Source organism: Setaria viridis, chromosome 3, assembly GCF_005286985.2.
Source record: "Setaria viridis chromosome 3, Setaria_viridis_v4.0, whole genome shotgun sequence".
Classification (NCBI taxonomy): Eukaryota; Viridiplantae; Streptophyta; class Magnoliopsida; order Poales; family Poaceae; genus Setaria; species Setaria viridis.
In genome coordinates, this window is record NC_048265.2 from 48,100,460 (window position 1) to 48,161,407 (window position 60,948).

Below are 60,948 nucleotides of genomic sequence, written 5' to 3' on the forward strand. Positions count from 1 at the left end.
TAAGCTTACCTTCCTACATGTTGACATTGGATCTTCAGAATAAAATGGTGGATATCCCACAAGCATTTCATACATTATGGCACCAAGTGACCACCTATGAAAATTGAAAAGTTAACATAAGAAAAATGGAAACCATAGGGCATGCAATGCACAAGTTCAAATCAAAACTAACCAGTCACATTCCATCCCATATCCTTTCTTCAAAAGTACCTCAGGTGCAATGTAATCAGGTGTACCAACAGTAGAGTAAGCCTATAAATTGCACAAAACCATGTACATAAATACAGAGAGTCAAGTATACGAAACAGAACCAAGCATGAGTTTTAAGCAAATGACCACTCCAAGTCATTCCATCTGTAATTTACTGGGGAATACATCATTTTTTGAAAAGCTGGAATACATTTCATCTTAGGTGGAATTTAAATTTCTCCATGTATCTTAGGTGCAAACTGCAAAGTTCAAAGGCAAGAATATCTCAAAATTTTCCACCTTTCCCTCATACAATCATGCTTCACGTATATAATAGTCAAGTATCCTAGATGTTGACTTCTTATAGCCTGATTAGTTCATTAGTGCTCTTTATAACTACTAGCCTACCCCAAAGACTTCATTGTTGTTGTACTAGTGCTCTTTATAGCTACATTGTGTAAGAAATGTCACGGCAAGGTCATAGTCTGGAGCTTGCCTACTATAAGCTATCCACACACATATACATAAGAAAGACCCTCCGTAGAACAATATTTGTGCTGGCAAGCAGACACAAGTTAATTTATTCTGTAGTAGAGTTGTGTATTAAAGTAGCAGCCAAAATTCGTATTGCTGCATCTACCATGAAATGACAGGAGTCAAATGCTTATATAGCTAAGCACCTACCAACATCCGTCTATTCTTCTGCCAATGCATTAGTTGTTCCTGTTGTGTCCGCCTGGGAGCAGTACAGTTACTTGATTGCTTATCACCATCTGATGATGGATTGGTGCTCTTTCCCACTGCATAGTCAAGGTCACTCAGGTTTGGGAAGCTACTGCTATCTAGAGGTTTACATAAGCCAAAATCTGAAAGCTTCAAGTGGCCACTTCGGTCTAGCAACAAATTGTCCGGCTTGATATCCCTGGAAAGGTACAACAACGATTGAATGACGAATTACGATTTCCTATATAGTGGTACTTCTTATTGAATATTACCTATGAATATAACTGTGTTTGTGAATGGATTCAATTGCTAGTATTGTCTCTGCGACATAGAACCTAGATTCATCCTCTGTCAGTGTGTCCTTGCGCATGAGTAAAGTCATCATGTCACCACCAGGAAGATACTCCATGATGAGGTACAGAAATTCATCATCTTGAAATGAGCAGTAAAGCTTAACAATATAAGCACTATCAACCTCTGCAAGGAGGTTTCTTTCAGCTCTCACATGCTCAACCTAAAAATAAAACATTATAAAAAGATAAGCTGGTGGATTATCCGGTATAGTTACTAGGGCTAGCATCACGGAGTACCTGGCCTCTTCGTAACATTTCAGACTTCTTTAGCTTTTTCATTGCATACACATTGGATGTAGCTTTTTCTCTACAAAGTCTCACCTGCAAAATACCAGTGTCGAGGTAAGCAGCTGGCAGACACAGAAAACATTATTGTGAGAAATTCCCTGCATGTACTAACTCAGATCTCTCGAGGTATTGAGTAAACTGATGTTTATTACAAAAAGGGCAAGTCAAACTATTTGTTACCTCCCCAAATGCACCTCTCCCAATAATGGTTAGCAATTCAAAATCATCAACACCCATTTTATGCCTTCGTAGGCGCATGTATTCTGTCTCCTTTTTTTCTAAATCTTTCAGGATATTATTTTGCTCCTCTTCAGATACATCGGCATCTGCTAGCTTCCTCTCCAACATCCAACGCCTAAAATATGGGTTGACGTCAAAATGGGTAGTAGTAAACAAAACAGGAATTCAACAATACAAGTCATGCCAAAGTGTGATCCAGAAACAATATATAGCAGTTTAGTAAGGCCTACGCCAGTCTTAAAGAAGACAGGCGGTCAAGCATAAAATATGGAAAAAAAAGAGAACTGTGAAGAGCCAAGAAGTTGCTGCTACAAAAATCCGGAGCCAAGACCCATTTGAAGATAGAACATCTAGATTTCATATCAAAGTACGGAAGGTGACGGCATGTTGTTTTTCACTACTTCCATGATTCAAATGAAGCTACATGTCTTAGCAGTGCCCATGCAAGCTAAAGGTCGTACTGAAAGGAATTTGAGATATCCTCAGCTATCAACTAGTTGCAATTTTATTTCCTTCTCCATGGGTAGATTTTATCCTCAATTTCTCATTATTGGCCATAAGTTGTATTTATCCCCCCATTAATATTCATCATACCTTCTATCTTCTTTGGTTAATCTGTTTTTGCAGTCTAATGTAAGATCTAAAGTTTGTAAGCTTTTGCAAGCAGATGAAATATAATAGACCTACATAACGCAACCCCAGCTTTCCTAAAAGAGGACACAGACAACCTAATAATAGTAACGCTTTGCAATCAATAGGAGCCTGAGTCCAACTCTAGGTTGTACCACTACACAACTAGATTGATTTGCCAGCACAGCAGTTACAGTAATGTCTATGTGACAAAATGACACTTAAAATTTGCTGTCACTTTTCAAGAACATCTACTATTAGACAAAGCAATGGAATTATGCAATTTGGCGTTCCATAACACAAAACTGGAGCTGATGTTCCCATTTATCTCCTTGCATGTTCCAGAAATGGCAACAATCTACTTGATGATATGCACCTTCTACCATACCAAAATTAGGATCATTTCACTCGTAATCCCAAAAGCACCAGGGGTATTCATTATTCATGGCATATGCACTCAGTTGAAAACATCCCCACCATGCTGTAACGCGCCAAAACTCAATCCATGGACAATAACTGTTCTAGAATGCGCCTAGCTCCCCTAGGCTGGCACCTAAGTTGACGAAGGAGCTCCGTGCACCTGGTGCCTAGTGCATTTCAGAACATAGCAGACAAGCAGTCATGAACCTGAAAGAGGCTAGAGGTGTGTACCATTCACCTCTCCTCCAAAATGTGACCATGGGCGCAGCAATGTAGCCCAACATATCCAAAATTAGACATCTGCATCCTAAAATAAGCACATGCACTAGAAGCAAGAACAGTCAATAGTCAAAACTAGCTGGAAGCTTTCAGGGGCAATTATATCACAGTACATTTCCACAACAATGCAGCCAGCTTAAATCGATACTAGCACATGATCACAGAAAAAAAAATCTAATAGTTCAGCAATGCAAGCAAAATCAAGCAAATGATATTAGTACATCTCCGCAACAATGCAGCCAGCTTCCAGCTACCGGCGTACGATCAAAGGTGGGGAGAAAAATCTAAGAGCTCCACGATTTTCTACCAAAATCGAGCACAAATCCGCGCCCACTGATAGGAAGACTCCGCACCAACTGCACTCAAATCACCGAGCAGGGACACGCATTGCCATCTCCAAGCCGCGGAACCCACGAGCCGGGCGGGAAGGGAACTGGACTGGACTGGACTAAGTGGACTGACCTCTCCTTGCGCTCCTGGAGCGACTTCATCTGCGTCTTGTAGTGGTTCTCGATGTACTGCTTGGCCGCCGCCACCTTCTGCTTGGTGGCGCTGGACAGCGCCTCCTCCCCGGTTCCCGCCCCAGCCGCGGCGGACATCCTCGCGGACCCGCCGGTGGGCGACCCCGCCGGCTTGCCGCCCCGGTCCCGGTCCTTGTCCCGCGGCTGCAGCTTCTGGAGCCAGCTCCGTGCGGAATCCATGTGGCGGGCGGGCGGGCGGGGCGTCGTGTCGGCGGCGGGGCGGGATCGGATCAGCGCCGAGGGGGCGCCATTCGGCGGCGGGGCCGGCTGGTGAGTGGGTGCCGTGCGGGGGTCCCGCCGCGTCCCCCGCGGGATCTCCGGATCTGGTGGTTGCGCTAGGGTTCGGGCGCTCGGCGCGGGAGGCACGGGCACGAGCGCCGCGCGAGTTGCCCGGGATAAAATTTTGCGCTCGAGGCAAGTGGGGGTGGTGGCGGGGTGGCGGCTGCCTCCTGCCTGCCTGGCTGCTGCTGCTGCTGCTTCGATTCCGCTTCGATTCGCGGCTGCGGCTGCGGGAGGCAGCGGGGGGGCAGTGGCAGCGGCAGCGGCGGCGGCGGCGGCAGCAGCGCGGAGCACGCGGCGGCCACGTTGGCGGAGAGAGACGGGGCCGCCCAATTATTACGACGTGCCGTGCCGCTCTGTTTCGCATCGTCGCTATCGTAGCGTTGCGTTCAAAAGAAAGAGGGCGCGTGTGTTTTTCGTGCTTAGCCCCCTAAGATTATGTTACAACTAAAAATAGTACTCCCTCCGTTTTTAAATACCGTTAACTTTTTTTATTTAATTGACTATTCATTTTTTTACAAATATTTTTGACAATGGACATAATGATACACATTTTACTTTAGTTAAATGGTTAAAGTTGAAGTAAAAAGTTAACAACGTTATATATTTAAGAGCAGAGGGAGTATTTTAGTTAAATGGTTAAAGTTGAAGTAAAAAGTTAACAACGTTATATATTTAAGAGCAGAGGGAGTATTTGAGATGCTACGATGGATTAGAAGTTTCACCGTGAAGTTTTTTTTTGTTTGTTTTTCATGAATCCCGAGTGATGATAGTAAAACTCAATGCGGTATCCAAGCTAGCGATGACAAAGGGAGTATATGAATGTATGATTCGCACACTACTAGAAAACTGATCTTTCATCCCTAATTTTAATACCGGTTAGATTTAAACCCGGTACTAATACTAAGATAGTATTAGTACCGGTTGCAAAGGATATTGCCTGGAACGCACCATGAGGACCCTTTAGTGCCGGTTGGGGGCAACAACCGGTACTGAAGAGTGAGCATTAGTACTGGTTGCAGCCACCAACCGGTACCAATGCTCCACGCACCATTTAGTACCGGTTGTTGACATCAACTGGTACTAAAGAGGGCACCTTCTAGTACCGGTTGCTACCACCAACCAGTACTAGTGTGGCAACCTCCTCTAGTACCAGTTTGAGGCACCAACCGGCACTAGAGGTCACCCTGTTAGTACCGGTTGGTGACCTCAATTGGTAGTAATTTTCTTTCTATAAATACCTATTTTTTTCATTCAGCCCGAGCCAAATCCTCCAGCTCGAGCTTCACCCTGTCCATGGAGCCATAGGGGGAGGTTTTGCCAGATTTGTGATAATTTCTTGGGAATCACTCATTCAACTGTTTTAAAGGTTAGAAACTTTATCCTCCCTTGATACATGGTTAGTACACTAAGTTTTATACTTTAGAGTTAGAGCAATTTGTGATTTTTAAAATAAGATACAGTGGGAAAATTTTTCATTTATATAAATGTGTTATTTAGGGGATTTCACTCATTCAAGTGTTTTAAACTTCATCATCCCTTGATATATGGTTAGTACACTAAGTTTTATGCTTAAAAGTTAGAGTATTTTATGATTTTTATAATAATGTACAATGGGAAAAAATTTCATCTATATGAATGTGTTATTTAGAGCTCATATTTGTGATTTGTCAAATAAGCTACAAAATTTTGGCTGTCATGATTCGTACTAGTCAAAGAAATTGATGAGGTTAGAGGAATAATTTCATAGTTTAGTAGTTTTCAAATAAAGGTACGTAATTAATCATTTTTAGAATAAACTACAATGGAGAAAATTTTCATTTATATGTTATGTTTGAGCTAAATAAATTATGTGGAAAATATAGAATTTTTTCATAATTTAGTCATTTGCAAATATGAGCTAAATAAATTATGTTCATTTCTCGCTAATTCAAGAATTTTTCTATATTCTCTAGCTATTCAACATTTTTATTACAATTTTCACAGCTCAAGCTTCACCCTATCCATAGCGCCATAGGGGAGGTGCTACTGGATTTGTGACCATTTCTTGGGGGTTGCAATCATTCAAGTGTTGTAAAGGTTAGAAACTTCATTCTCCATTGATACATGGATAGTAAACTTCAAAAATCAATCCATGTGTATATACTTAGTAAAATTAGATTAAGTATTTCAATTTATTTTCTATTAGAAACTTCATTCTTCGTTGATACATGGATAGTAAACTTCAAAAATCAATCTATGTGTATATACTTAGTAAAATTAGATTAAGTATTTCAATTTATTCTCTTATAGTTCAAAAACCAATCCATGTGTAATATTTTGTAAATGGATCAGCAATGAATGTACAACGCAAACAAATGTTCCATGGAGTACATTAATGGGTTGTGTGATTTTCTTGACTAGGCCGAATGCAACAAACTGTCGTTCAGTTTCATTTGTTGTCCGTACAGAAATTGCAAAAATGAGAAAGATTACTCATCCAGCAAGACCATCACGCCCACATATACAGTTCTTGATTCATGGCAAACTATTTGGTTTGGACAAGCACGGAGAAAGAGAAGTTATGATGGATGATGATGATGAAGAAGAAGATGACAAGATTCCTGACTCGGTTGAAAGAAGTGCCTTTGTAGATGCTCCAATGGGCGAGGCAAAAGAAGAGATGGGCGAGGCAGAAGGTCCTCTCGATGAGTTAGGTCAGGTGTTGCGAGATGCAAAGAAAAACTGCGAGAATGTGAAGGAGTAAAACTATTTGAGCGTATGTTAGATGATCATAAGAAATTGTTGTGCCCAAATTGCAAACAGGAGCGCAAAAAGTTAGATACCACACTGGAAATGCTGCAATAGAAGGTAAGAAATGGAGTTTCTGACAAGAGTTTTGATGAGTTAGCGAAAATCATAAAAAACATGCTTCCCGAGGGGAACAAATTGCCGTCCTCAACGTACGAAGAAAAAAGTTGTCTTCCCTCTGGGTTTGGAGGTACAAAAGATACATGCATAATCTAATGACTGTATCCTCTATCAGGGTAAAGACTATGAGAAATTGGAGGCTTGTCCTGTGTGCAAAGCACTGCGTTATAAAATCAGGCGAGATGACCCCGGTGATGATGAGGGGGAGGCCATCAAGAAGAAAGTTTCTGCGAAGATAATGTTATATTTTCCTATAGTACCACAGTTGAAGCGATTGTTCAGAAACAAGGCACATGCAAAGTTGATGTGTTGGCACAAAAAAGAAAATGTAAGCAAAATGAAATGAACAGACACCCCACTGATGGGTTCCAGTGGAGAACAGTTGATAGTCTATTTTTCGAGTTTGAAAAGGATGCAATGAACATATGGTTTAGTTTTATGTACAGATGGATTCAATCCATTCGGAGAGTTCAGTAGTGGTCATAACATTTAGCTTGTGACTTTATATATGTTCAACCTTCCGCCATGGTTGTGCATGAAGCGGAAGTTTATTATGATGTCGATAATTATCCAAGACCCAAAACAACCTAGCAACGACATTGATGTTTACTTAAAACCGTTGGTTGATAAACTTCTATTGTTATGGAAGGAAAAAAGTGTACGTGTGTGGAACAAGGACAAAAAGGAGACATTTAATCTATGAGCATTGTTGTTCGTAACCATCAATGATTGGCCGGCGCTTGGTAATCTGTCCGAACAATCAAACAAGAGATTCTGAGCTTGCACGCATTGTTTAAATGATACTTGCAGTATGTATTTGAAGCACTGCAAGAAGGTCATGTATACGGGTCATCGTCGATTTCTTCCTAATAAGCACGCTTTAAGAAAGAAAATGAAGCATTTTGAAGGGAAGGAAAAAGAAGGTACTAAGCCACTTCACCATAATGGTAAACATGTATTTTCTATGATAAAGGATGTGAGGGTAGTCTTTGGCAAGGGTTCTGGTAGCCAACCTATTCCGAACTACGAGGACGGACATGCACCCATGTGGAAGAAAAGATATATATTTTGGGAGCTATCTTATTGGGAAGTTTTGAGGTCGGTAATGCAATTGATGTAATGCACCTGATGAAAAATCTCTGCATGAACGTCTTTGGCTTCCTGGGTGTATATGGAAAGGCAAAGGATACACTTGAAACATGTCGGGACCTAAAACGTATGAATCAAACGAGATGCCCTACATCCAGAAAAAAGAGATAATGGGCATTACTTGCATTCTTCCGGTTACACTCTTAGCAAAAAAGAGAAAAAAAGTATGTTTGAGTGCTTGAATAGTATTAAGGTCCCATCAGGCTATTCCTCGAATATAAAGGCATTAATAAATTTTAAATAGAAAAATTCAGAAATCTAAAGTCCATGATTGTCATATCCTCATGACACAATTGCTGCGTGTTGCACTGAGGGGTATTTTTTCAGAGAATGTGAGAATGGCAATCATGAAATTATGTGCATTTGTCAACATGATTTCAATGAAGAAAATTCATCCAGACAATTTACGGAAGCTGTAGAATGACGTGGTGCAATGAGTTGTCAGTTTTGAAATAGTTTTCCCACCTTCCTTCTTTAATATCATGACCCACTTCTAGTCCACCTTGTTGAAGAGATTTTTGTCTTGGTTCTATATTTCTACATAATATGTTCCCTTTCGAGAGATTAATGGCAATTCTGAAGAAGTATGTTCGTAACCGTGCCCGTCCAGAAGGAAGCATCGCCAAGGGATATGGAACAGAGGAGGTAATTGAGTTTTGTGTTGACTTTATGGATGATCTGAGTTCGATTGGAGTCCCTGTATCACGCTATAAGGGGAGACTGAAGGGAAAGGGCACACTAGGGAGAAACGCTCGGATAGACATCGACGAGGAGATATTACGTAAAGCACACTTCACGGTTTTGCAGCAATCATCCCTGATCGCTCCATACATGGAGGAGCACATGGCTAATGTACTGTTTTCAAACCAATAGAAGACTGAGGCCTGGATTACTCGTCGTCACATTGAAACTTTTGGTACTTAGTTGCAGCGTAAACTGATGGGTGATGACACCATTAAAAAATAACTAGCATGGTTGGCTAGGGGTCCATCTATGTCAGTATCGACATTCTAAGGATACGAGATAAATGGGTACATATTTTACACTAGAGCCCGAGACCAAAAAAGCACAAACCAAAATAGTGATGTCTGTATCGATGCAATAGACAACAATGGAAAAAAAATACAAATACTATGGTGTCATTGAGTAGATATGAGAACTCGACTATGAACCTTTGAAAATCCCTCTATTTCGGTGCTAATGGGTGAAATTTACTGGAGGAGGTGTAATGACAGACAATTATGTGATGACAATAGTGGACTTCAACAAGATTGGATACATAGTCGAACCATTCATCCTAGCATTGCCGCTACCCCCAACACCACCCCGCCTCCGTCACCTCCCCATCACCGCCATCGCCACCTCGCCGGCTGTCCGCGCCCCCGACGCCGTCAGGCCCCACGCCCCCAACGTCGGCCGTCCCGTCCCCGACGCGCGCGCGGCACCCCTACAGACTCGTGACGTAAACCCGCGGCCTCTGTGACGTAAGCCCGTGACCGCGGTGACATCATTATGTTTTTTATCTAGAAAATTATAGAAAATAGTTAGAAAATTATCTAGAGAAATTGTAGGAAATTATAGAAAAATTGTAGGAAATTTGTATAAGTGTTGAAAATCATGCCATTTTTTTTATTTTTGCAGTGTTAGAGAATTACTAGAAATTATAGAAAATTATTGGAGTAGCTAGAAATTATAGAAAATTGAAATACTTAGAAATTGAAATCATGCCATTTATTTTTTTTAGAATTGATTTTCCCCATGAGTTGAAATGCTTAGAAATTACCGACAAATCTGCCCTGACATCATTATTGTACCAAAATGTTGAAAATAGCTACAAAAATATTTAGAAATTGTAGAAAATTATATAAAAATTGCAAAAAATTTGTATAAGTGTTGGAAATCATGCCATTTATTTTTTTGTTTCATTCTATTTAAATGTTGTATACATGTTAGAAATTTGTACAAGTGTTGCAAATTATCTATAAATATTGTATAAGTGACGTCATTATTGTTTCATTCTATTTTTGTTGTCAATTCTTTTTTATTTCTTCTTTATAAGTAATTAATTCTTTTTAAAAAGTGTTTAACTGTAAATTGTTAGAAAAACTTATTAGTGGTAAATTGTACGATATGCCATATTACATATTAGTCATTTTTATTATACGTGTTTAATTCTTTTATATTATACTGGTTACAATGGCACGATTAGACGACGAGCTCCGATATGAGATGATTGCTGAAGGCGGCGATCAAGCAAATGAATAGATTGATCACAGCTAGGCTAACATGTACCTCAACCTGGATGGTGATGGCATCGAGGAGCAAGCAGTTGCCGAGGGAGGCAATGTGGAGCAAGCCGTTGCCGAGGTATAGCAAATATTATATGTAAACATTATTTCAATTATCATCTTATAAAAAAAAACATCATCACGCAACATTTCAATCACACAATATTTCAATTGTTATTTTTCAGCCATCTGGATCGAGCAAAAGGTCTCAAAAGAAATGAGGCAAGAACAAGAAGGCCGAGGGCCATATCATCATCATAGAAATTGCTGAAGATGGTGAACCGATTGCTCCTACGAAAGCAAAGATAGAGTTGGTGAATCATATTAGGTTTCTTGTCAGAGATAACATTCCAATCAGCTTTCAGAATTGGAAAAAATCTGAGCATGTCCCGGTCGGCACAGACCCGCTCCTTTACATCCTTGACCGAGAGAAGGCTATGTTATGGGAGTAAGTAAAAGAAAACTTCATGTTTGAAAATATAGACAAAGCCAAAGTGAAAGAATGGGGCTTGAAAAAGGGTACAATTGCGTTTCAGATTTAAAAAAACCTTGAACAAAGGCTACATAAAAAAGGGACTTGCACCTGATTTCAATAAGCACCCGAAGATAAGGGATCACTGGGATTCCTTTGTACAGTTCAAGGAGACGAGCAAGAGCTAGTCGTCAACTCAAACCAACACCGGCAATGCTCAGAAGAAGGAATACTTCCATCATGTAGAGACAGGAGGTTACAGGTCTGTGGCCGCCAAATGGCAAAGGATGGAAGATGAACTAATTGCCAAGGAAATAGTACTATATACTCTCAAATGGCCTTAGCGAGCAAAAAATTAGTTTTATGCTCATGGCGGCAGGTTCAATCCAGAAAATGGATCAATTATCTTCAGCGATGAAATAAGAGAAGCGGCTACTAAACTTGATGACTTAGTGAAAAAAACAGTCGATGGATCCTTCATGCCTGATCGAGAGAGGAAAGAGCTAACAATGGCGCTTGGAAATCCCGAACACCCTGGACGATGCCGAGGCAAAGGAGTCATCCCGTGGAAGTTTGCCTTTCTTGAGCATATTGACTCATATAGAAGTCGCCAGAGAAGTAAGGCTGACCAAGCACGACAACTGCGAGAGCTGCAACAACAAGTAGCAACATCAGAGGCAAGAATGGAGGAAATAATAGATGAGTGTGTGGCCATAGCTCTGAGCAAACAAGCCAGTCAACAAGCAGCTGCTGCAACATCAGCACCACATGTCGATGTAAGCCCGACTCAGCGTCGAAGCAGTGTCACTTCCACAGAAGCCGTAGCTGGAGAATACATTGAAGCCGCAGCTGGAGGATCCACCAAGGTCATTGAGAAACGCCACCCCGTGGACATCATAGGGAGAGCCCCTTGTGAGCTTGTTACTCCCGTAAGAAACAAACTCATAGTGGTGGCTTATGGTGTGGCTGAGCAACCGATGCAAGGCCAAACACTACTTGATGTGCAGATTCAAGCTCGCTATGCCAAAGTTGGGGTGGACCGAGTGGCTGACGGTTAGCAGGTCCTAAAATTGGAGATCCCTAAGGGTGACGGGGAAAAAAATTTAGAAGAAGCTATCCATGGTTGGATTCAGTGGCCCAAGCGGTTCGTAAGGATTATGCAGCTGAATTCCCCAATTTTGGGATCATCTCCTCAAGATTCAAGGGCAAGATCACCTACACCATCTGCCAGGGCACACTCTCTATTACCAGATAGGTCTCCTAGCATGAGTCCAGTACTAGAAAGGGATCCAAGCATGAGTCCACCTCCCCCTCCTACGAAGAAATGTTCATTTTCTCCTCCACCTCCACCTCCTAAGAAGAACCAGAAAAAACAGAAGGAGAAAGCACCAGTTGAGAAATTACATTATGATATGACAGATGAGGAGAGTAAGGCTGCAGCAGTTGCTGAACACGAAAAATGGCAACAGGTTCGTAAAGAAGCCTGGTTGAAAAAACAGAATCCGAAGCCATCACTAGATAAGCGTAAGCTTTGGTCTTTCATCAAAAGAATGAAGGCGGAGTAAAGAAAAAAGACAGAGAAACCTCCGCTATCTAATTACAACAGGTAGATAATAAAACAGGCAGCTCATAAGAGGAAAAAAAGTGGGAAATCTATTTCTCAACTCAGAGAGCAATCCAACCAATCGGTTGCTCCACTTGTGGTGCTTTCTAATTTTGATAAAAACCTGATTGAATTCGCTAATGATACAAATCTGACGGCAGCACAACTTCGAGGGGAGGATGACATCCCAACGCTCCCTGTGCCTAAAAAATGGAAATATAATTATGGTAAAGAGCTCATGTTATCGAAGTTGGTGAAATATCTGCTAACGAAGATGTACAAGCTGCACCAATGGTACATGCAGGCTACATCAAATGGTTATGCCGCGATGAAAGTTTGGATTGGTGATCAACATTACTACCGTGGCGATGGCATCATAATGGTGGATCTGGAGGAACTGTACATGCTATACAATCTAGACGCACTAGACAAGTCACTGATTAGTTGCTGGGTTCTGTAAGTTTTTAGTATATTTCTCTAACTGCAAAATTCTCGCTCTAGTCAATTTGCGGTATTTTAACTCTTATTCGATTTTGTATCATGTAGGATAGATATGCAATATTGTCGCAGGATAGGATACCATGACATAGGCTTCCTGGACCCCTCAACTATTTTCCAAGATAATCTAAGGGATAAACTAGGTGAGATTACGAAAAATATATTTAAGTTTCTCAACAAGCATTGGGACAAGATGCGCATATTACTACCGTGGAACTTCGAGTGAGCGTTTTCCCATCTCTTTTTTTTTCCGAATTAACACTTAAACATAATATTAACTACCTTCAATTTGAATGTACAGGTACCATTGTGTACTCATTATTATTATCCCCGTTGAGAGTTTGGTGACAGTCTAGGACTCTTCGAGGAAAGCAAAAGAAAAATTCGATGACACCATGAACGCTCTGAACAAATGCTGGACTCGATCACGTCAAACTCACAAGGGTGATTTCAAGGAGCAACTTGTTTTGCATACAGATTTCCCGGTATGTGTTGAATTTTCACATCTCGTGATACTTTATTTAACACAACAAATATTTCATAACTTTTTCCATATATATAGTGTGTGGGATAGCAGGAGGCTACTCATTTATGCGGATACTACATTTGCGACTTCATCCACGAATTTGAATTTGTGGGTCCGAAACGTATCACCGAACAAGAAATAACCGTACGTATACAAAATTAATTTGCTTGTACTTCAAAAATTAATTATGAAATTAAATAAAAATTTATGTGTATATACTTAGAAAAATTATATTAAGTATTTCAATTCATATGCTTATATTTCAAAAAAATTTCAATTGTTCAACAAATTTAAATTAAGTATTTCTAATTCAATGTCAATGACATAGATGATGAACAGGAAGGAAAAACTTCTCGACACCAAAGTTTTTAGGGCAATATAAGATCAACTGTGTGGATTTCTTCTGGACGAGGTCACAAATCCTGCGGGGGAGTTTCATTCTTCAGGATCTAATCTATTGCACAAAGCGGACTCGTGTTCAGATTAGTAATTAAATACGATATGTGTATGCACAATATGTCTATATATAAATATTTATAATATTATTCATATATGTGTATGCACAATATGTATATATATATATAATATTATTCATATGTTATATTAAATCTAAATAGAACTCTTCATAAATTAGCGTATTAGAACTAGCATACGTAAAAGAAAAAATAAGTACGAAATACAAGTAAAGACTAAAGGAACATAAATAATAAGAAAAGAAAGGGAAAAAATTAGTACCAGTTGTGAATACCAACCGATACTAATGAGGGCACCTCCCAGCGCGGCGTGGGAAGTCCTTTAGTGCTGGTTGGTATCCCCAACCGTTACTAAAGGACCCCCTTTAATATCGATTGGCCAGCACAATCGGTACTAGAGGGGAGTTATTGACCGATATTAAACATTATTTTTCCAGTAGTGGCAGAATGAAAAGGAAAGGAAAACCGAGTATACGAAACATTTGAAATGCAAACTTGAGCCAAGAAACCGATGGATGAGCAAACTACAAGTGGATAGCAAGTTAGCAACATCTACTTCGTTCTCCCGAGGAGACTAACCCTAAACAATTGGGGCACACCGAATTTGATTTTACATATTTAAATGTGGTGTCAATCGACAACACATGTGCTCGGTGCTCATATTCTGTAAGGATTTTGTTTAAAGCCCAACGGGATTATGATGATAGCTTGCAAGCGGTTTATCTCATCTCGTGATCTAAATGGAAATAAAGCCGAGTAACATGTACTACACTACACTAAGGGCTCCTCTGGCAGCCCAATTCCTCGGCGGGTTCCCAGCCATTTCCGCGCGCCGGCGGCCCACGTGGAAAATTCCCACGGGTCAATTCACTAGCGCTTTTGGAATCCTTCTATAGCGGGGGAATACGGCCCGTCGCAACCCATTTTTCCGCGCGAAATTCCTCCCGGCCTCAGGACATCGGGCGCAACTCCCCGTCTCGCCCGTCTCCACCTCGGCATCCGGCCGCCGCTGCTGCCACCTCGGCATCCGGCCGCCGCCCCGGCATCCCGCCACCTCTCTGTCGCTCGGGCGATCCTCCACCGCCGCCACCTCATGCCTCCACCACCGGCGCCTCGCTCCTCGTCCGCCGTCGCCATCTCCACCGACATTGCCATCTGTCTCGAAGGTCAGTGCACCTCATCTCCTTCCTTGCAGTAGTTTATCGATCTGCTCGGATTTGACCCCATCTCCATTGCTAGTAGATCTTGGAGTTGGAGTAGCAGTTGGGGACAACCGGCAAGGAGCCGCAGGAGCAACGAGGGAAAGGAGAGGTGGGTGCCCGGCTCTATTCTCTGTCGCGCGCGCGTGCTGCTCTGCTTGTTTAGAATTCCTGGATTCATCATGGATTACATGTAGTATAGGGCAGTAAATCTGATGAACTTGGTTGGAATGTGCATGGATCTTGAGCTCGTGTCGTCAAACACCTGCTTTTCTTTGCCCTGTTTTGTTCTTGCTCTGTTTTAACAGAAGTTAGTTACTACTAGGCAATTTCTCTCCTGGAAATTGGAATCCTGTACTTAGTAGCACAAGCTAATAACTGAAATGGCCGGTGGGCTAACTAAAATTTGAATCCTGTACTTAGTAGCACAAGCTAATGATAAATCATTCAAAACTGTGACTAATTCTGATTTTTTTCGGTTAGGGAATACAGATTGGCGATGATTACCAATGCTAGCAATTGTGTATTTCTTGGTCTATTAACTGTAAAACTGTGACTAGTTAGTTGTTCGACAACCCCAAGAATATTTTGTTTTCAAGTACTTGAGCACTACTTATCTATTGACAGAACAAGAATGACTATATGCAACACATTTGTTTTAGTCAGTGCTCCCATTGGTCGTGTGAGTGGTGCCTTATTTTTTTGTTTGATGAACCTGATGCTATATCAATTTGTGCAAATCTCTTTCTAGAACTGACTAATTCAAGCTATGTGATATATTAAATGATTTATTATTCTAAAACCTGAAAGCTAATTCCATGGCTTCATTAATCATGAAGGTGTGGATTACGAGTACAAGTCAGTAAATCCCAGGATAGATCCAGGTAACTGCAACACCTTGACACGATTCGTGTATTCTAGTTTTTTTTGAAGGATCAATTCGTGTATTCTAGTTGACATCTCAATCTTGCATTTACACTCAATATATGATCTTTCCCTCTACTGTAGTTGTGGAGTCTAAGGACGGAATGATCTCAGTTCATTCTAGTTGCATTCTAGTTTTTTTTTAAGTTCTCTCACTTGCATAGCTTAATTTATTGCTTTCAGCATCAAACAATTTTGTGGTTCTAATATGAGCTCCAATTGTCTCTTGAAAATAGGAAGTGTTGCTACAGGAAATCTAAACTTCACATCAACCATGCAAGTGGATCCACCGTCTGCTCCGGCACCTCCTGCTGTTACTCCTCTTGCACCTCCTATTGCTCCTGTTATTCCTCCTCTTGCACCTACTGTTGAAAGAAGTAACTCTGAATAAAGCAACAGTCACTTGGGTGCGAATCCATTTGCTTCGAGTTTCGATGGCCAAGAGACTTCTAGTGCACATAGTGAACGCAATGAGTTTCGACACGAAGAAGGTGGAAGTGGGAGAAAGCGTAAGCAAAGTCACATTGGCTCTGCTCTTGAGGGATATATGGAGTACAAAAAGAGCCAAACCAACAAAACTTTGCAAGCTTTTGAAGAAAGGAAAAGGCGTGAGAAAGAATTTTCAGTTGAGAAGTGTGTTGATCAAGTGGTTTCTATGGTTGAATTAACCGATGAGCAGAAGTCATATGCTTTGAATGTCTTTGAGTCTGATACACACAGGAAGATATTCATTACAACCAAAAATTTTAATGTTCGATTAATGTGGCTAAAGCGAAAAATTAGGTACTTCTCTTTGAATATGCTCAGTGTACGTTCTTTGAATATTCTTGAATATTGAATATCGAACACTACATGATCAGCTGATATTTGAATATTTTTTTAAGTAGTACTGTATCAATTTAAGAGGCCACCTATCATGGAATGTTGATGTAATTTTGTCTATCATCCTGTTGATGTAATGTTGTCTATCAAGCATATCCGTTTGTCTATATTTGTCTGCTTTGAATTATATGTTGAATTTAAGCCTTTAATTGTTAATCTGACTGTAGATCTCTCATGGACCAGACTTCAGTGAGCTAAACTACGCGATCAGGATGTGGATGGAACTGACTAAATAATTGATATATGGTGGCCATGTGGTGTCATCTGCTGTTGAGCTAGTCGTGTCCTTTTTTGTATGGTCTCTAGTGGTGCTTGAGTTAGCAGCCTAGCATGGTACTGGTTCTGGTGTCTGACTTGTGTAAAAATTTAACACATACCGAGAAATCTGTCTTCCAAACAAGTTGCTCCTTGAAATCACCCATGTGAGTTTGATGGAATCGAGCCTAACATTTGTTCATAGTGTTCATGATGTCAGCGTATTTTTCTTTTGGTTTCCTCATATAGTCCCAAATATACACGAAGCTCCAAGCGGGGATAATAATGAGTACCTAATGGTACCTGTATATCCAAATTGAAGCTAGTTAGTATTATGTTTAAGTGCTAGTTTTGAAAAAAAAAAGAGATGGAAAAACTTTCACTCGAAGTTCCACAGTAGTAATATGCACTTTTTGTCCCAATGCTTGTCGAGGAACTTAAATATATGCTTCAAGATCCATTTTGATTTATCCTGGAAAATAATTGAGGGGTCCATGAAGCCTACGTCATGGTATCCCATCCATGGGAGAAATCAATTCTAAGAAAATAAATGGCATGATTTCAATTTCTAAGTATTTCAATTTTCTATAATTTCTAGCTACTCCAACTATTTTCTAACAATTTTATAGCTATTTTCTAACAATTTTCTACAATTTTAGGGGAAAAATATTGATGATGTTACGACGGCTGCAGACTTACGTCAGCGCGAAGAGCCCGTGGGCGTCGTGAGTCTGGTCGGGGGTGGGGCGTCGCAGTGGCGCGGGGCTGGCAGCGTCGGGGGCGGCCAGCGTCGGGGAGCCGGCGAGGCGGTGAGAGGAGGCGGCGAGGCTGGCATCGGGGGTGCGGCAGGGCCGGGCGAGGTGGCGTCGGGGGCGGAGCGGGGCGGTGTCATCGGAGGCGGGGCAGCATCGGGCCGGGGCAGGGCGGCGTCGGGGCCGGGATGGCGTCGGGGGTGCGGCGTCAGGGGGCGGCGACAAGGGGGGAGGATGGCTAAGTGTTTTCATTTCGTTTTTGACAAAGGTGACTGAGATGGAAAGGGAAGTGCCTAACTCACTTACCCTACTAGTACCTTCTATTTTTTCACTGTACAGTTTTTCTGGATGGACTGTTTTTTTTCTAACCACCGTCTAACTAAATATTAACAATTTAGGAAACAAAACTTTGCGCAACATCCTGGTTAAGTAGAGAAGTTAAACGTGATACCGAAATGTAGTTCACTTCAAGTTTTATTTAAAAAAACAAAAAAAAACACGAGCACAAGGTGGGACATGGATGCTCCTACTGGCCTTCGGGCGGGCCCAAAAAGCTAAGGCTTGGTACGTACCAGGAGCATGAAGCCTCGCTCCTCCCCCCTGTACGTCCATGTGTGCTGTGCTGGCGCGGCATTGAGACGCTGCTTGGGCGGCGCGTGGCAGCGTAACTGACGAGGACCTGACGCACTGATCCAGACGACGATACCCTTTGCCTGCAGTGCAGTGTTGTACTTGTACTACTAGTGGATCGAAAAGGCCGGCAAGCGGCTGCGGATCTCATGCAACGAGCCAACTAGAAGGCAACAACAACTGCGGAAAAGGGACCTGAGCAACATCAGTGCAGGGTCGGACTTGCTACATCATATAACTAAATAAGTTGTGTTTGACGACGATTCATCACTAAGGAATGAAACTAACTTTAGTTTGTGTGTAGTCGGTCGCAGTCTTTGAACGAATGTACAGGCAAACACAACACGGTCAATTATCTGTACGTGCCGTAGCACTAGCCAGAACACAGGCCGTAACACGGTACTGGCAAGCAAAAGTGATGATGAACTGATCGATCATGATGGCACAAAAATCGTATACCGTATGGCGCAGGGAGCCGGAAAAGCAGGCGGGCAGTTTAGCTGTTAGCATTCGGCATTAGCAAACAGTTTAGCACTGTCAGTTGCGTGACCCTGGGAACCGATGGCCGGCTGGGTCGTCGATCGATATACGATACGATCCAGAGCGAGGTCTACTACACGCTAGCTGAGATCGTTTCAAATGAAAAAGACTGTAACGCTAGCTGAACGACGACGTGCATGCGTACACGCTAACCACTACTAGCTTGAGGGCGAGATCATCATCCATCGCCAGATCGAGCTAGCTAGTGGCGACAAAAAGGTGAGGAAAAGAAGGTTAACGCCCGCACGGCTCGGATCGATCAGTTGCGGCGGCGCGCGCGACGAAGCACCCCGGCCGCCGGCGAGTCGCGTGTGCGTGCAGCGGCGCGCGGTGCGGTGTGCGCCAGTCGCCAGATCACGATCGAGCTGTGGTGGAGTGTGCCCGCCCAGCACGCAGCAGGGTGGTGGTGTGGCGTGACCGCGTGAGGCGTGCTCGCTACCCATAGCTTCTCGGTCCTACCTGCTGCTCCGTCGTCGAGCCTTCGTCATCCTGCATGCGCCACCGCGTGCGGTCCCAAGGCCACGGCCGCCGGCAGGGAGCGAGTCCCCGGCCGGTTCTTCTGTTGCTCCGGCTCATGAATGCACGAACAATATGTTCGACGTGAGTGTGTGGTCCGATCCTCGCACCAGCACGATGATAGAAAAGCAAGCGACGTGCATGCTAGCCATCGGCCATCGCAAGTAATATGGCACGCAAAGGCAGCCGTTGCAAACCCATCGGCCTAAGCAAGCTACCGTTGCGAATGAAAAGACAAGTTTAGCCCCCCTCTTTTTTTTTTGTTATCTTCTTGTAAACTTTAATGAAAAGAAAAAAGACAAAGCATTTTTAATATTGCGGCGCCCTCACTCCACTCAATAACTCAGTAAGAAAAGAAAAAAAACGCCCCCAGCTGGATAATCACTCATACATATTGCTTGGTTGTACCCTCTCTATGTTTTTTGAGCTGCGTTTAATTGCAGCCTCTAGTGAATTGAAGGACTGCTAAACATTACACTATGTAACAGTAGCAGTAATCGAATGTGAGTGTACATTTGGCACTACCTCTCTGCTACACTAACAGTGTTCTAGTGGCACACGGTATGCATAGCTAGTCCAGATACGTGACAAGTGGCATTCCTAAAATTTGTTTCTATCCTTTGCAAATCTGAAGTGAATTCCACGTTCAATCATGCCGCACCCTCACCCGATTTTTCAGATAGAACCGCCCCTGGCTAAGTACAAATGTTAATTTTACTCTCTAGTTTGCTAGGGATGTTTGGTAAAACTCTAGTGACATTGAAAGGATGCCAAACATTGCGCTGGGTAGTATGGTAGCAGTAATCAAACGTGAATGTATATCCAGTAGTGTTTTAAGGAGCAGTAGATGGTATGCATGCATGCCCTGCCATTCGTTTTTTTTTTCTTGAGATTTTATTTTCATCTCTTGTGTAAATTCAAGGTAAATCTATAATGATCAATAGTGCACTATCCCTTCTCAATGTCTAGATCCTTCGTCAGTGGCGGCCAACCACTCAAATTAAATGTACTCGCTGAGTTATACTGTGTATTTTTTGCCGACTTTTAAGTATTGCACTCTTTCTCTCTCCTGTGAATTGAAAGGCTGCTAAACATTGCAGTGAGGTGTGGTAGCAGTAATCAAATGTGAACGTATACCAAGACTGGTAGTGATAGAGTAAATCAGAGGAAGGAATTCATTACGTGCTAAAAAGATATGGTACGTGATTCTGATGGAACCCGGTGAAGTGAACCGCATGCATGCATGCACTCGAAGTGGCACGTGCTGCTCTACAAGCAAAAGGCCGGCGCTAAACCAAGGGATCGGAACGGCTCGGTTAGGCTGGAACCAAGAAAAACCAGTTCAAACCGGGCTGAGACCGGCCGTGCGCATCATGGTTGGCTCGTTGCGCGCCTTGCTCCAGCCCGCTCACCGGAGCCCCACAGGCCACAACCGAGACGATCCATCTCTGTTCAAAAGATCGATTCTAAGCATCTAACATCCAAAGATTAAAAAAAAATCAATGTGGCTATCCTGCTATGCACTTTGAAAATGATGGTGCTCTTTTTTAAAAAAAAGAATTTGATGGTTTTATGTGTTCTTGTCCATTGACAAAATGTTGAATTGTACATGTAGGTTTCCATTACAATTGAGGTAAGAGCTTGGTTGTCGAGTTGTATGTCATCATAATTTTGTTGTGCACAAGCGCTTGTCGCTCCATTATCACAAGGTCGTCCATTTAATTATAGTGTGATCACAACAAGAGTTTGTAACGTCACAATCCAAACACAACTGTAGTCGAGAGAGAAGTATATTCTGACTGTTCGATTCGATAAAATATGAGATTCTTTACCATTATCGTCACATTTGAGAAGTAGTTACATTATTATGCACACGTTATAGTTAATTTAACATTTCATCAATGTTTTGCTACATAGTGTATGAGGTTGTTATAACTGCAGTACGTAATATCGTAAACAAGAATTATAATGCATTTCAAATATTTGGGCCATCCAACCAATAACATCGTGACCGCTAGCGCTAGGGTTCATTTCGTTTTAACTGTAAGCACAATTGTAATTGAGGAACATTTGCTCTAAGCCATTTAATTTATTTCTCAAAATAGTTTAGATCAACATCTAATTTGAGAGTTTTAATATTATTGACACGCACGGGCAGGCACACATGTGATCGTGACTCTATATAGTTGCATATAAGCATACATAGAACCGACATTTCTTACCCTATAAAAACAAGGATAGTGTGATTATGTATGTATAGTAGTAATCGTTTTATCATGCAAATGCTACAATCACCTTACCCAGTTACATTTATCTTCCGTTGCATGGTGTGTCTCGACGATGTTATATATAATTGTAGTTACCTTGTTAACACGATTATGCTGAATCGTTGAGCCATGCAAGTAATAATGACTTAGATTAGCTAAAGATACCGATTTTTCATCATCATCCCAACTTCACACATATAGTACGTAGTAACTACATTTTTGCACACATCCGTTCCACTGCAAAAACGATAGTAAACCATTCAATTTTCCAAAAATTGTTTAGACCAATGTCTAATTTAGGAAAGCGCACGTGCTTATACGCGTCCCGCATGATTGTCCGTCGGATAATGTTGTACAAGGAACAATTATGCATATCATGTGCTACCCTATCATGAATGTTAACCCAGATCTTCCTGTAGTTCTATAAATTAGTACTTTTTGACAATGTCACATGATGTAAAGTTTGTGACGCTTTTGCTATATTACAATTGCCTTGCCTTCAAGAGGTGCGGTACTATCGCCACCGAGGAATCCAACCATGCAAAAGATACGATTCTTTATTGAATCAATCCCACACATACGTATCTGGCGGCTACTCAAGATACGTTTCTTTCTGATATCACCACATGATGTCAAGTTTGTGATATATTTTACCGGCCCTTGAGTATCCGTTACTATTGCCATTTCGATAAGAGGTGTGTTACTATCCCGCAGACATTGCTAATGCATTGACTCATTTTAGGTGGTGATACTTGTGTTTTTGTCAACGTGTTGACTTGCACAAATGAAAGTAACTGGATTGTTGCGCAAAAAACATTTGACTGCCTGGTGGTACTAGCTCAATGTTGTGCACGTGCGGTTGTAGCTCTTTGGATGCATAAATGTTTGTTTACATTGTGATCACGAGGATCATCCTGTTAAAACGTAACTACAGCTATAGCCAAGGAGCATGTGTTGTAAACCATTCAATTTTCCAAAAACAATCTAATTCAGGAAAGTGATCTTTTGCGATATCGTGCACGTGCGTATACGCGTCTCGCAATTATTCTCCATCGCATAAACATACAAGGAACAGTTACGCATATATCCTGTGTTACCCAATCATGCACGATAACGCGCAAATCTTCTGCTAATGCTATAAATCAATTCTTTCTAGTTATACCACACGACGTAAAAGTTCGTGGCGCTTTTGCCCCTAAGTCTCCATTACTACTACCATTTTAGGAGAGGTGTGTTACTATTGCCAGCAAGGAATCCAACCGTGCAAAATATACGATTCTTTGTCTAATCAAACCCGCACGTACCTGGCGGTTACTTAGGAATCCAATCGTGCAGGAGATACGGTTCTTTATTGAATCAAACCCGCACGTACCTGGCGGTTACTTAGGAATCCAACCATGCAAGAGATACGGTTCTAATTTATTGAATCAAACCCGTACATATCTGGCGGTTACTCCAGATACGTTCTTTCCAGTAATGCACGTGATGTAAAGTTTGTGACACTTTTACCCCCGAGTATCTCTCACTATCGCCATTTTGATTAGAGGTGCATTAGCGTTACTATCCCTCCAAGGCATCCAACCGTGCAAAAGATAGCATCCTTTATCGAATCAAACCTGCACATATCTAGCTCGGTGGCTCGAATCATGGTTGTGCCATGGTGGCTCGGACTAAACCCTACACACCCCCATTGGAACCACAGGCGCTCTTAGGATGAGCCGACCTGAACCCAAATAAACCCCGTGCTGATCGGGCCTGGTCTGCCCACGGTTTAACATACATCACCGGTTCCAACGTCACTGCCGTATAGCTATTGTGCAACTATTCTAAAACAGGCAGTCACCTACGATAGCGAGCCAGATGACTACTTAGCCCTCCATCCTTAGCAGGTAATTAAAGCTGCAATCAATCACTGCTAAAATCTGGAAGTGATGGAGTAGCACCCCACTTAATTACCCTCCCGCCCCTGGCTACCCCACCTGAGGGCATAGTGGTAAAGCCCAATACTGACAGTTACAGGCGGCACGCTATAAAGCTGAGGGGGCAGCCAGGCATCACCAGCAACACCATAGCACCAGCTTGCTCATATGCTTCTCGAGCTCTGAGCTAGTAGCAAGAGCGGAGCGAGCGAGAGCAACGATGATCGGAGGGGGAGGAATGGTGGCAGCTGGAGCGGGAGACGCCGGAGGGAGCGGAGGTCGCGACCACGATAAGGGGAAAGGTATCGTGTTGGGGTACAGGTACGGGAGCGCTAGGGGTAGGGCCAAGGGGAGGGCGAGGAACTTGTCGACGCGTACGCCGTCGCAGGTGGAGCGGGAGAACAACCGCCGTCGTGAGCGCCGCCGCCGGCTGGTGTCGTCGAGGATCTACACCGCGTTGCGCGCTGAGGGCAACTACACCCTCCCCAGGAACTGCAACAACAACGAGGTGCTCAAAGCCGTTTGCCGTGAGGCCGGCTGGGTCGTCGAGCCCGACGGCACCACCTACCGCAGAGTACGTAAATATCTGCTCATCCTTTGCTACTAGCTTGCCATCTTGTAGTAAAGTAGCTCTTTTTCTTTGTCGAGTTACGCCATGGATTTCTTGTTCGTCCGATCCTGCATTGTTTCGTTCAGCTTTGTAGATCGAGCTGTTGTTGTTTGCATCTAACAAGTATTAAGAATTTAGGAAACAAAAGTTTGCGCAACATCCTGGTTAAGTAGAGAAGTTAAACGTGATACCGAAATGTAGTTCACTTCAAGTTTATATTTAAAAAAAAATCACGAGCACAAGGTGGGACATGGATGCTCCTACTCGCCTTCGGACGCGCCCAAAAAGCTAAGGCTTGGTACGTACCAGGCGCATGAAGCCTCGCTCCTCCCCCCTGTACATTCATGTGTGCTGTGCTGGCGCGGCATCGAGACGCTGCAGGGCGGCGCGTGGCAGCGTAACTGACGAGGACCTGACGAATTGATCCAGACGACGATTCACTGCTAAAATCTGGCTGTGATTGAGTAGCACCCCGCTTAATTAACCTCCCACCCCTGGCGCTTATCTGGGATCTAAGTGGGTACCCCACCCGAGGGCATAGTGGTAAAACCGAGTGTTGACAGTTACAGGCGTGCTATAAAGCCGAGGGCCAGCCGGTGAGCCATGCATCACCAGCAATACCAGCACCACCACAGCACCAGCTTGCTCATACGCTTCTCGAGCTCTAAGCTAGTAGCAAGAGCGAAGCGAGCGAGAGCGACGATGAACGAAGGGGGAGGAATGGTGGCTGCCGGAGCAGGAGGTGCCGGAGGGAGCGGCGGCAGTGGAGGCGGTGACCGCGACAAGGGGAAAGGTATCGTGTTCGGGAACGAGTACGGGAGCGCCAGGGGCAGGGCCAAGGGGAGGGCGAGGAACGCGCCGGCGCGTACGCCGTCGCAGGTGGAGCGGGAGAACAACCGCCGCCGTGAGCGCCGCCGCCGGCTGGTGTCATCGAGGATCTACACCGCGTTGCGCGCCGAGGGCAACTACACCCTCCCTAGGAACTGCGACAACAATGAGGTGCTCAAGGCCGTCTGCCGCGAGGCCGGCTGGATCGTCGAGCCCGACGGCACCACCTACCGCAGGGTAATCCTTTGCTACTAGCTTGCCATTTTGTAGTAAAGTAGCTCTTGTTTTCTTTGTCGAGTTACTCCATGGAATTCTTGTTCGTCCGATCCTGCATTGCTTCGTTCAGCTTTGTAGATCGAACTGCTGTTGTGTGCATCTGCGAACGGTTGCAAGTAAGCCAAGATTCTTTTCCATGAAAATCCAACGGCTTTTTTTGCGAGCTTGCGATGCACGTGCTCCTTTCTTCCGAGATCCCTCCTCTCGTGTGGCTCCGCGACATGGCGGCTGACAGTGCATCACGTACATCGGCCACATCTCTGATGAGATGGTAGCTACCGTGTCCCGTTAGTGTGCCTGTAGTTGTTATCGTTATTAATTCTTGATCTCTTTGTGTGTTTTTTTCCATGCGTGTCAGGTGCGGCTGTTGCTTCAGTTATTAGTTGCAGTGTGAACGGATGATGCAATGCCAGTTTTTTAGTTAATAGTAGAATCAAGGCTGAGAAAAGTCTGGACGCATGCGTACCAAATCCCCTAGCTTTCTTTCCATTTTCGATATCTTTTTGGTAGCCTTGATAAAACGAACGCAACTGTGATATCTTTTCAAAACCTTGTTAGTAGATGATGCCCTATCCGTTTGCAGTGTCCTGAAATTGCATACTCATATTTGTTAGTACAGTTTTGCAATATCTCTAGTCATGTCCTAGTTTGCTGACAATGGCGGATCTAGCGGTGGGGCTCAAGGCCTCCTTCCATCGCCCGGACAATGGAGCCTCTCCTTAGCTCCTCCATGAATTTTTAGGTAGAAGGAAGAAGAAGAAAAAGGATCGGAGGGAAGGAAGGGAAAGAAGGAGCCCCTGCTAAGCTAACAGACGGCATCCGCACTGTTTGCTCATTGTCCTAATCTACCATGACTAGCAGGCAGTGTTTCATGCACGTTTAGGGCTGATGATGATGACGCGTAGTGTTACAATTTTGTTCACCTCTAGTGTGTTGATGGATCTTGATTCATGCATGCTGTATAATTCTCTGTGTAGTTTCGATTTTTGATGATTGTTCATCTGTGTCAGTGCCAAGATTTGTGACTGTGTTCGTTCGTTTTGCACGTGTTTCAGGGATCCAGGCCTCCGCGTGGTGTGCTGGGTGGCTTTGGCGCCACTGCTCCGGTGAGCCCCGCCTCGTCCACCCCCCCGACCCCGACCCCGCCGACAGCCTCCTACGGCCTGACCCTGGGGTCCTCCTCCTCGTCGTCCTCCTACCTCACGCTCGGCGGCGGGAGCGGCGGCATCTTCTACGGCGCCGCCGGCAGCAGCAGCGGCCTGCCGGCGTGGTTCCAGAGGCTCTCTCAGGCCGACGGCCAAGCAAGCTCGTCCACCACCGCCAGCGCGCCTGTCACGCCGCAGAACGCCTCCCCGCCGCAGCTCACGCTGGCGCGCTGGGCGTCGGAAGATAACGCTGCTGCTGCTGCTGCCGCCGCCGCCGCCAACCTGCAGCCGCGGTGGGCCGCCGGCGCCGGCCCTAGCCGCTATGCCCCACAGGCCCAGCAGCAGCCCCTCACCATGCCGCCGAGCCCCGTCGGCTGTGGCTCTGGCGCGGTCGACCCGGTGCTGCTGCTGGCGGGGATCCAGATATCCGCCGCCGCCGCCAACAACAACAATTACAGGAGGCCGCCGCGGCCCTACACCTACAGCCCCCTCGGGACGCCGGGCGCGTCGTCGTTCGCCGCCGGGGCTTCCTCCTCCAGGCTGGGCACCCCAGGGCCGGTGCAGAGCAGCGGCGGCCCCTGGGCGCCGGCTCCAGCTCCGGCTCCGGCTCCGGCTCCAGCGCCGGCGCCGGCACCGGCTGCCCGTGGCGGCGACGATGGCGACGTGGAGATGGAGCCACGCGAGTTCTCGTTCGCGTGGGATGGGGAGGTGAGCTTCGGGGACTACACCGACGAGGATGGCCTGGAGCTGACCCTGGGGAACTCCAAGACCCGCGCCGACCGCCGTGGCTGAGCTCGACCGCTGACCTGCTGCATGCAACAAGATGATGCGCGTGAGCTGACGTGAAGCTACTACCTTTATAGGGTTTATTAGTCTCAATCTCAACGCAGACTGGCGTTTACTTAACAGCTTTAGCCTATCTCGCCATCATCAGTTATCCTTTTATTTCCAAAACAAAAGTTATCCTTTTTAAAAAAAACAAAATTTATCTTTCCGTTTTAGTTGTCAAGTAATTTAAAAGTAAGAAAACATATGGTATGGTAAGGAGAGTGATGTCGTCTTCATGTAACCATGGAGCTGGTGTGTCAGATTGTTTAATTATCTAATGTAATGCTTTAAGTTGTATTAAGTTAAGTTAATGTGTTGTGCTGTATGTTTTTTTTATTTGGTTAATAATCTCTTGGGTTTTCTGATTTTTAGTTGATTTTTGTATTGATTTTTGTATTGATTTTTTTGTAAGTTTAAAAAAAATCCTATCTCTTCAGTTTTTTAGTTATATAAGCTGATGTGTTGTAATGTATGCGCTTTTATTTGGTTAATCATCTCTTTGGTTTTTCTGTGTTTGGCAAAAAAAAATCATCTCTGTTTTTTAAGTTGAAAAAAAAACCCCTTCTCTTCTGTTTTCAGTTACAAGCTAGTGTGTTGTTGCTGTGTGTGCTTTTTTTTTTTGCTAATTATCTCTTTGTTTGTACGTGGTTTACAAAACAAAAACCATCTCCTTTTTTAAGTTGAATTTTTAAGTGATATTAAATAGATGCGTTGTGCTCTGCTGTGTGCTTTTATTTGGCTAATCCTCTCTTCGGTTTTACTGTGTTTGAAAAAAAAATTCTCCAAGCTGATTTTTTTAAGTTGAAAAAAAACATCTCTTTAGTTTCCTGGTTTCTGAAACTGGTTACGAGCAGTTCTGCGGGCTGCAGCCTCTGATGAGCAGCTGCAATGGATCATTGCTAAAATCTGGCTGTGATGGAGTAGCACCCCCCTTAATTACCCCTCCTGCTCTAGCGCTTATCTAGCTTTGTGTGGGTACCCCACCCGAGGGCATAGTGGTAAAACCTAGTGGCTGACAGTTACAGGCGGCTTGCTTAAAGCTGAGGGGCCAGCCGGCGAGCCAGGCATCACCAGCACCACCATAGCAGCAGCTTGCTCATACGCTTCTTGAGCTCTGAGCTAGTAGCAAGAGCGAAGCGAGCGAGAGCGACGATGAACGGAGGGGGAGGAATGGTGGCAGTCAGAGTGGGAGGCGCCGGAGGGAGCAACGGCAGCGGAGGCGGCGACCACGACAAGGGGAAAGGTATTGTGTTCGGGAACGAGTACGGGAGTGCTAGGGGCAGGGCCAAGGGGAGGGCGAGGAACGCGCCGGTGCGTACGCCGTCACAGGTGGAGCGGGAGAACAACCACCACCGTGAGCGTCACCGCCGGCTGGTGCCATCGAGGATCTACACCGTGTTGCGTGCCGAGAGCAACTACACCCTTCCCAATAACTGCAACAACAACGAGGTGCTCAAGGCCGTGTGCCGCGAGGCCGGCTGGGTCATCGATTTGTGATAACATCGAAGAGTTCTCTTTCCGGCAAGTAACTGCAAGAGCTTGAGGTAATGACTTCTGGAGAGCCATCTTCTTCATATATTGGTGACAACGGCGTTCCCTCTTGGTATGGTAGGATCTCTAGGTTGGTGATGAGCTGTGACTTGTCATCCTGATCGAGGAAGGATGGCCTCATGCCCGGCCAGTAGACGAATCTACCTTGAGGTGTTGAAGTAATCACCAGACCCTACTGCGGGCCTGATAAAGGAGTTTCCTCGACGGAGTTCGAGTAGAAGTTGAGGTCGTGGTCCTCAATCGCTTCCAATCCGGATTGTGTTTTGGACATGGTTGGTTGATGAATTAGAGCCGCGTTTCGGAGTCCGAATGGGAATTGACTTAGGATCTAATTTGGTCTGCACGATGGCTGGATTGCCTGCTCGTAAGAGTCAGCCCGAATTGTTGTAGAGTTCGAGTTGTACTCGAGCCCGTTGCTTGTCAGATTAAAAATTTTGCTGAATTTCTCGACGAAATACTCTGTACCTTGCCAACAAAGGATGATGTCAAGTTGCTTCTTCTCCGAAGCCTTCGCGATGTAGCGGTGAAAGCTTCCAGCGCCATCGGCGACGCAGACCCAGGAGCCGAAAATGAACATCGTGCCAGCTTCGAGCACGATCGTTGGCTTGACGATGACTTGAGCCATCGAACTCGCATGGAGAATTTTGGCGACTACTCCTACCTGGCGCGCCAGCTGTCGGTGTTTTAACTCGACAATCTACCAAGAGAGTACCTGAGGTAAAGTTTTGGTTGATGGGTGTCGCCGAAATCAGGAGCTCGATGGTGTACATAGGCACGCGGTTTAGACAGATTCGGGCTGCTAGATCGCGTAATACCTTACGTCCTGTGTGTTGTTTGCTTGTATTGGATTGAACCTGTCTGGAGGGGGTCCCTGCTCGCCCTTATATATCGGGGGAGCAGGGTTACAGGGTGTTTGTTTTACAAGAGTATTAGTCGAATACGACTACAGAGTTCTATTCCAACTCGGAAGAGTAGTTTTTTTTGTCTATGACTAGTCTCCTAGAGTCCATGTAGACCATGCCACCCTGTATCGTAGTCTCCATGTCCTGTTATGTTTCGGTGTACTTTCCCTCGTATGGATCCGTACAAACCTTCTGGTGGGTCCATAGATGTATGCCCGACAGCCACCCGTTCGTCCACCGTACCCCAGCCCCTGTACTGCACCACAGGCACATGCACCCTCCCAGGTACGAGCGGCCAGGCCATCCTAGGGCCCACCGTCACCACCATCATTTTGGCATGTCCCTGCCGGCCCGTGCACTGTTTCGCAGTACGTGACCCCAATAGGTACATGAACATTATTTTGTCGTACACTATTGACAAAATATTGTCCAATTAACCTTACTAACTAATAATTTCTTAATACAACCCCGCATATGTACGGAGCTTGCAGTGGAGCGGGGCCCTCTTCTGCTGCACCAGGCATAGAGCTTAGCCAATACGGTGCGTGATGAATACACATTTTCTATTCCATTTTAAATACACAACGAAACTAACAATACCATTTCCTTAGTTGCATAACAGGGTTCGTAGACCGCGGAGGGGCTTCGGAGGACTCCGTCGAGGAGGAGGGATAGAAGTCCAGCGTCCATGCATGGGTGGATGAAATTTTCAGACCCAAGCCTGACGTGATCGGTGCTTCGCAGTTGCGTGACGCCCCGGAGGCTCCTACACAGGACGCGACCTAGGACTTCACAACACCACCTGCGGCCGCAGCAGGACGTCCGCCTTGCGACGTTGCCCCACGGGAGCCCTTGATGTACGACCAGTACCGAACCATAGCTGCGCAGCGGGCAACGAGGCGTGATCGTGGTCGCGGTGAGCCTCGTTTCAAACGAGAGCGCATTTAGTGCGTATAATCTTCTTTATTTTTTTAGGCCGGTGCAGGCTATTATATGTACGATTGTACGATTTGTGGTTATCCGCAGACTACTTTATGTAGGCTAGGAGTTAAATCATTTTCAATTATTTCGTTCAATCACTCTACCTCTTTCAAATTACGAAGTTACATATTTTACTTTAAAAATATCATAAAAATAAAGGAAAAATATTTAAAACAGACATATACCCTTAAATTATAAAGTTAAATATTGCAATGGAACTACATAATTTTTTTCATAAATATCATAAAATTGAAGAAAAAATAATTAAAACGGAAGCTATAGCCTTTTCAACCGGCTATAACATCCCCAATCCGGTTATAGCGCATGCTCGGCACTTACTACCGAGTGAAACGGTGTTAGGCCACCTATCGCCGTATGAAACAGCGGTAAGGCACTTACCGCCGTCTCAACTGGCGAACCAAGCCAGGGCGGCGCAGCCGGCATGCTTCCGTCGTTTCAACCGGCGAAAGCCCCCTACCGTCGTTTGATCCGACGGCATAGGTTTATTTTTGCAAATTTTTGGTTCGATTATTTATTTCTACAAATTCATAAAAAATATAAAAATAAAAAAAATTCTGCCTCTAGCGAGCCTGGCCGGCGGGAGCCTGGATGGGTGGTGCGAGCCAGGGCACACTGGTCCGAAAACCAATCAGGCCCCAATCTGAAGCCCAAAGAAGCTGCCCGCCCGCATAAGCCCCAAACACACACGGGCCAAAAATGCAAACTTCCCAACCCTTTCTACACGCACGGGGGGGCCTCCTAGGTGGTCTGCAATTTTAAAGTGGGCCGAAATGATCGAGACGACGAGATCCACTTTCCTCGGATGAGCGCTACCAGCCTGCCACCCACATGACATCATGGTGGCATGGGCGCGTGCCGTTGCCGAACCGAACCAAGTGAAGTGCCTGCCTGTGTGGGGGTCGCGCGCGCGCGCGCTCGCTCTGTCCTCCCCTGCTCGCCGCCGCCGACTGACGCGAACGAGCGCTCCCTTCCGTCTCATGGCCGCCGCGGGCGCCGCCAAGGTCACCGCTGCAGCGGCGGCCACGGCGGTGTTCAGGAGCAACCAGGAGCTCACCCGCCTCGCGCGGTCGGGGCAGCTGGCGGCGGCGCGCCGCCTGTTCGACTCCATGCCCCGCCGCAACACCGTCACCTACAACGCCATGCTCTCCGCGCTGGCCCGCAACGGGCGGATCGACGAGGCCAGAGCGCTCTTCGACGGGATGCCCCGCAGGAACGCCGTCTCCTGGAACGCGATGATCGCGGCTTTCTCGGACCACGGTCGCGTCGCGGACGCCCGGAGCCTGTTCGACGAGATGCCTAACCGGGATGACTTCTCCTGGACGCTCATGGTCTCCTGCTACGCGCGCGCGGGGGAGCTCGAGATCGCCCGGGACGTGCTCGACCGCATGCCTGGCGACAAGTGCGCGGCGTGCTACAACGCCATGATCTCTGGGTACGCCAAGAACGGCAGGTTCGACGATGCGGTCAAGCTGCTGAAGGAAATGCCGACCCCGGACCTGGTTTCTTGGAACTCCGCGCTGGCGGGTCTCACTCAGAGTGGACAAATGGTTCGGGCAGGGCAATTCTTTGATGAAATGGTGGAGAAGGACTTGGTGTCCTGGAACTTGATGCTGGAGGGATTTGTGCGAGCTGGGGATTTGGATGGGGCCTCTACCTTCTTTGCAAGGATTGAATCACCTAATGTAGTTTCCTGGGTGACCTTGCTCAATGGGTATTGCCGGGCAGGGAAGATCGATGATGCAAGAGAACTGTTCGACAAAATGCCTGAGCGAAACATTGTGGCTTGGAACGTGATGCTTGAAGGGTATGTGCGGCTCTCTCGCATGGAGGAGGCCTGTAATCTGTTTGAGGAGATGCCAGATAAGAACTCGATCTCATGGACAAGTATAGTAAGTGGATTAGTACGTGCTGGGAAACTCCAAGAAGCAAAGGATCTTCTCGACCAGATGCCTTTCAACTGTGTCGCAGCAAAGACTGCACTGATGCATGGATATTTACAAAGGAAGATGGTTGGTGAGGCTCGTCAGATTTTTGATGGAATTGAGGTGCGCGACACAGTGTGCTGGAATACGATGTTATCTGGTTATGTCCAGTGTGGAATGCTTGAAGAGGCCATGTTGTTGTTCCAGCGAATGCCCAATACAGATACAGTTTCTTGGAACACCATGATTGCTGGCTATGCTCAGGGTGGTCAAATGCGCAAGGCAGTTGGTATCTTCAAGAAAATGAATAGGAGAAATACAGTATCTTGGAATTCAGTTATATCTGGATTTGTTCAGAATGGCCTCTTTGTTGATGCACTCCACCATTTCATGCTCATGAGAAGGGACACAAAGAGGGCTGACTGGTCTACTTATGCAAGCTGTCTCAGCGCGTGTGCAAACCTGGCTGCTTTGCAAGTTGGGAGGCAATTCCACAGTCTTCTTGTTAGGAGTGGGCATATCAATGATTCATTTGCTGGAAACGCCTTGATTTCCACATATGCCAAGTGTGGAAGGATATTGGAAGCAAAACAAATCTTTGATGAGATGATAGTCAAGGACATTGTTTCATGGAATTCGTTAATTGATGGCTATGCTTTGAACGGTCATGGGACCGAGGCAATCTCAGTATTCCTAGAGATGAAAGCTAATAATATCAGACCTGATGAGGTCACACTTGTTGGTATCTTGTCGGCTTGCAGTCGTGCTGGATTTATTGATGAAGGATTGAAGTATTTCAACTCAATGGAAAAGGAGTACTCACTAAAGCCTGTGGCTGAGCACTATGCTTGCATGGCGGACATGCTTGGAAGAGCTGGGAGACTGAACGAGGCATTTGAACTTGTGCAAGGAATGCAGATCCAACCAAATGCAGGCGTGTGGGGTGCACTGCTTGGAGCATGCCGGCTGCACAAAAACGATGAGCTAGCACGATTGGCTGCTGAAAAGTTGTTCGAACTGGAACCTCGCAAGACATCAAATTATGTGCTGCTGTCTAACATCAGTGCTGAGGCAGGCAAGTGGGATGAAGCTGAAAAGACCAGGGCTTCGATTAAAGAAAAGGGAGTGCATAAGCCACCTGGTTTAGCTGGATCGTCATAGACCTTCTCATTAAATGATTTAGCGCTAGCGATGTCACGGCAGTCCCAATGGAAGAAACTGACGCGGTTTCCATAGCACAAGAAATCATCTATAGAAACTATCTTCCACAGTGGAGGTGTCTTTGAGTAATAATTATTTTCTCTTTCTCTCTCCTAACTCTATCTTCTTCCTCCAATGGGAGTGTGGCACGGGCCCCCTAGAAACGGATGGTTTCTCCCTAATGGCGATTTCATGATTTCTTGGTGCATTGGGTGAAGAGAAGACCTGATTTCTTCATGAGGAAACCATTTATAGGTTTTTTGCTCTCTTTCTTCATTAATTACGTTGCCATGTCAGCATTTTGCCTACGTGGCAAGTCATTTAATGAGGATAGAAATCATCGTCAATATACCATTGGGACTGCCTTCAGTGACTAGTGTAGGTTTTCACTGATCCAACTTGAGCATACAGAGAGGAAATTTTGTTGTCTGAACCAGACTTGCGTTTTTACACCCTATTTGCTGGTTGGACGTCCGATGCCTTTGAGGACATCATATAGCGCAGGTGAAGAATGAGGAGGACAGCAGTGTTTTTCTGTTTCGCAGAACTTCATAAAACCAAGCCGGTGTAGTTCTTAGGTATTTGTCTTATAAGTACTTCTCTACTGAACTCCAGATGCAGCTGACGTGAATGAGAATGTTCTCTTTTCCGGTGCCTGCCGGATCAGCTTCTGCTTGCACTGCCTTACAGTCACAGCATCCCTTCCAACAGGCTGCTGATTTGATCGTTCTTGTTAGGCCAGGACAACGTCATGTTTCTTGTTCTGAGCCGAGGTCCGAAGACTATCCCAATCCTGAAACCTGGAAAGCACCTGATCATACATTGTCAACCTTCTCGTATCTCCCGAAACACCGGGTCGCTCCTCGGAAATGGAAAGTATGAACAAACGGAGGGTTAAGCAGCTTGAGTCAACGTTTACTACTTCACATTCAGTCTAGTATACTGCTGCTCCTTGCCGTGAGCATTTCACATTGGCATGCTTATGCTCATTATCCTGATGCTTTGCTTCTGTACACGACTACACGCCCGTATGGCCTTGCCATGAATTGTTTGGGTTTTTCTTCTGAGTCCTGAGCTGTGTCATGAATTTAGTTTTTTTTCTGAGAGGAATTTCATGGACTATGTTTATTTAATAGGATTTTTACTGCCTGCCTCTGTGTGTGTGTGTTTTGAGAGGATGATATACGTGCGATACTAATCCGGTCCGGCCCGGCCCATCATCAACGGAGACAGAGCTCGGCCCAATTCATCATCATCTTAAAGCCCAAATTCAAAGCGGGTCTAGACCCGGTTGCGCGGCCGTCGTCGATCCGCCAACCCGCTCGAACCGCTGAACAAAGCCCAAAACCCTTCGTCCAGCCAGCAGCGCCGCTGTCTCCTCATTCCCACTCCGAAGCCCCAAAACCCTAGAACCCCCTCGCCGCCGCCGCCGCCATGATCACCGGCGGCCAGAGCTACGTCTCCGCGCCGCCGGCCTTCTCGGCCGACGGCCGCCTCCTCCTCGTCTGCTCCGGCCGCGCCGTCTCCGTCTTCAGCACCGCCACCGCCATGCTGGTAAGCGCCGTCCCGCGCGCCCGCCGCCTGCCTCCGCTTAACGAATTGGTAGTGTGGGGTTGTGGCCGGTGCCTCACCGCGGCCGTGTGGTTTTCGTTTCGCAGGTGTCGGAGCTGGAGGGGCACGAAGGGGACGTCACCGCCGTGGTGGTGGTGCCGCCGCCGGCCGCTGCGACGGCGACCCCGGCGGTCAAGCTCGCGAGCTACTGCTGGACCGCGGGGCTCGACGGGGTGCTCATCTACTGGGACTTCGTGGCGGCGGAGGCAGTGCGGAAGGTCCAGGTCGGGCTCCCCGTCCACTCCATGGTAAGCTCAAGCTGCTGCTTCCTCAATTTCGTTGCTCTGGTTATTAGTGATGAGTGAATTCTAGATTAAATATGCCAACGCGCATGCTTATGTTTTGATTCTGTGATTGCAGGTGGTTCCTAACATTTGTAGGACCTCGAAAGGAGCTGAAGTGTCGACTCCTGTTGCATTCATCTCTGTGGAAGATACGAGTAAGCCGGCTAATGAATCAAAAGCACTGCGTGGGCAGATGAGAGTTTATGACCTGATGAAGGGGCGTAAAGTGGGTCTCCTGGCTGAGGTGAGGTTTTTCAGCTTTATACCTTCTCTTATCACCGTTAATTTTCTGAACACTTTTCACATGAATAAATCTTAGTATTGAATGTAATTTATATGGACGGTTATGCTAGGAATAGTAATTCACTCGTATGGCTATGAAATTTGCCTGTAATCCTGGTATTTAAATTGGAAACAATAAAAATTTATAATTGGAAAGTATAGAATTTTGTTGAAGATGTGTTGCTGTTAAAATTTTTCAGTGTTCGAAACTTACTTCCCTGCACAATTTACTCTGATTTAAACAGACACGCAAACCAGAAAAGATTGTTGCGAGTAGTTCTGGGGAATTCTTGGGCATTACAAATAAAAGAAAGCTCCATATATGGAACATACCAACAAAAGATTTCAAGCCTGATAAGATAAGGAAGACAAAGCTCCGGCACACCAAAAACTTGACCACTCTGGCTTTCCATCCAAGCGAGAGAACTGTGGCTGCTGGTGATGTAACAGGGCGGATCTTGATTTGGAGAGATTTTGGAAATGCAAAGTTCTCTGAAAGTTCAAAGTCAAAAGTGGATGAAGGAAGGGATGGTGTTAGGGGCGATGATGATGCAGATATGTGCACGACATGGCATTGGCATTCAAGCAGAGTGAGGTTTCTCAAATTTTCCTCTGACGGAGCGTACTTGTTCTCAGGTTTGGCTTATTCATTTACCTTTGTCAACATCAATTTAATTTCAGTCTTTTCCTGGAAGATCTGTAATGATGGTCTGATACTTTGCTCTATAATTCTCTGACAATTTTTCTGTTTTGTAGGTGGTTTGGAGGGAGTTATTGTTGTATGGCAATTAGATACTGGCAAGAGAAGATATAAACCACGTCTGGGGTCTCCTCTTTTGTTCTTTGTAGATTCTCCAGATTCTTCCATTTCCTGTGTAAGTATCCTTCCATTTCCTTCTTGTACCCAATTCTTCATTCAGCTATTCATGTTTCAGCCTTGTGTACAAATTATGTCACTGATCGATTAGAATCAAAATAATAGTTCAAAATTGAGACCATCATACGTCCCAGTCTTAAGAGGGGAATACATCAAGAAGTTTGTTATATGGTCATGCATGGATCTCATACTGTTACCATTCCTTGTTTTCTTATGTGCTACAATATAGAAACATAAAATCAAGTTCCTCCTTCACTATTTTTTTCCTGAATTTGCTCAAAATAATATTGTAGCTAAACCTATATCATGCTTTGATCACTGGGCAATTTTGTCTATTTGATGGTGGTAATAAGTTCAAATAATCATTTGATAGTCCTTTCCTTTCTTTTCCTTTGTTGCACGGACATGGGCATAATTACTGATTTAAGTCTGTCTGCTGCTTGCTTCGTCATACAAGAAAAACCTAGGTAACTAAGAAAGTTGTTTGTGTTAAGTATCTGATGACAGCATATTGACTACTGCTAATTATGCAGTGACATAACATAAAGATATGCTGGTATGCCTTAGACTAAACAACTGGTTAAGTAATTCTATTAGAGCTGACAGAGTGAAGTAAAATATAACCCTGCTTTTGACTCGTAATTGTCCTATCATGTGGAGTATTCATAAGGGTTGGCTGCTATAGGGCTGGTTAAGTCACTCAAGAATGTTGCAAGCTACTTATTTGATCCAGTCTGTTTGATTTTTCTTGCCCATTGTGTGAATGATGGCTGATGTTGTTCATACTCCAGGTGTCATGCACAAATAACCAAGTCTATCTCCTAAAAATGCCTAATATGGAGGTCATGCGATCTATCGCTGGAATTAAGGTTTGTAATAACATGAAAGTTCTTTGCTTCAAGAATTTAAGCAATTAAATAGCATTGCTAGTTCTGTTTTCCATATTTCAGATGAATGGTGATTATATTGTATGGTCATGATCTCATGATTATCCTTTTCTATATTCATCTCTGTAGCTGCCAATTGCTTCCACGAGCTTGGGTGGATCTGATCGGTCTGTGTATGGATTTGATTATACAAATAGACTTGTTGCTATACCAACGGAAGATTACTGCATACAGTTCTACGATTTGTTTGAGAACACTGAGGTTTCAGAGGTAAGCTAATCAACCTAACAGAGGAACTTCTCGTGTTTACTCAGTCCTCTTTCGGGCAGAAATTGATGGGACGATGGACACTTTATACCGAAACTAATCCCTGTGTTGTTAACCTTTTCAGTTGCAAGTATGTCAGAGGAATTTTCAGCCTGTTGATGATATCACAGTAAGATGACACATGTTTTCATGTGTATATTTCTAGTCACATTGTTTTAGTTTCTTCTGTACTCACTTTACCTTCTCTTTATATTCCGTTTTTTCTTTGTTTCTGTTATCTGTTTATTGTTTGGCAAACACTTTGCAGCAATATATGCTGCTTTATAGTTGTTTTTTCATACTTAGTTTTATTCTAGATATATTTGACATGCTTTCTACATTGATAAAAATAAACTAGTTACCTTTGATGCTTGAATAATTTGCTGTTCTTGATTGGTATTCAGATTTTAACCTTAGCTTTTGACATGTTCCATTTTTTTTTCTTTGCTACAGATGTACATTTCCTTAGTTTCATTGTCAATTGAGGGCAGTTTGATGTGCACTGTGGATGTCAAGCTTCCTGAAGATGAATTGGGTGGTCTTGTTACACTAAAGTTCTGGAATCACGGGTCTAGTGCGGGAAATTATTTTTTGTCCACTGTCATTTATGAGCCTCACAGGTTGGTCCATGTTATAAGGTTGCTGATAAATACAAACTGAAAGTATGAAACTATCTGTTTTAACTTCTATATTAATTCTTTCATGCAGTGATGCTGAGGTATCTGCTGTTGCTTTCCGCCCAGGAAGGAATATGGCTGTGAGCTCTTCTTTTGGTGGTAACTTCAAGGTGTGCATATCTGTTATCTTTGAGGGGATTCTTTGTTTCCTTATTTCATAAGTTTTATTGTTCTGTTATGTAGGTTTGGGTCCAGAGTTTATCTTCACAATCAAGCAACGAAAAAAATTGTGCTGGTTGGAGATGCCAATCGGTTGCCTCGTACAAGTGAGTTGCTCTGTTTTCCTTTGAGCAATACCTGTTAATATGGGCAAAGATTTAGTCATAAGCATATTTGTAAACACCTTTAATGTAACCGCGCAACTAGTCTGCCAGCATTCCTTTTTTTTTATTGGTAAGTGAGGCAGATAATATTCTGAAGCAATTGAAATTTTGCAGGAAGAAACCTATGACATCAGCAGCCTTCTCAGCCGATGGATCTGTTCTTGCAGTTGCAGCTGAGAGTGTCATCACACTGTGGGATCCTGATAATAATGCGCTTGTTGGTGTCATTGCAGAAACATTATCGGTATCTGATTATACCTAGACTTGTATTTTCATGTTATACCTCTGCTTTAACATATCAGCTTGACTTATTGCACTTATTGTATTTGCAGCCAGTTACAAATCTTTCTTTTGTTGGGACATCGGTGTTTTTGATGTCTGTATGTCAGAGTTCAAGACCACAGGTTACTGTATGGAATGTTTCAAATCTTTCCATGCAGTGGTCTTACAGCATTTATGCAGAAGGTACATACTATGTTAGCAGCACAATTTGTGCTATCTTGATTTAGCAAGGCAAAAATTGTAGGCATGTTCTACTTACAATGCATTATGCTTTATCATATTGGGAAAACACAATTCTTGTTCTGATGCTTGGATATGGATAGCGTTCCCTGCTCATGCCCATGGATGCACATAAGATGAATCTGACAACCTTGTCACATTAGATGTTGCCCCGTCCTGTCTAATTCAGTTTCAGGATGATCATCATGATGAATCTCAGAATCTGGCCAGCCTCAAAGGCTGCCAAGTTACATTGCTGCAATCACATGTAAATGTTGTTAACAGTGGTGTACTGATCTTTAGGCTGGTCCTCTTTCCTAACATTCTCAAGTGCTGTCTGACGGTTGGGTTGTGAAAAGTAATCTGTGGTCAATGAGCAAGTTCCTTTGATCTCGTTCTCATATTTGCACGTTTTTTTACAGCTGCATGCTGTTCGCCAGATGGGAACGAATTTGCGGTTCTTGCTCTTCTAAGCTGTCCTGATGGAGGAGCATCAACAGAGCAAGATGGAGCAATTCTACTTTTCAATGCAGAAAACCCAAACCCTGTTGCCTCCTGGTCGGTAAAGAAGGTATGCCCATTTGAGCTATTTTGACCTATCATATCAACTTGTTGGAGTATCGCTCTATTGGGTATACTTTAAGGAACTGAATTTTGCTCTTGTTCTTTTTTTAATATTCTCATGTTTATACTTTTATTGTTAGATAGTATGCTTAGTTGCTTATTCCTGTAGTTTTCCAATAAAATTTCAGTTGGTTTGTTTTCTTCCGTATGTGTTGTTAGATAGCACACAATGGACTAGGGACCTTTATGACACATAATTTTGTTTCCAGGCAAGGGGTGGCAGCATTTCTTTTGTGAAAGGTGACATCTCTTTGGATGCAAATGCTAATAATTCGAGAGACAGAGAGACAGTGTCATTGGTTTATGTAAATGGTTCCCATGAATATGCCATCTTTGATCCCCGAAAGAGTGAGGAGTTGGTTATTAGCAGGAACGCAGACAAGAAGATTCAAGCTGATGAACCTGGTGAGTGTGTTATATGGGTTGTTATATTCTTAATCTCTTCTATACAATCCTTGCTACTGTTAGTCGAATGATATATGTGGTAAACAAACATGATATAAGTATTGCCGCTTGTTATATGCCATGCTTTTCTGAAGTTGTTTCTGGTAAATGTTTTTCTGTATCTTGGGAAACGTAGAAAAGTTTTCCATTGCCTTTTAATCTTGAAGCATTATGTACAAACACTGAAACCTCTTGTCTGTTGTTTCAGCACTGATTGGCTACGCTTCTATTTACGGAGAGCTTCAAAAACTGGAGTCAAAGAAAGAGGTTTCAGATGTTCCATTTATCCCCTCAGACAGGCCTTGGGAGACCATATTCAGTGGATCGTCTCATGTTCTTCCGCCTCTCACAAAACTATGTTCCGCTTTCTTGTCATCATTGCTGGAGAAGAGATCAGTTGCAAATGAGTGAGATGCACCCAAAGTTTTGTCGCGTCATACTATATACTTGCCAGCTACTTGCCAGCTGCAAAATGGCAATGCGGAAGGAAATCCACTGACTCAATGCTACAAAGGTGATTTGATGAAGACCTGGAAGGCAGAAGCTCCTCGTTCAGAGATGCTGGGTGGCGCCGTTGAGGCTTGCTTGCAGAAAAGCACGTGACAGTGCTGTGAGCAATGGCACCGGATGTTGTAGCGGTAAAGTTATTGGCAATCTAGTGATCGTAGCAATTTTGTTTCCTTAACAGCTTCACATGTAACTTGAACAGCCAAACTGCCAAATTTTGGTGTGATACGATGATGTCCGGTAACATTGCGCTTGTTGGGACTCGGGTACCGTTACTGCAACTTGGCACTGTTATGCCACGAGATCACGAAGGCAACCTTTGGATTGTGCCGCTGCTGAACAATCTGTAGACTGCAGGGTTTGGTAATTGTTTGCCCTGGCGTTGCCTACATGATACGCGAAGATTGGAGGGCGAATGTAGGACCCACTTAAAAAATGGCTTATATCACTTGGATCTCTAGCTTCATTCTAAGTAAAATAGCTTGTTCCATTTCCATGTCTTTACTGCGGCAGTGCAGTGGCCACTGGATATAGCAGTTTATTTTTCGGCAATGTGTTCATGTGTCAAAACAGGCCACTTGCACAATAAAGATGCAATTTTTATGGGATTGTAGCTGCACGAACATTGCATGGCCTAACTGAACTTCCAACCAGATCGATCAGCTAGGCTCGGTTGTAGGTGGTCAACGGCCAACCAGCTTCGTGCAACAAGCAGCAGCAGCTAGGAGGCGAGTAGGAGGCCTCACTCTCGAGCACGCCCTTCTCCTGACAGGTCCCCTACAAACCCCATACCTAAAACCTCGCCGCGGCGTCCTATACATACGGCCTCCGGAGGCTCTCCGGCCAAGAAACCAACCCACACAGAGAGTCCGGCAATGGCCCACCACCACCGTCGCTGCCGCCCCGTCATGACCGTCGCTGCGGCGCTCTGCCTCGTCGTCCTCACGCTCGGCGGGAGGTGCGGGGCCGCGGCGAGGCCGCTGAGGCGCCTGCACGCGGCGGAGGGGAGCACGGAGCCGGCGTTGGCGTCGGAGGCGGCAGAGGCGGTGCTCGACGTGGCGGCAGCGGAGGCGCCGGAGGCCGCCGCCATGTTGGCCGCAGGAGGCGGCGGCGAGGGCCAGGGCGGCCTCGGCGAGGGAAAGTGGCTCCCGCTGCCGATGCCGATGCCGATGTCCATGCCGGCGGCGAGCGCGCTGGCGGGCGGGCTGCGGTTCCCGCCGGTGCCGGTGCCGTTCCCGCTGGCCGGCGCGTCCATGCCGTGGCTCCCCGGCGCGCCGCCCGCGTTCGCGGGGGTGCCGGCGCTCGTGCCCCCCTACGTGGGCGCCACGCGGCAGGAGCAGCTCAGCCTGTGGGCGTCGCTGTTCAACCCGTTCCAGGTCAGGCCGAGGCTGCCGGGCGCCCTCGGCGGCGAGACGACGACCGCGGGCGCCGTCGAGCGCGGCGGCCCGGCCATCGCCGGCGCCGGGAAGGCCGCCGAGGGGGAGACCATGGACGTGCCCGCCGCCGGCGCCGTCCAGGTCCCCGAGCCCAAGTGGGGTGTCTTCCTGGGCAACATCGATCGCCGCAACTAGCCATGTGGCGAGATAAGCCAACTAGCTTAGTATAGATGAAAACTGCAAGGCTTTTTGAAAAAATCAAACTATACATTCTTCTTTTTGGAAAATGTTAGTAGCACACTGAACTTTTTGCAAGTTTGAGCAAAATGTTTGTATCAAGGACCAGTCAAGAGTTAAGAGGAAGCTTGTTTGCATATTCATTTCCTCAATGTTTTATAAACTTGGTATGCCTGAATGCAGCTTCAAATGGTTAGGTCGTCTGTGCTTTCCAAGCAATTCAGCAGCAAAAGAATTGACATCATGGATCAGCTGCCCATTTCTGCTTGGATGAGGTATGGACACTGAACCAGTGAACAGGGAGTTACTTTCTCAAAGCGAAGCCATCGAGCCACCCGGCCCTGTTTCTGTCAACCACCCAGGCTCCTTTGCTCACCTTATTCTACCGCACAAAGGTGCCCGGAAGCTTTCAAAAGAATCCTGAAGACTAGCAAAAGCAACCAACACTGATCATCATTCCCTATCTGAATCACATTCTTGGACACAATACTTTTCATCTCTCGAAAAAATCGACGGAAAGGTCAAGCATTCACTTAAGAAGAAGATGCACACCCGAGCTCGAGTCCAAGCTGCTCGAACCCAGAGCGCTCAAGAACAACCAACAGCATCATTTGATTAAAAAAAATCATTTTCCACCAAATGAATGCATGAGGAGGCTGCCTTTGTCACCCATGATTCTGACGTAGAAACTGTTGGCACCTTTATGTCGGTGTACAGGAGTTAAGTTGAGCCAAAATGATGCGAGGATATCAGAAATGGTGGTTAGCCAGGGGGAGGGACGTGAGCCACAAGAAGCCATGCCCCTCCCCCAGGCTGTAGCCCTCAGAGCAAAGGCGACCCTGAGCTGAGCCTCTGCTGCGTTCCCTGCCTCTCATCTGATGGGGCTGAGAATGCTCGGAGGCCAGCACGCAGCTCACTCAAGTTTCTTGGTGCAAGGAGAGGGCCCAGACGGAGAATAAAATATGTGGCCAGGGATCCCAAGGATCTGTTTTGAGGCCACGGCTGTTCTGAATTCCTCATGATGAAAGATGGCAGGAGCATAAGATCCCCTGCCAGCCTTTTTTATTTTTCACTTCTTCCTTTTGGGCTTGCTTTGTTTCTTGGAATAAAATATTCTCTTTTTCTCACTTTTGGAAAGAAACAGATAGCGGAGGAGGTTTCTCTTTTTCCTAATCTGTAATGTAGAGTCGTTCCCCGTTCCAAATTATAAGTTATCCAAGAATCTTGGAGAGTCAAAGCATCTCAAGTTTAACCAAAATTATAGAGAAAATTATAAAGATTTATAACATCAAATAGATATACTATGAAAATATAATTGATGAAGAATCTAATTGTACTTAGTTGACATCATAAATGTTATTATATTATCATATAAATTTGATCAAACTTGAGATACTTTGACTTTCCAAGATTCTGGAATGACTTATAATTTGGGATGGAGGGAGTAGTAGTCTTTTTGTGTGTTGTGTCGGAAAGGAAAATTTGAGGTTTTTGTCTCATCGATAAATCGGCTATATATATGATATTGGATTTGGATAGTAGGTTTTTGTTAAAGTTTTCGCGACTTGGAATACATCATAGGTGGTACTTTGAGAACATAGAAATAAAGGTTCTGATTGGCCATAATTTTTTCTAGGAAATGAAAAAAAAAACCTGCCAAATTCCAGAAAAACAAGGGGAGTCCCTAAGGGTCCCTACTATGTGCAAGTGTTAACAGACATTGCTTCAGAATCACACCTCATAATTCGAGAATCTGACATACCTGAAAAGTGAAAACTACATACTCCTGTGCATGGCAATTGCCACAGGCCCTGCACTTTGTCTCTGATCATTATTTCAGCAAAAAAAAGAAAGTGAGAAAGATATATAAAGCAAACTAAGGCTGAATGAAACCCCTGCCTGTACGTGTCCATGATCTGAAGTTCTGAACACCATTGACCGAGAGAGGTCACATCCTGCAATGCAAATTGAGTAGAGTACTCCTATTTTCTCAGTGTGGATAGAATTGTGCGCTCTTGTGGGACCAAGCCGCAATTTGATCGGATCTTTGCTAAGCTTCCTTCTGTTGCGGCACAGTGTACGCATCGATCGCTTTGAGCTAGATCGATCCGGATGCTCACGCGTGTTCTCCGGAGGAGGATGGGCTTCGCCACAGGAGTGGAACCTGTCAAACATGCAACTGACTGACTTGTTCTTCGAGCGTGTGTGCGTGTGTGATGAGTGTGCGTGTGAGTGAGTTGGAGTGAGATGGACGTGACGCTAATCTCTTTTAGAGATTTGGTGCCACACGTACAGTCAGGCCGACAGCGCCGATGATGATGAGACCGAGGGCTACCAGGGAGGATCCTGGCAACCGCGACCCAAGTGTATAGTCAAGTCTATACTGGTGCATGGTACGGTAGAGAGGTTTCAAAGTGAGCTCTTTTACGGCGCCTTATACTCTTTACATAACCGCGGTCCGCGGCTATTCAGAAAGTATCGTGGGCTGAATCTCTGGATTATAACGTCACGATGAAGTCGTGATTGTGTACAGCTTTGCCAAGTGTCAACTCAAGTTTCAATTCTAGACCAACCTATATTTTGCCCCCGCACAAGATACTTTTTATTTTATTTTTGAAAAAAAAAGAAAAAATAATTTACCCGCGTGTGAAAATTAGCAGAGGCTGACTCTGGTGATGGCAAGTTGGGGTCCCGGTGTAGAATGGCTACGCGATAACCATTCCCGGTCGCTCTCCGGCCTACACTTGTGCTTGTGCTACCCGGGGGCGAATCCAGTTCGTTCGTTCAGTCGCGGGCGCCGCCACTGTTCCTGCACCAACTTTGGCCCTCGTTAAAAAGGCCGGCGCCCCGTGCTTGCCCTTCTTGCCAACAACTTCCCAGCCGGAGCTCGTCTTCTTCCCCACACTTACTCCTCCTCAGCTTCTTCTACTGATCATCAGCTCATCGCGCAGACAGTCAGACACCAGAGAGAGAAAGAGAGGAGCAGAGAGAAGGTGAAGGGAGGCTCTGAAGATTTATTGGTGGCTGCAGCGAAGCCCGCCCAGTTCAGAAGCGGATAAAATAGTCAGGTTCTTGTTTCTTCTGTACTTTCTCTGTCTATCTCTAGTTTTCTTTTCTTTTATTTTTCCCTTGTCTTTTGAGTTCCCTGAACGTTGTTCCATCTGCACGAGTCAAAATGGATATGCCATTCTATCCGCACCGGGGCACGAGTCAAAATGGATGAGCCCACACATTTTTACTGTTCGTTGGTTCTGCTTGCTCCTCTCTGTTAGTCTCGTGCTCATCTCTCCTGGTGCCTCGCTCTCCAGGTTCAGAGCTTCAGGTGCTGCAGAGCAATACGCTTGTAGATTATTGTATATACCAGTTCTGCTTCTGCACTCATGCCCTTTGCTTTTTCAAATTCAGTTCCTTTGATCCTTGAAATTCAATTGCTACTATTTGATCAATTGAAAGGGGATGGAAGATCACCCTGTCTGCATGTTCGATCACTCTGCGATGCGTATCAAGTCCGAACCCTGGTTCCTGCAGCTGGAAATATGACGGAGTTCTCTTGCCCTTCTCCTTGCAGCGGTCGAGCGCGCTTCGTGTTCCGTGGGATGCTCACGGCGGCGGCGGTCTGAGGAGCCATGAACCAGTACGGCCCTGATTGGAGCAGCAGCATGGGAGACGCCTTCGCGGAATTGAAGTGCGTTCTGATCGTTCATGGCATGATTTGTATGCTGTTCCGTTCATGGCTGATGGCGATGGTTTTGTGAAATGGTGTGGTTTGCAGCGGCGACGACGACGGGCTCATCGAGCTGATGTGGTGCAACGGCCACGTGGTCATGCAGAGCCAGGCGCCGCGGAAGCCGCCGAGGCCAGAGAAGGCTCCGGCGGCGGCGGTGCAGGACGACGAGGCGGCGGCGTGGTTCCAGTACCCGGTGGCGGCGGAGGACCCGCTCGAGAGGGACCTCTTCACGGAGCTCTTCGGGGAGGCGCAGGCGGCCGACGACGCCGGCAGCGGCAGGGCGTGCAAGGAGGAGGCGGAGTGCGCGGGCGACGCCGCGCCCCAGAGCAGCGGGCTGATGCCGCCGCCGAGGCCGCGGGAGAAGGCGTGCTTCGGAGACCTCGGCGACGTCGAGGACGGCACCGCGGCGACGGCGACGGCGACGGCGACGGAGGCCGGCGAGTCGTCCATGCTGACGATCGGGTCGAGCTTCTGCGGGAGCAACCACGTGCAGACGCCGCGCGCCCGCGCGCCCTTCGACGGCGCGCCGCCGCCGGGGGACGCGGGGAAGGCCGGCGGCAAGGCCCGCGACGCGGCCACCGTGACCTCGTCGTCGATGCGGCCGACGTCATGCACCACCAAGGCCGGGCAGCCCAGCGCCAGTGCCAACCGGAGCGGCAAGCGGAAGCAGAGCGATTCCACGGACGCCGAGGTACGCCCGCGCTGCCGATCGCGATCTTGTCGCGGCATCAATCCCTTCTGCACCCGATCAATCGATGACAGACACGGCCGCAAATGCAGGACGCGGAGTTCGAGTCCGCCGACGTGACGTGCGAGCCGGCGCAGAAGCTGACGACGGCCAAGCGGCGGCGCGCCGCCGAGGTCCACAACCTCTCGGAGCGGGTAGGCCTGGCTCCTTCCAAAATTTCCATCACGTTCTTCGTTACAATTCCCGCAGGAACGTGAGAATTTTCGCTCGTGCGGCCGCCATTGCTAACTGTGACCTGAACCCGATGCAGAGAAGAAGGGACAGGATCAACGAGAAGATGAAGGCCCTGCAGGAGCTCATACCTCACTGCAACAAAGTAATCACATATGAACTTGCAATCCTGCTCTTGCATATCCCATCTCCTTGATTATCTGATCTCATACTCTCTTGTATTCTTGCGTCGAATCGAATTCTTCAGACTGATAAAGCGTCGATGCTGGACGAGGCGATCGAGTACCTCAAGTCGCTGCAGCTCCAGCTGCAGGTGAGTGTCCTCTTGGCGCCAAAAAGATGGTTCTTACCCAAGAACGAGACCTCGGTCTGTGACATACTGACACGTGGATTGTTGCGGTGCAGATGATGTGGATGGGCGGCGGGATGGCGGCGGCGGCGGCGGCGCCGGTGATGTTCCCGGCGGGAGTGCACCAGTACATGCAGCGGATGGTGGCCCCTCCCCACGTGGCGTCCATGCCTAGGATGACGTTCATGGCGCCGCCGGCCGTGCAGAGCCCGCCGGTGGCCGACCCCTACGCGCGCTACCTCGCCGTCGACCACCTCCAACCGCCGCCTTCCACCATGGTACCACCACCCATATGCCGCTGAACTCCTCCCTTGATCCATACACGCATGTCTTTGCAGTTTGCTGAGAGATTTCAGCAGCATTACCTGCAGGGGATGGGCTTCTACCAGCAGCAGCAGCAGAGCCCAGCGCTGCCGGCGCCGCCGACACGGTAGCCTGCCGCCGGCGACTACACGGGCGTTACCTTCCGATGCCATCCTGCACAAAAAATACGGTACGCAACATTGAACAAAAATCAAATACGGTATCCAAGAGAATGTGATCTTGCTAGTGTGAAAATCCGTCGCCGTCGGGAGGGTCCTTTATGCTCGAAAAACAAACAGTTTCCTGCTCATACTCAACCACATGCATTGTATCCGTCCGTGTCAAACTCAAAAGCTCACAGGTCATATATCTCTTGGAGATCCTTGGATAGCTCTATAACAGAGCTCTGAATTTCTTCCTCTTTGAATGCACTTATTCATACTCTAAAAAAATGCAATTATTCATCACTGACTTGACTTTCCCTATCATTTTACTCCTAACAATACAATTATTCATCACTGACTTGACTTTCCCTAACCTTTATACTGGATTTTTTTTTTCAGAAAGTTGTGGCAAGCCTGAGATCCAGGGTATGACAAGCTGATGGGGGTTCTACATGTTTGTGTAGTTAGTTATAGTACTGATGCTGTAAGGTTAAGACTTGACCGATCGATATCTAATTAATCGTAGGGAAATTTGGGATTTGCTCAATCCCTTGACTGATTCATTTTTCCCCCGTTTGGTAGGCAATGTAGTAATTTGATCGGTGATTGAGATTTGCCAAGTCCTTTCTCAGCATATATGCATTGTGTCTTTTCAGACCACCGGAATCTCCAGCAAAATGTTGATATGTACCAGTTCAGCTCATTGTCAACTGAATTGTGTTGTGTTCCACTACTGGCTGACCATGTCATGACTCATGACTACTCTGTGATTATAATGTTTCCCATAATGTTTCCCCGTGTCTTCTCCAGCTCATTGACATAGCATGTCTTTTCCAGTTTCCAAGAAGAGAGGAGCATTGCCAATCATTTCTCTGAGCTCATCATCATCCATCAATGCTTCCAGTATTACCTTTTTTTTTTCTTTCTTTTTGGGAAAATACGTTTACCAGTATATTACCAGTACGGGACACCCAACATCTAGCATAGCCTTGTGCTGAGCTGAGCTCATGGATCATCAGATGGATGGGTCACTCCTGTGATCCTGTCTGCTGGTGAGTGACAGTAATGGTGACCACGGTTGAGCCAATGCATGCATCATGCATGTGCTCTACTGTTCTGGCCTGAATCATGGCTCTGTTTCTTATCAGCAGTGTCTAGCTTTCAGATCAATGGAAGTAAACCTGTTCTATCAAACTCACCATTCCTTCAACCCCTGACAAAGATAAACTAGGTGATTTACTCTTTTAAAAGCTCCAATAATCGGTGAAAATTTCAGAACCAGTAGATCAACCTGGCAGATGAAAAATATTTTCTTTCACCAAAGAGCAAACATTAATAATAAATTAAAGAAGTAAAGTGTGCTTGTGTTTTTTTTTTGGAAAAAAGAAAGTGTGATTGGAATCATTATCACCTACAGTCCCCCCTGCCCCCGCCAAAATAAAGCTCTGAACTTTGCACGCAGCTTTCCAGATTTGGTCTTAATTTTGTCCCTGTTCACTTTGATCCGGAGGCTGTGCATCATCTATAGCCGTATTCCATTCTTGCGGCACCAAACCATGTATGGATGGGGCCTTGCCATGATCCCTTTCTCTGAAGATTATTCCCTCTTCCTTTATTTTCCTGCTTCCTTTTGATTGCTGGACTGGTCACACAGTACTTAAACGCCATTGATCGAATGATCGTGAGTTCATGACTGAAGCAGAATAGTTGCCTGAGCCTGACCTGACGAACTGACCACCTTTGTTTTCACCTGAATAACCTGATCAGAAAGCACGATCTGCTGATGACATGGTTGCCTCCTCTCATCCTTCGACAGCATTACCGCGTTGTGAGGACCGGAGGCCATTCAGTCTACCGGTCGGGCAGCATGACAGAGGAATTCGAGCTGTAAGATGGCAATGGCTCCTTCAAGAAAAAAGGAAGCAGCAAGGATTCATGCATCTCCCTAAAGCACCGGCCCCATCGTCTCATCTGCTGAAGAGTATTGACGGCTTGTTGGTCTTGATCAGTGGACTTTATTTGTTTGTGTGATCGAGAGAGTGTAATTGCGATCGCGCGCCATCTTGTTGCGATAAGGACTGGTGGGCCGGATGGGGATTTGGCAGCAACAGCGACGGAGGCATCTATCTATGGCTGCCTGGTTTGCTCTGGACCAGCGCCATATCCATATGCATGCCATTATGCGAAGCATCAGGATTTCAACGAGATGCACCATGGATCAAGGACCTAATATAAATTGGCCTTCCAGGTTCACTGTACCAACGGATTCGCAGATCGAAACGGCGCGGTTGGTCTGCTTGGATGCCCATCACCTGTTTCTTTCTCTCTCTTTGTTTTTCTCCCTACTAGAAAATTCTCCCCTTTTTTCCCTTTCTCGCCCTGCAAGCTACATGTCACATCAGGTTTAAAAAAAATCAAGTGTTACCTATATGCTAGGATCAAGTTCATGTAATCATACATATAACAGTGAATAAAAGTAACAGTATTATATAAAGTAATATAAATAAAGACTTACAAGTCTATCAGAGATATACAGTTTAATCCTGGAAACGAAGACTCCAAACTTCACAGGCAATCGACTAGGGGTTGTGTATGCCTAGAATTCAGTATCATCTTCAGAAAACTTCACACACTTTCCTCTTCTGAGCAGCAGTAAATAAGGGTGAGTACACTTATGGTGGTACTCAGTAAGGCCACAAGAAATAACCAGAATAATGATTTAAGTCCATCTTAAAGTTTAATTATCATGTGAGGGTTTAGGCCGCTCTTGATCATGAGCACGGCTAATATATCAGTTTTACACTCTGCAGAGGTTGTACATTTTCACCACAAGTCATGTAAAAGTTTAAGAGAACTATAAACCCAACCATGCTGTGCTAGCATGCTGATCAGACACTCATCACACTACTGAGGTGTGATTGCATAGAGACACTACAAGGCATTTACAAAGATTCACTAATAAGAAGTAACCCGCTAAGATTTTCGGATCAGTAGCAGAGCACAAACCTCTCTCAAGATTGCGAAACTACCATAGAGCATATCAGTCTAAGGGTCGGGCTATACCCCATCTGCCGCCGCCCCTCTTGCCCTTTCGGTAAGACCGTTTCAAACTAGAGTCTCTAGTCAAGATCAGAGCCATGTAGTTCTTGTGGTTGCACTGTTTTCCTGAGTGGTCGCTCCATGTTCCAATTAATGCATGCATGGTATTCTTGTAAAATAAGCATAGATAGAAAGATGGTTAGGGACACTTGCTTTTCTCCAAAGAAAAGTTACTCTTACTGCTTTTCAGCTCGTGCTCTCTTCAAACTATTAATCTTCAAAACTTTCGAACAGCGATCCTTCTACTCAAAGCAATCATCGGGCACCAACATACAAAGCAAACAAACAAGTACAACTAAAAATAATACACCAATCAAAGAGAAAAGCTTGAAAAGAACGCACTAAAGGATAGGGCTTGATTCTAGGATCACGAAGGCTCCATGGTACCATTGAAATAGACATCTATCGGAGAAACTTTTTGTAAAGGAAAAGACAAGAGCTATATGCTGCATTTATTTTTATTTAGAAAACACATGTAAAGGATACTTTTAGAAAATACCCTAAGTTAGAGTTAATTCAAATTATATTTGTATCTGAAAAGATGATGTAAAACCTAGTCAACTTTTATTTATAAATATTCATGTACAACTTATGCCATTTAAACATTTAACTTTGGAAAATAAACTATGTATAATAACATCTAATTGATAACTTTATATGTCACAGTGAACTAAAACAAGTTATAATTAGAAACTCATTCATGTTGATGTTAATCATATTAACACTAGCTTAAAGAAAATCATTGTATAAACCTAATTAGCTTTTAATTAGAAAAAGCTAAGTAAATAAGCATTAATCAAAATTAATACCATATTTATTTTCAAAAACACGAAACATGGCGAAAGAACGTTGCTAAACTATAGCTTACGATTAGAAGATTAACACAGTAAGAACTGACTAGAACCAAACTTTGGTTGAGAAGATACACTATCAAAAGATTTGGGTTCATAAAAGAAAAGATTTTAATTACAAATGTTAGTAAAGCTTAGTCAAATTTTAGTTACAAATGTTCATGTATAGTTTATACCACTTTAAACATTTAATTTGGAAAAGATACCATATGTGGGAACATCTAAGCGCATAAATTTATGATTCGTGTTGAACTAACCAAATTATAATTCAAAAACATATTTATATTTATATTAGCCAAATTAACATTTAATTATGAAAACTCTAGATATAATCTATGTAGATTTTATTTTAAAACAAATTAAATACACATTAATCAAGTTGAGTTAATTGATGAAAATCTGAGGTATATCTCTAATTAGCTTTTAATTGAAAGAGTTGTTTAAATAAGCATTAACCAAATTTACATTAGTGAAAACATGGGGTTGAACTCTAATTAGATTTTAATTAGAAAAGCAAGTATATAAGTATTTAATCACATTAATATTTTGAATAAATTACAAAATAGAGAATATGATCAACATTGTTCTAATGCATGATTTAAGTTGACACGAATCTAATGCAACAAGAATAAGGTTAAACGGAGTTAAAACGTGGAATCTATGGATTAAATAAGGTTATAAGGACCTAAACAGGATTAACTATAGACCTCGGGGCTAGTAGAGAAGATTCTTGAGACACATGGAATAGTGTTCGCAGAAAGGTTAAAGGATAGGGTTAGATCTGTTAAAGGTGCATGCGTGGGCTCGATTGAAGGGATCTAATCTATTCGGGGGGTTATCTGTAGATCGGCCAAGACACAAGAAAGGAACAAAAGATTACAGGAACTCTAGGGACCTAATCGCAAAAGCTCGAAGAGCTTGGCCATGGCAGCCGATGGCTCGGCCGATTCAAATCGCCGACGCTCTGGCGAGGTAGGGACTAAGGTGGCGCATTGTAGAGAGGAGGTCGACAGGAGTCCATCGGTGTCCTCACCTACGGCAGAGATGGTCGGAATTCGGCCGGCGGCGGCAACAGACGGTGGCCGGCTTGGGGCTCCACGCGGCAGCGGTGCTCCGGCGACGAGGAGATGTCGAGGACCAACGGCGAACCTTCGGCTCAGTGAGGAGATGCTCCTGGCCGTGGGGGTTTTCTCCCATCGACAACGGACGCAACGAATCGGGGAGCAACTCTGGCAACAATGCTCGGCTTCGGCAGCTCGCTTGATATAGGCGGTGTGGTGCAGAGCCAGGCGAGATGGCGGCGCGAGCAGCAAGGCATGCGGGCCCGGGCAGTCCTCATTTTATAGGGCGCAGGGGCAGCGCGGCTGCCTTGGCACGGAAGCCAAGGATGGCTGGTGGTGGCGGCGCACTGCAGCTCACAGGAGCGGCGGATGTTGGCCCAAATGGGCCTCGACTGGGTCGGATAGCAGGCTGGCGGGTCGGGCCCACGGGCTTGGCCCTATAGGATAGGTAAGTTCTCTCTTTTTTTCAGAATTAATTTCCCGTGTAAGTAAAAATCCAAAAAATCTAGATAATTCATTTAAGCCAAAAAAAATACTCTGAAAATCTCAAAAGTTCCAGAAAAATTCCTAGAGATAGATTGGGACACGATCAATCCAAGTAAAATACTTGGAGCTCATGAAAAGGATTTTAGAGTCTTCCAAAAATTGGATTTAGCTCTTAGAAAATGAGAATAAATTGTAGGAAATTCTAGAAAATCTTCGGAAGAACCTAATCGTTATCTAAACACATTTTTAAAACATTTGCACTCAATAAACACCAAGATGCATCAGTATGAATGCAACTCACACAGAAGAACACTATTTAATTTAGAAAAATAACCAATTGTTTCTCATATACTATATTTCCTAACAAGAAATAAATGTTGAAATTTTTTTAAAATTATGAGAAAATCACTGTTTAATTATTTTTTAAATTCCTGAAATCCAAAAATTTCAAGGTGTGACACAGACACTGCAAGTGCAACTACCCTATCCTATCCCTCTAATAATGATTGGACCCCAACAGCAGCCATGATCAATCACTAGACGACCACTGACTAGAAGCTTTTCCCCACTTTTTTCCCCCCGTTTTCGCCCTGCAAGCTGCAAGTGCAACAAGTGGCTGGCGAGTGGGGCGCTCACTTGCCTGCTGTTCACTCAGTAGGCAGTAGCCCACCACAGTGCAGCCCACGCGGGCCTGCCAACCGAAATAGCTGGACAGTAACGCTGATGGGCCCCCTGGAAGGTGGGCCCTTGGGTGCTAGCGGGCTCACCGGTCACCACACTAGTGGCGCCGGCGCGGAGCCCGCCATGAGTGGCCAGATCCGTCCGCGCCTGTGTCAGCGGGGGAACACCGGAACAGTAGCGCCATTCACAGTCGCCAGCCACGAGCATGAGATGAGGCGTGAGAGAGATCAGGGCCTCAATTATTTGGCGTAAGATTTACAGTGCTTCGTTCATGCACCCATGTCGAGTTTCTGAAGTCCGGCCGCTGGTGGAGACTTGGATCGCCGCCGCTGACTGTCCGGGAAGCTCGGTCGCAGGCATGGCTGCTCGAGGTTGAAGAAGGGGAGGCAACAACCAACTGTGACTGTTGGAGCCGAAAGAGCTGAGACACGCATGCGAACGTGGGTACTCCTCCGTCCAATCCCCTTGGTACAATGGTACTGGGCAGGTAAATGCAGCAGAGCGGCGTAGGACATAGGCCATGGATGGCATGGTACATTGCACACCGTACCGTAACCCACCAAGGCTGTGCACGGTTCAACGGGACGGCGAAAAGTGTAGTCCCATGCCCGCCGTGCACGACATGTCCCGGCCCGTCGACAGGTCGCCGCGCTGCTGATGCCTCGGCGAGGGGGAGGTTGTGATTGGCCACCGGTCTCGCACCTCCACTCTCGAGCAATGCCAATGGCAGCATTTCCTCGAAACAAAAATGGCAATGTCAGCAACAAACAACAGAGGGAGGAGGAGGATGAGGAGAGGAGGCCGGCAAGTCGGCAATGGCGCGCACCACGCGGCATGGCGGCATCGAGTTGCTTGGCACTGGCATGACACGACCCGTGTCATGTGGGTGGCTGTCTGGCTGCTCGATCGGCCGACGGCGTCGGAGGACTGTTGCCAGATCGATCGGCGCCGCGGCGCTCGGCGCTCCTGCTCCACAGCGGTGGTTGGTGGCGGCGTGCATGCACACAGCGCACAGCAGCACACATGACGTGCGCGCCTGTCGTCTCCCTCTCTGCCCGTCTGGCCTGACACCATGTGGCCGGCTGTCCTCACGTTGTAGTAGTCTCGCGTTGCTCTCCCACAACTCCCCCCGCGCGTACCGGAGCTGTAAATAAGCTGACCCAGGGAGGCCTGTGAGTAGAAGAACTGAACATGTACTGACCAAAAGATGTATATATGTTATATATACATTTTTTTCCTGTCTGGCATTGACGTTCGAAGTTCCTTCGCCGGCGAGCAGTTTTAGGGCGCGTTTGGGAGGGCGTCGGCTCCGGCTCCTCCTGACATGAGCACTGTAGTGTTAGAGAAGTCGAGGTCGGAGGAGCACATGTCAGCCTGTTCGCTTCAGCTTATAAGCCGGCTGAAAAGCTGAAACGGCTGATTTGTTGTGAGAGAAAAACACTGTTTGGTGGCTGATAAGCTGAAGCGAACAGGCCCACAATTTGTGACTCCACTGGCTTTTCCATGATCTTTGAGAGGGAGGGAGAGGAGAGAGGAAAGAAGCTCCCATGAACGACGTGGACAGTTGCACTACAAAATGCCAGATGAAGCCGGAGCTACAAAGAACTCCACCAAACTGACCCTTAATCGCGTCGAATCGGGTCGGCTCAGACTCGCAGGGAAGGGAGGTGGCCGCTGGCCGGTGACCAGCAAGGGCACATGGTTCCAGCGCAGGCGATGAATGGTGGCGATGAGGAATGAATGGTCAATGCAGACGACGCACTTGCGGTTGCATTCTGCGGTCGACCGGGTGGATGGGAGGGGATGGAGATGGACCACCACCGCCGCCGCGGCGGCCGACGGGGGTGAGGGCTCCGGCCGGCCACACAACGCACCACATCGCCTGTCCCCCGATTCGGGCATGCACGTTGATGTTCCTGCCGTCCCGACCTGTCTGCTTGCCGCTGCTACTCTGCTCTCCTCTCTTGCTCTCCTCCGGTCAGCCATCCATGACCATGAGTCCATGACCATGATCCATGGCAGTTTTCTTTCTTTTCCTCAACAATGACATTTGAAAGCTCATGGTAACTCAACATTTCATCACTCACCAAGAACGTACTATGGTAAGGTGCATCGTTCATTTCATCATTTGTTCTTTGCAAGATTCACACGTACGAACTAATCCCCAACCGTCTGACACTGCGTACTTTCCTTTTCAAACTAAGATAACACGAACCCTCCGACACTGCGTGGAGTTTCTTCATCAAAAGCTTCGTCCGTCCATCCCAGGCTTTTCTCAGCACGAGCAAACCACAAACCCAAAAGGGTCGCGAATTCCGATGCACGAGTTCATCATCAGACCCATGCATGCTACTCCTATGCTGCATTGCTGCTGCACTATGTACTTGAGTACTGAGTTACTGACAGCAAAGGTAACAAGACAAGGCTGTAGAAACGGCAAAAACTCACTTGCCCATTCATTCACTCGTTCATCCGACTCGATCTCGCCTGTATTTACATGCCAGATTAACCAACTGGTTCGTCGGCAGGATTGCAGGAAACACTCGCTACAAGAGGTGGTGGTAAATTGCTAACTGCCTAATCAAGGATCAACCAGGCACGGGGATTGTGAAACCAACTCATCAATGGCGGTCATGTCTTGTCTTGCCAGCAAGTTACTGGCCAGCGGCGGTTGCGTCCTTCTTGGCGGCCTTGCTCTTCTTGGTCCCGCCGCCGGAGGACGAGGAAGAGAAAGCGGAGGTGTTACCGGAGGAGGAGGCTGCGCCCGACGGGGAGAAGAGGCGGTCGATGCCGAAGACGGAGACGGACTTGCGGGAGCCGCGGAGGGAGCAGACGGGCACGACGTTGAGCACGGGCGCCACGCGGACGTGCGCCGAGTAGGACCGCTCCATGGCGCCGCCACCCGCGCGGTGGCCGTGGCCGTGGCAGCGCCGCCCGCCGGCGAGGCTGCTCGGGCTGCTCGAGCTCCGCCCCAGACCGTTGAACACCACCTTGCCCGCCGCGTTCAGGCGCGGGCTGTCGGCGGCCACGGCGGAGGGAGGAGGCGGCGGTGGCGGCGGCGGGGGTGGGGGAGATGTCGCGGCCGCCGCCGCTTGCTGCTGCGATGGGGTGAGGCGGATCTTGGGAGGCAGGTTCTGGTGCTGCTGGGACAGTGCTGGTGGCGGCGGCGCGGTGGTCGAGATCGGCGACGGCGCGGTGGCTGGGGCTGGCGTGCACGCTGACTTTTCGGCGGGCTTGTCCGGCTCGTCAGGGCCGGCCTCGCGGAGGAGTGGCAGGCTCAGGGACGGCTCCGGCTCCGGCGGCTTGGGCGCGCGGCGGAGGAGCCGGCGCAGCGGCCTGGGCTCGGAGGCCGCGGTCGCCGACGACGCGGAGCCCGACCCCGACGAGGCCTGCTGCTTCCGCAGCCGGAGGAGATCCCGCCACCTCCGCGCCGGGATCTTGGGCTCCTCGGCACCGGCCACGGCCACGGTCTTCGCCTCCGCCGCCCTTGGCGTCTCCGGCTGCTGCGCCGCCACCGACGCTGGCGCCTGCGCATGCTTCGGCGGCAGCGCCGTCGACTGCGCCGCCGCCGCCCCCACCTCCTCATCCGCCGACGGCGCGGGGATGCGGAGCGGCACGAGCTTGCCGCCAGAGAAGAGCTCGTCGGCGGGGAGCATGGACGCGGCCGCGCACCCACCAAGCAGGAACTCGAAGTCGGCGCCGGCGCTGGGCCCAACCTTCCCTCCCGCCACCACGGCCGCCGCCTCCCTCCCCGCTCCCCCCGCGTCGTCGAGGCTGAACGACACCCGCGGCCCCAGCCACTGCACCGCCGCTGCCGCCGGCGGAGGCGGTGGTGGCGGAGGCGGGGGCGGCGCCAGTGGGCGCGTCGCGGCCGCGGCGGATGCCATCTCGAGAGGGGCGCTCGCGCGTTGGTTGGACTCCCGCGCCGCTTCTTCCTTCCTTCTCCCTTCTTGGCGGAAACGAACAAGACAGTTTGTGACACAGAGAGACAAAGGGGTGGAAAGGTGGTGGTGGTCTGGTGCGGAAGTGGAAGTGGAGACGACGACGGCCACGCACGAGGAGGGAGGAGGGAGGGAGGGGACGGGGGGGCGTACGGGCTAGGAGAGGCTACCGGAAGCTGCCGGCGTAGGGGCGTGGCCGCGTGCGTGCGATCTGTGATGGCGGGCGGCGTCTCGGAGGAGGCGCCCGGCGCTCTGGTTTTGTTTGGGTGGTGCGCTGGTCTCGGGGGTGGACGGCGATGGTTGTTGAAACGGATGCGTGATCATTGCTTCGTTTATTTGTTGTTTATTATTAATGGACTTTAATTATTTGTTGTTGCCTGTGGACTGTAGTAAAGTAAAGGCCGTGCTCGGTGTTGTACTCTCATGTGCTGTCTTTGACTTGCATTTTTTTTATGGTGGTTTATTTTTACTCTTACTTGAGATATTTTTGTTGTGGAATTTTTGTTGGCTAAGGTATTGTTTGCTATGCTAATGATTTCACCAAATCCTTGAGTTTTTTTTTTGGTCGAGTTGGAAGGTTAAAGTTCGGTGAGGCTAATAATTTTTTATTATTTTTCCATGTTAGCAATGCCAAGCTGACCTTTGTTCGATTCACACATTATCCTTGGCTTTTTCCCGTGATCTTCCAATCCGAAGCACATGCTGGTTGCTCTCGTTTGCTTGGCGGTTGGATGACACGTATCTCCTAGCCGATCCCACGATCTACTCCCTTTTTCGCCGCCCATCCGAGCTCCCATCTCCTCTCCTGCTGTCATCATCTGCTAAGCCCCATTAGATTATTGCAGCACCCATATGCTAACCACATTACAGTATCATCAGTTCATCACAACCAAACGTCCAAAACCCACCGTATAAAAGCCGTAAACAAATCCAAACATGATCCAAATCCAAAGACCAAAACCATAAAAAAGCTTGCAGCGAAAAAAGAAGATCGGTTTGGTGGTGGCAGAATAAATCCAAACGGGAGGGGGAGAAAAAGGGGCGGAGGTCAAGCTCGAACGCGGGTCTCTCTCCTGAAAATTTCAGAATATTCGTCCTTTCGGATTTGACGGTGATGCGAGAGTTTCTTGGATTTTTTTCGCGCGATACAATAATACTTTCTTTTCGTTTGAAACAGCAAGCATGCGACCGAGTGTTTTTTTTCTTCCATTTTCGGAAAAAGAAAAGGTTGTTCTCCCGCAGCTGCTAACGGTACGCGGCGCAGCAGTAACGGCAGCTTTTCGCCGTGTCGCGTCAGGGGCCCCACCGGTCAGGGAGGGGGGGGGGGTACGAGAGCGGCCCGGCGGCGCGGCTCCGTCTCCAGTCCTCTGACGTTGACCGGGCCCACGAGTCCCATCCCGCCCGTCGCGGCCATCGTGTCCATCGGCCGTTAGCCGGGCCGGGCCAGCGGGCGGCGTACGGGTAAGAGGACGTTGGGCCTACTTGATCTAACTGGTTGTTGATGTGGCAGTGACTCGCGGTAGCATTGTCATTTCCTTTCATCTTACAGGTCCTGCTTACACTCGAGCAACGTAATTCAGCTATGTTTTCCCCCATGCATTTGGTTGCAATTGGCATAAACATGAGAAAAATTTTACGGGACCTTTTTTCAGACAAAGAAAAGATTTAGAAAATGTGAGAAGAAAGTGAAGCGTCCTCGCAACCAAAAAAAAAGTGCAAGTGTGGAATGAACCAGAGAATAGTTGTTGTCGGCTTACCATTTTGGGCCGAAATACAAGTTGCTGTATATGGGTGGGCGGGCCTTTGCGGTCATTAAAGCTGCAGGGTCCTCTGATCAGCAGTGAAGCCCAAAATCTGCACAAGTGGTTTATCGACTGGGCTCTATATGGACCGATTGTTGTTGTAAGGATAGATGTGTTTATCGAACATGCTATTTTCAGGGGAAAAAACATAGCTTGGTCGATTACTAAGATAGCTCATTATTCAGTCTTATATGTTTGCAGACCAAATAGTTCCAGGATACAAGAGAGGCAGTTGGCTGGCCCCCTTATGCTCCATCTCCATGTATCGACTTACACAAAGGTGTATCACATGCAAATATGAGATGCATATATAGCAAAAAGTATTCATATTTAGCCTCATTTATTCCAAAATTATATAGTTTGGCCATTCTATTTTTTTTTCTAACTCGGTCACCATAGTGCTGTGAACCAACGTAGCTCTACCAGTGAAGTCTGAAGTCTTGAGTAGAGTGTCAAGATCAGACCTGCCAAAGATTGTAGTGTTGGAATCATCAGAGGCAAAACATTTGGAACTTCTAAACAAAGGTACGTATAGTTGCCCGACAATATACAATTATTTCGAAAAAAGGGGATAGGAATATCTGCCTAAAGATTACACAAAATATCTATGCGTACAACTAGAAAAACATTTATTTGTTTG

The 60,948-nt window shown here is 46.4% G+C and overlaps 6 protein-coding genes and 1 long non-coding RNA gene across 8 annotated transcripts in view; 5 read left to right on the forward strand and 2 right to left on the reverse strand.

Annotated features, from left to right (window-relative positions):
* The window catches only part of LOC117850100 (uncharacterized), a 6,418-nt gene extending 2,149 nt beyond the window's left edge, over positions 1-4,269 (reverse strand). The window contains exons 1-7 of the mRNA XM_034731889.2: positions 3,585-4,269; positions 1,734-1,908; positions 1,503-1,586; positions 1,185-1,426; positions 874-1,111; positions 173-252; positions 10-94 (exon numbers count right to left, since the gene is read on the reverse strand). Coding sequence (XP_034587780.1) covers positions 10-94; positions 173-252; positions 874-1,111; positions 1,185-1,426; positions 1,503-1,586; positions 1,734-1,908; positions 3,585-3,823 — 1,143 coding nt within the window. The 5' untranslated portion in view covers positions 3,824-4,269. The remainder of the gene's footprint in view (positions 1-9; positions 95-172; positions 253-873; positions 1,112-1,184; positions 1,427-1,502; positions 1,587-1,733; positions 1,909-3,584) is intronic.
* Positions 4,270-14,707: 10,438 nt separating this feature from the next.
* Positions 14,708-16,953, forward strand: LOC117848070 (uncharacterized). Its single transcript, XR_011897680.1, has 3 exons — positions 14,708-15,152; positions 15,880-15,924; positions 16,201-16,953. It is a non-coding gene; the product is annotated as an uncharacterized lncRNA (long non-coding RNA).
* Positions 16,954-31,725: 14,772 nt separating this feature from the next.
* LOC117848642 (uncharacterized) lies at positions 31,726-34,425 on the forward strand. The gene has a single exon (XM_034730127.2). The coding sequence runs from the start codon at positions 31,845-31,847 to the stop codon at positions 33,948-33,950; it is 2,106 nt and encodes a 701-aa protein (XP_034586018.1). The 5' UTR covers positions 31,726-31,844; the 3' UTR covers positions 33,951-34,425.
* Positions 34,426-35,360: 935 nt separating this feature from the next.
* On the forward strand, positions 35,361-41,565 carry LOC117848641 (uncharacterized). The gene is made up of 16 exons (XM_034730126.2): positions 35,361-35,543; positions 35,648-35,848; positions 35,961-36,128; positions 36,412-36,802; positions 36,923-37,041; positions 37,835-37,912; positions 38,060-38,200; positions 38,322-38,366; positions 38,690-38,856; positions 38,945-39,023; positions 39,097-39,179; positions 39,351-39,480; positions 39,569-39,701; positions 40,160-40,308; positions 40,571-40,766; positions 41,014-41,565. Exons 1-16 carry the CDS (start codon positions 35,424-35,426, stop codon positions 41,214-41,216), a joined length of 2,403 nt encoding a protein of 800 aa, XP_034586017.1. The 5' UTR covers positions 35,361-35,423; the 3' UTR covers positions 41,217-41,565.
* Positions 41,566-41,720: 155 nt separating this feature from the next.
* LOC117848643 (uncharacterized) lies at positions 41,721-43,068 on the forward strand. Its single transcript, XM_034730128.2, has one exon. The coding sequence runs from the start codon at positions 42,188-42,190 to the stop codon at positions 42,881-42,883; it is 696 nt and encodes a 231-aa protein (XP_034586019.1). The 5' UTR covers positions 41,721-42,187; the 3' UTR covers positions 42,884-43,068.
* A 2,603-nt stretch (positions 43,069-45,671) lies between these two features.
* On the forward strand, positions 45,672-49,120 carry LOC117846972 (transcription factor PHYTOCHROME INTERACTING FACTOR-LIKE 13). Of its 2 annotated transcripts, none has more exons than XM_034728104.2 (9): positions 45,672-45,993; positions 46,494-46,610; positions 46,698-47,343; positions 47,433-47,534; positions 47,651-47,716; positions 47,819-47,884; positions 47,977-48,198; positions 48,292-48,413; positions 48,787-49,120. In XM_034728104.2, exons 2-8 carry the CDS (start codon positions 46,552-46,554, stop codon positions 48,352-48,354), a joined length of 1,224 nt encoding a protein of 407 aa, XP_034583995.1. In that variant the 5' UTR covers positions 45,672-45,993; positions 46,494-46,551; the 3' UTR covers positions 48,355-48,413; positions 48,787-49,120. The 2 variants fall into 2 exon arrangements, with proteins under 2 accessions (XP_034583995.1, XP_034583992.1); XM_034728101.2 differs by having other exon boundaries at positions 45,674-45,993; positions 48,280-48,413.
* A 7,871-nt stretch (positions 49,121-56,991) lies between these two features.
* LOC117847502 (uncharacterized) lies at positions 56,992-58,806 on the reverse strand. Its single transcript, XM_034728715.2, has one exon. It carries the CDS (start codon positions 58,450-58,452, stop codon positions 57,220-57,222), a length of 1,233 nt encoding a protein of 410 aa, XP_034584606.1. The 5' UTR covers positions 58,453-58,806; the 3' UTR covers positions 56,992-57,219.
* Positions 58,807-60,948: the final 2,142 nt, after the last annotated feature.

Bases quoted from the DNA above. Each gene is read 5' to 3' on its own strand.
- LOC117846972 (XM_034728101.2), top strand. From the start codon at position 46,552: ATGAACCAGTACGGCCCTGATTGGAGCAGCAGCATGGGAGACGCCTTC. The intron at 47,535-47,650 runs GTAGGCCTGGCT...AACCCGATGCAG, and splicing joins TCCACAACCTCTCGGAGCGG to AGAAGAAGGGACAGGATCAA. The intron at 47,885-47,976 runs GTGAGTGTCCTC...GTTGCGGTGCAG, and splicing joins CGCTGCAGCTCCAGCTGCAG to ATGATGTGGATGGGCGGCGG.
- LOC117848643 (XM_034730128.2), top strand. From the start codon at position 42,188: ATGGCCCACCACCACCGTCGCTGCCGCCCCGTCATGACCGTCGCTGCG.
- LOC117848642 (XM_034730127.2), top strand. From the start codon at position 31,845: ATGGCCGCCGCGGGCGCCGCCAAGGTCACCGCTGCAGCGGCGGCCACG.
- LOC117847502 (XM_034728715.2), bottom strand. From the start codon at position 58,452: ATGGCATCCGCCGCGGCCGCGACGCGCCCACTGGCGCCGCCCCCGCCT.
- LOC117848641 (XM_034730126.2), top strand. From the start codon at position 35,424: ATGATCACCGGCGGCCAGAGCTACGTCTCCGCGCCGCCGGCCTTCTCG. The intron at 35,849-35,960 runs GTAAGCTCAAGC...CTGTGATTGCAG, and splicing joins GGCTCCCCGTCCACTCCATG to GTGGTTCCTAACATTTGTAG. The intron at 39,702-40,159 runs GTACATACTATG...GTTTTTTTACAG, and splicing joins TTACAGCATTTATGCAGAAG to CTGCATGCTGTTCGCCAGAT.